We start from the raw sequence: 62003 nt of genomic DNA on the forward strand, positions 1-62003 counted from the left end.
TACAGTGAAAAGGAGACGAAACCACATTGTCAAGGAAAAGGAGAGAGGAAAAAAGAGACCCACGCGTAAACCGACACTCCCCTTGAACACATGCACCAGCGCACTGACAGTCTGACCAGTGTCGTCCAGCCGCCTGAAGCACAGCGCCCGCTGTTTGCATGTGTTCACCCCCCCTTGGACTTGGTGGGAGGGGGGAGAAGTTTACCCAAAGACCAGCCTGGATCACTGAGAGAGACGATGCCTTTTTCCTCCACACCGGTCTCACGATTCTTCAGTGGATTTGCTGATTCCCACAATTAACCTTGCAAGTTATTCATCGGGAGTGGGGCGAGATTTCGAGCCAGAGGATGCTCCCACAGGTCATTCGGATACTGTATGTCTTGTCTTTCTGCTTTTTCCAAGGAGTCTTTATCAGGTGAGGGAGCAATCTGCTATTCTCTCAGTGTTTGTGCGAGTTATTTTCTCTCTCATCAACTGCTTCGCATAAACTTTTTTTTTTTTTTTAAACCATTTTAATCGACGCTACTGGCTGTAAGACATCTGTCATTTGTTTACTTATTTAAAAGACTTTATTAGAAATTAACATCTAAACGTTTTAAATGCTGGTTGGAAGGGGGAATGGAAGACTGGTACATACCAGCAAGAAACCAATTAATTAATTAATTAATTAAAAAAACTAGACCTGCTGTTTACGCACAGAACAAAAAGATGCCGCTAACTATGAAGTAACCACGGAGTCACTAAACCCTGTTTGCCCAGAGGTGTCAGACTACCTGTGGAATTCCCGGTTGCATTGAAAGGTTGAGTGATGGCTTTTGTGGGTCGTTTAAATCGCTACATTAATACTCCAGTGTAGGATAATCGTGGTCGTTGTGCTGAACAGTTTAACGGGAGCCAGTGATTACAAAGCTTGCTGGGGTTATAAAAACTAATAAAGCTGCTGCATACTGAACATTTGGATGCATGTTTGAAAATGGGAGCTGGGAGTGGAGTATATTGTTTCTGTGCTTAGTTTATTCACTACTGCAGGAAATATCATTCATTGTGGGTTCTAGAACACATTTTATTTCCACGCCATCATTCTTTCACTCAGTCCATCTAACAATAACCAAGCTCCTCTGTCTTCTTCTTTCCATGTCACCTTCCTCTCGTCCTCCCTCAACCTCTCTCCCTCCTCTTGGTGGCAAAAAGTTTTATTTGCAGTGAACACTTTTCTTATTTCATGCCCTGCCACCCTCAGGTGTGAGCGGAAGGGAATTAAGATCTGCATAATCCCAGAGCGGAACAGAGCAGTGACTCCGTGAACCCAGGGGCGAGGAGAGCAGCTCTTAGCCTGGAGAGCAGTCAACTGACAGCACCTCCTCTGACAAATTATATGCTCTCCTACCAGTCATTCTGCTAGCCACGTAGGGAGGGAGTGGGAGGGAGGCATGAAGGAAAAGGAAGGGATTAAGGTGTAAAAGACAGGCAGAATCAGATGGAGTCAATGGACATGTTGGGGGAATGATGGAAGATGAAAATGGGAATGGAGCAACCTGGGATGGGGAGAAATGGGAACAAGAAATTGAAAGAGTGATTCATTTAGCTGGAGGTGGTGTGAAGATTAGCAAAGTGGAGAATGAGGCTGGTAGATGGAGAGAAATGGTTCAGATAGGAGAAACGAGATGGAGAAAGAGGGGGAGGTGTATGTTAGGTGGGAAGTGCTGTAAGAGATTTGGGGGAAAAATGTCATGTGAAATAGTGCTCATCAAGCAGGATGGACATATGTTTTGGACTGGGTGTTTGTCAACAAGAGGAAATGCGAAACGGGAACGAAGGGTGTAATAACCAAGTTCTTATCATACTCTGAGGGTTGGGAGATGGTTATGTGTTGACGTGTGTATGTAGAAAGAGGCGATGTTGTGTCTCTTTAACTTGAATGACAACCTGGAACAAAACCTGACACGTTCTCTTTTCCTGAAGCTTTTCTGCCATCCACTTCCTTTCTTTGTGTGGTATCCCAACAATTTCTGACCCTGCTAGAGGAAACTTAAAAATGCTAAGTTTTAATTGCAAAGTTGTTGATTTATGTTAATTTAAGCATCTTTAAAACTTGCACTCACAGAACTGAAACATGACAAACATAAAGATAAGCATGGTGCTTTGCTGCAAGTCGTATTTTAAGTCCGCAGCACTTAAACAACTAACTTATACATAACTTCTAAACTTTTGGCTTTTGGATATTTTCTTTTGCATTTTATCGCACTACTGCAAGAGAAACACCAGCTGGCTGGATTATATTAGCTGTTTCCCTTGCTATGGTTCGTGCTTGCTCACCGTTTACTGGACACTTTAACAGAACAGTGCCACTGTAAATGTTCTTGCTAACACCTTATTGCCAACACCTTTTAAAATATTAGCTGTGAAAAATATTGTGTGCATTTGCAGAACAGGGTTTCCTGAACTTGATTTAAAATAACTGTTTAAATAAAGTAAAGCTGGATCAGAAATTGTGAAAACAGCTAAAGAAATTAGCTTTGGCTTAGTCATGAGTTTTTGTTTTAGTCATACTGCCTCTTTTTTTTTTTTTAGAACGCACATTATAATGGGGAGCTATGAAAGTGGACCAATTATGTTTTCATTTTTTTCTGTTATAGTCTTAAAGTTGATAATATTCACTTAAACACGGCCAAGTGTCAGATAAAATTGAAGCAATCCACGTGAGCCTAAAGCTCAGGCTTCACTTTTTGTTTTTCTCTATTAATGACTCTATATGATTTTCATAAGAGTGATTGTCTCTAATAAGGTACTCCAGGCACACAGGTCTGCTGCGAGTATGGAAGCCACACCCAACTGCTGTTCAAACTTCCTGTTTATAAGCGGCATCCTATCAGAAGTAAGTTAGGTCAAAGAGAGGCTGGCCTTGAAAGCAAAGGAGCCAAAATGGCTTGTTTCAGACAGCAGATGAATTGAGAGGCTGCAACATGGCTCAGCATGAGGTTTAAAAAAAAAACTGAGTTATGCGAAGCTACTCTAGCCAAATCCAAGAATTAAAAAAATAATAATTAGCTGCAAATTAGCAAAAGAGGTCCACATTACAACAGAGAACTTCTGCCACCGTCACCTCTGACTAACACCATTTGATGTGTTGTCTGAATGGGACTTTCCACATGGTAGAACTTGAATTTTTCTCTTTGGGGTGTTCAGTGAAAAACGAGTTGGTTGTTGATACTGTAATAAAAAAATAGCCAAACTATCACACATGAAGTCTTCACCATGTGAACATCACATCAGAGGAAATTGTGCAAATATGTCCCTGACCTCTGGTCATCTGACATGTGTACTGGGAAATTGCAAGAGAAGAGTAGTGGATTGCATGAAGTGAAGGGCAGAGGATTGCACACCAAGGATCTCTGCTGTCCTTGCCTGCAGTCAGCTAGAGATCATGAGTCAGAGCTTAAAAAATATCAGAGAGTAAGTCTTCTCAGATGGAGCTGGGCACTTGCGAGCCTGATTAGAGTGTGAGTGAGTGAGTGTGTGTGCACGCACAGGCAGGCATACGTGAGAGCATGGTAGTTCAAGAGGAGGCATGGGATCTTTCCCTCTTAACTGTAATGCATTAATTGGAGTAGATAAAGACTTAACATGACCCCAAACCTCAACTTGAGAAAATAGGTCAGCCATAAACATTAAACGTTATATGAGTGACATATTTGGAGATAAACATGATCAAAAATTCTGCAACCCAGTTAGAGACATAAAAGAAGTTATTTTTACTTTTTAGATTCTTCACTGCATTGCTGGCACGTTCGGTTTCTCATATTTAGTTTATAAATTGAGGAGTAGTTTTAATGCAGTGTCACTGCATTTGCAAGGAAAATCTAACTTAAAATTTTGAACGCTTTAAAAAAAGATTTGTGTCTCAGTGACTAACTGGCCTAATTAAAACATTGTATTGAAATGATGTGTACACCACTGAGATACTTCTAGTGTTACTGCAGTTATAATAACAGAATAAGTCTGAACTAGGAGTGATGTCACTGTAGAGTTGAGCATGTTCCAGCAGTGAAGTTGGAAAATCGAGAAAAAACAGGATTTGTTTTGCTCCTTAGCAAGGTTTATGTTCACTGCCGCCATCTTGGATTGTTAATCTGGGGTTGGCCAGGCAGCTCCGAATTTCAGATTTGGAAATCCGACTTGAGGGGGCGTTCCAGTTGGAAATTCTGACTTCTACCTTAAACTGGAATGTGCTTTAGCTGAATACATCTACTGGAAGATATTGACCAGCTTAGGATTGTCCTTCAAATATTTGTGATGGGGGAAGTGACTGGAAAAGGGTTACTGTGTGGAGGTAAGCATGGACGACACAGAGCTCTCAGTTCTCACTACTCCTTTATTCCTCTCCAACATCAACTGAACACATCACGCCACAAAACACAGCAACACACTTCCTCAACACGGGTGTGAGTGGAGCCCTCTAGTGATCCACCACACATGCCCCCCCCCGAACACCCAGCAGAACTAGTCCAGGACCCGGGGTTTAAGCAAACAGCCGGAACGACTGAACCAGGGGGGTGGGGAACTGACAGAGGAAGACCCAGCTCGGGAGCGAGGCTGGCACTGGCGGTCAGAAAAAGCTGCAGATAACTCGGGCTCCGTTGATTGTGGGACGCTCCTGGGGGAAAAAACAGAACCCATCAGCCCGGTGGCAGGTGGGTGGCTGCGGCAAGTGGCCTGGGCCGGGACCACTTGATCATCTTGCATAACATGTGCAGGCTTAAGTCTGTCAACAGAGACAACCTCCTGCCGACCACCAAAGTCCAAAATGAAATGTTTTTTGCCCTGTTTAAGAACCCTGTATGGCCCGTCATATGGTGGATGGAGGTAATGTCAGCATGGGGACCGAAACGCGAAACCCACGTTGACAAAAATACTCTGGCCACTGTCACCGCTGTCGTGGATGCCAGGGGTACCGCCTCCGGCCACCTGGTCGTGCAGTCCACCACAGTCAAAAGGTGCGTGAAACCCTGTGACTGCGGCAAGGGACCAACCAGGTCCACATGAACGTAATCGAAACGCCTACCGGGGACGCGGAAAGGTTCGAGGGGTGCCTGCGTATGCCTGTGGATTTTCGAGCGTTGGCATGGGATACAAGCCCAGTCTTTCACCGTTTTGAGAAGGCCCGGCCAAACGAACCTGGCCCTGACCAGCTTGACCGAGGCCCGGACGCCGGGATGAGAGAGGGCATGCACCGAGTCAAAAACATAACGATGCCATGAAAGGGGAACCACCGGGCGGGGGCGGCCGGTGGAAACATCGCAAAGCAGGTGCGGACCGCCGTCCCACACAGGGGTGTCCTCCAGCATAAGGTCCGTTTTCGTTGACTGAAGGGCAAGGACGTCCGGGTCAGCACGTTGCCCAGCGGCCATGGCAGCGTAGTCGACGCTGACATACATCGGAGAAACCAACATGTGATTGGACTTACTAGCCACATGCTGAATGTCTGTGGTAAACTCTGAAATAGCCGCCAACTGGCGCTGCTGGCGTGCGCTCCATGGGTCAGAGACCTTGGACATGGCAAACTTCAAAGGTTTGTGGTCAACGTACGCAGTAAAGTTGCAACCCTCAAGGAAAAAACGAAAATGTCGTGTCGCGAGGTGCAGGGCCAGCAACTCCCTGTCGAAAACACTGTACTTGCGTTCGGCATCCCGGAGCGTACGACTGAAGAAGGCGAGCGGTTGCCAGAGACCTGAAACCCACTGTTCCAGCACAGCACCCACTGCCACGTCGGACGCGTCGGTGGTCAACGCGATCGCCGCTGACGGAAACGGGTGGGCCAGCAGGGCGGCATCAGCCAGCGCAGACTTGGCTGCGGAAAACACCTGGACGCGTTCCGGCAGCCAGTCAACAGGATCTTTGGCTGTTTTACCTTTTAAGGCAGCATAGAGCGGCTGTAGCAGGTGGGCAGCTCTGGGGAGAAAGCGGTTGTAAAAATTGATCATCCCCAAGAACTCCTGCAACACTTCAACCGACATGGGACGCGGAAAAGTCGAAACGGCCTGGACTCTGTCGGGCAACGGAACCACACCTTCAGCGGAAATGCGGTGCCCGAGGAAATCCAGAACAGGCAACCCAAACTGGCACTTGGAAGCGTTGATGATCAGGCCGTGCGCTGCCAAACACTGGAAAATCTGGCGCAGATGGGACTCGTGCTGGCTCGCTGAGCAGCTGGCCACCAATATATCATCCAGGTAAACAAAAACGAATGGCAGGCCAAAGTTCCCTGCTAGTCTGTCGGCAGTGGTAGGGGGAAGGTGGGTCTTCTGGGAGCCGGAGTCCACGAGAAAACGTCTCCCAGAGCGCGAGTCCTCTATGAAGAGCAGCCTTTCTGTATTGCCAGCGGTCGCGGCTGCTACGGTGCACTGGCGGGTCCGTTACCCTGGGCCGTGAAAGCGTAAGGCGGCAGGCAGCGACGCGCTCTGGACTCCCCCGTCATCCGGCATGAGCAACGGCAACATGTTCTCCATGAGCTCGAGAGCAGTACTGCCACTCAAGTCTGACAGGGTGAGGAGCTTTTTGGCTCGTTCAGCGTTGGAGAGGGCATAGCGCCGAAGAAGCAGCTCTTTAAGGGCGGCGTATTCCCCTTGGGCGGGTGGGTCCCAGAGGAGAGTCATCGCGCGACGGGTGGCCAGCGGGTCGAGCGAGTCCACCACATGGTGATACTTCGTGTCGTCAGCCGAGATGCCGCAAAGGGCAAACTGAGCCTCCACGTGCACGAACCACGACGGGGGATCGTGGAGCTAAAAGTCCGTCAGTTGCAACGTAGCTGCAGCAGGAGGCGGGGGACCGGCGGCCGCTGATGCATCCATAGCGGAGTCTGTGTTATCCTCGGTCTGTAGCATGCTCGAGTCATGGGTCACCAATGTGGAGGTAAGCATGGACGACACAGAGCTCTCCGTTCTCACTCCTTCTTTATTCCTCTCCAACATCAACTGAACACATCGCGCCACAAAACACAGCAACACACTTCCTCAACACGGGTGTGAGTGGAGCCCTCTAGTGGTCCGCCACAACTGTACTATTACAAATTGAAAAGTTGCTGTTCTTAAGGCTTGTGAGACAAGCATTTTAAAGATGTATATCAAAATCTATGCGATATACAGTCCAAGGGGATCAGTTTTGGCCAGTGAGCTGATCTAATGGCACGTCAGCTTTTTTTTTTAACCTTATGTCAAATTTCATGAAAATGGTTTGTAGAAAAGTTAAGATGCAGGAATCGATGTCTTTTTGGAATAAAATGTCTGCCATAACAGTGCTAATTGACATTTAGCAAGCTTGATGTTTCTTTTGAAGCCCGTTCTAAAACAACTGCTAAAGAACAGAAAAAGGATTTCTTTATAGTAAGTTCACTGGAAAGAAGTAAATACGATTTTTAGCCAATACAGACTTCAAAAGCTCGGTTTCTGGGCGAGGACAAAATCTTTCTGTGATAGCTTTTAATTAAATTCTGATGGTCCTCCCAGCTGGTACAGAAGTATCTGCAACAGCAAAGCAATATCTGGAGGCTAGTAAACAGCAGAGAGAAGAGGACTGCAAAGATTGTGTGCCTTCACTTTAAACATTTTGCAGCCCACAAGGAGTTGTCCAAAACACTTGCATGGGGAAAATCCCGGTGAGAAAATGCCTGGCACTTCCATCAGAGAAAACTTTTCCATGCATTTTTTTAAACCCTTTGAAAATTAAACTTCACATGTGACGTGTGTAGCGGGGTTTTAAAAGACGGCTGCACATGGCAAGACAAAGAAACAAATCGGTAGGGTCTAACAGTGATTTCACCTTGAGTTAGACTTTAACAAACACTTTTGGGGTTTTCTCATTCTTTCCAAAAACACAGAAAATCCCCACATGCTTGGCTGATACACAGATTAGAGCAGCAAGGAGTACTGGCAAAAGGAAGTGTGAAAGGAGAACAGATGGGATGTTTATGTGAGTTAATGACGAAAAAATGAGAGCAAAGCTGGATACAAGAGGCGAGCAGACGGTTTGCTCTCCACAGCCACCACCGCCATGAGCAGTAGAGGCATGCTTATCAATGAAATATTAACCCAATAGACAAAAAAAGTCCTCAAAAGATAAACAAAGAGTTCATGTTTTTGCACTTGTAATCTTCAGATTCCAATGAGGATATCATAAAAGTTAAGTATGGCTTGGACTACATCTGTTTCTGTGTGGACAATGTAACAACTTGGAAACGATTCCGTGTGTTCCCTAATAATCCACCCTGGATGACACACGGAGTTCAACAACTTATTAGAACAAGGAACAACGCTTTCAAATCCGGGGACCAGGAGGCATACAGTGCTGCCAGGGCCAACCTGAGAAGAGGCATCAAGACTGCCAAGCAGCAGCACAGGAGGCGTATCGAGGCCAGGTTTGAGAACAACACAAACCCAAGGCAGGTCTGGGAGGGCATCAGGGCTATCACGGACTACAAAAGAAGAACACCATCACCCTCAGCCGACAATTCTACTCTGGCTGAGGATCTAAATCTCTTTTATGCCCGTTTTGATAGGGAGAACACCGACCCTGTCCTGTCCCCTCTCCCCTCAACCGATCCTGCTCCGGTCCTGAGCACTCATGAGCTGAGGCGTGTGTTCCGGAGCATTAACACCAGGAAGGCGGCCGGGCCGGATGGAGTGCTGGGCCGGGTGCTAAAAGACTGTGCTGCGGACCTGGCGGACGTCTTCACCTCTATATATAACACCTCGTTGTCCTGTTCACTGGTACCATCCTGTTTCAAAGCAGCAACCATCGTTCCCATCCCAAAACAGTCAAATGTCACATGTCTGAACGATTTCAGACCTGTGGCACTCACCCCCATTCCCGCCAAATGCCTGGAGAGACTGGTCATTAAACACATCAGAGCTGCTTTTCCACCATCCCTGGACTCGCACCAGTTTGCATACAGGGAGAACCGGTCAACCGAGGATGCGATCGCCACAGTGCTGCACACATTACTGAAGCACTTGGAACACAGGAACACCTATGCACGGCTCCTCTTTGTAGACTACAGCTCGGCTTTTAATACCATCCGGCCATACAAACTCCGTCCCAAACTCCACCAACTGGGACTTAACTCCTCTCTGTGCAACTGGATTGTGGACTTCCTCACTAACCGTAGACAGAGTGTCAGAGTGGGTAAGAACACCTCTTCCACCCTTGTGGTCAACACCGGTGCCCCTCAGGGGTGTGTTCTGAGCCCTCTGCTATACACTCTCTTCACCCATGACTGTATTTCCTCCTGCGCGTCCAATCTCATTGTTAAGTTTGCAGATGACACTACAGTGCTCGGACTTATATCCAACAATGATGAGACAAACTATAGGACAGAGGTGCAACAACTAGAGTCATGGTGCCACGACAATAACTTGGTCTTAAACACCAAAAAGACCAAGGAGATCATTGTAGATTTCCGGAAGAGGGGTCATAACAACCATCTGCCTCTCTTCATTGGCAGTGAGGCGGTGGAGAGGGTGAGCAGTTTTAAATTCTTGGGGGTAACTGTGACCGAGGACCTGTCCTGGGGCAACCATATCACCTCAGTTGTACGGAAGGCCCAACAGCGCCTCTACTACCTGAGGAGACTGCGGAGCGCACACATTCCCAGATCTCTGATGTTGAACTTCTACAACTGTGCCATCAGCAGCGTTCTGACGTATGGATTTCTAGTGTGGTTCCCCAGCTGCACCAAGGCCGATCAGCAAGCACTCCAGCGGGTGGTGAAAGAAGCTGGCAGAATTATTGGAACAAGTCTGCCAGAGATCAGTAATATCTTCCCCACTCGCTGTCTGAGGAGGGTGCACAGTATCCTGCGGGACCAACATCACCCTGCGCGCCACCTTTTCCATCTGCTGCCCTCAGGGAGAAGGTACAGGTCTATACAGGCCAGAACATCCAGACTGGCCAACAGCCTGTATCCACAGGCTGTGAGGCTCCTGAACTCTCTGCCCCCCTCTCACGGACAATAACCATATCCAACTTCTTAATAGCAATGAACTGGTCTGCATTGGTGCATCATATCTTTATTCTCTTCCCCCTCCTGCCCCCCCCCCCCCCCCCTCTTTCTTAAATAGATAACTATCATATCTGATATCATATCTCACAGTACAATAATATTGAATGGGTGCATTGTTGTATTTTGTCATGTTTCTCAGGTCTTTGTCTGAATTTCTACGAACATTATTGCTAAGGATTGTCTTATTGCATTGGAGTCACACTGGGTTAAATATGTACACTTGGGTTTTAAGGGGTATTTATTATTTTCTTCTTTTTTGGGTTGTATGGAAGCCCCAAATGCAATTTCATTGTTCTTGACAATGACAATAAATAAATACTACTTTACCAAGGAAAGGGGAAAAAACATTTTTTTCTGCACATTCTCAGTTTTTAATAACTCTGTGCAGCTGGAAAAAGGCAAAATGAACATCTATCTTCTATTTAAGTGCAGCTTTTAATAAAAGGGTAGCACACAGTCACACCCTTGTCAAGGAGGCACTGTCTGACATAGATCTACCCATTTCTTCAGTGGGCATTAGATTTGTATTTGGATGTATGGTGGAGGTGACAGTTCAGTGATGGTCTCTAGCAGCTGGCCTGTTCCTTCACTGGTCAACTGACACCTCAGGCTGAGAGATGTGACTGATTATTTGACATATGTTTCAGTTAAACCACATATAACCTTTCCCTTTTTTAGTTAAATCAAAAGTGTGTAATGGCCTCATTTGACAGATTGGAATAGTTTTCAGGTGCTGGTGGATGAAAACAGTGTTTTTGTCCTCAGGGATTTTATATGGGCAAATATGCCAGTTACAAAATCCAACCATGAGTTAAATGGCTACGATCATTCATATCATAAACCAGTTTTGTATTCAGGATGAGAACTGGGTCTCTGCCTGTCTTTTCCTGTCCACACTAAACCATGTATTTTTGACATGCCTCTGCCGCCAGCTGAAATCAAAACCCCAAGCCACTGAATAATAAATGCATCATGAAGCGTAACTGATGCGCATCAGCTCAGGGTAAACTTTTAATCTTTAAAGATATGTAGCCAGCTAATGCTAAGCTGAAAGAGCATTAAATGCAACATTGTCCACTGGTTATGGAGGGAACCTCCAAAAACCTTTCAGACGTGCATCAATATTTTTATGTAGCCTCTGCAGTTTTCCTCAGGTAATGGAGAACTTTTTAGCATCTTTCTTTCTTTTGAGTAAACAAACCAAAACTTCATGTTCATCTCCTGATGCAATCCCTTCATTATTAATTTAAGTAGAGCTGTCCATCAGTCGTGGGCTAAGATGAAAAACTGCACGGTTTAAGTTGAAGTAGTTCCCTTCTCTGCGTTAACCCCTAAAGTAGCCAAGAATTGCGAAAGGTAATTAAGCCAACTTAATCGATACCCTCATTCCTTATGTGGGTCTTCTCACAAACCCACATAAACAAATGTTTTATTTCCTTTATTTGTTTTGTTTTATTTTATTTTTTTAAGTTTCTGCCGATCAGGAAACTCTTCAGATCTACATATACAGTTTCTATCTGGCAATTGTTTTAGTTTATAGAGTAACAGCAGTATTTCATAATCTATTTCATGTTTGTTTTTTTTCCTTTTGCTTTTTTTTTTAGGTTTAATATGTAATTTTACATACAGATATGTTTTCGCTGACAGTTGTTTGCCAAAATGTACCGGAGGCCGTGCAATATTCTAGAAATGAGCCTGTTTATAAAGCAACTACCTGTCCAAAGATGGTATCTGCAAATAATAGTTTTATGGGTCGTCTTCTTTGTATATAGTTTTGTTTGTTTGTTTTTTATTCTCTGAATCATTTATTGATATTAAAACCTGTAGATGATGGCATCCTTAAAACTGTATGCTTAACTACTTGCCTTCTATAATTCTTCAACTCACTAATTTACATTCTACGCAGCACCCCGACTCTTTTAGATTATGTTGTGCTTTAAAATGTTGTAAATTGTGCTCCATTCACTGCTTGCTTAAATAATTCAGTGCAAGAACTTGTTTGATTTGTATACCTGAGTAAAGCTCTATACCATAGTCTTTGTGCCAAATCTTACTTGTTCTTGATTCTAACAATGGCCTGGCTTCACAGTCAAACTGCTAGTGTCGCAGTTCTTTATTTTAGTTTTGGTTGCAGAAGGCAGCCAGCCAGCTGAGGTGGAGGCGCGGTAGGTGTGAAGGTTTCAGGTGGCTTCATCAGGGTTATAAAACCACAGGTGTGTTCTGCAAATACATGTTGCTGCATCTTTCCAGCCAAAACAATCCAGCATACAATCTAACTCTCTCCAGTGTCTGGATAAGAAAATGTGACACAGTGGTAAGGTAATGCAATAAAGGGGAGCTCTCCACTCTTCTTCTCTAGCTCTAGCAAATTAAAAATACCCACTTATTGACTAGGAGAGCACTTTGGCTCTGAGGTTCACCATTGTAGGTCATTATGCTCTCTACAATTAGAATCATGAAGTGGGGAACCATTATGAAACCCTCCATCATGTCATTACATCTGACCAGATGGGCCTTGCTGATTAAACTTCACTTTGAGAGTGAGGGGGGAAAAGTGTGGTCTCAGAAAGCAAGACCTCATAATACGCTGCTGGCCAAAAGAAGAAGTGGCCAGTGGAGTCAAGCTGAAGAGCTGCTTTGTAATTGAATCCGAAAGTCATTAACCGAGCCATTTAGAGTGACCATGCTATAATCAATCATTAATTACATAGGGCTGTGTCAGCTTTGTCAGACAAATATTGCAGGCTACAGCTAGCTAACAGTCGAACAGCAGCATACCACAATGTATTAATCATTTTGCTTGTTTGTTTGTTTTTTTTCCTTTTTTTAACTTGTCTAACTTGTGCTCTGATTTTATGCATTATGTATGTACAGTAGATCAGCGGTCCCCAACCTTTTTTTATGCCCGGTTTATGCCCGACAATATTTTCATGGACCGGCCTTTAAGGTGTCGCGGAAAAATACAACAAAATAAAACCAGTACCGGTACCGAAAAAAAGAAAATTTATTCATAACACACGTGAAAAGACCCAGGAAAACCGAGTAAACGATAACAAAATAACGCTGAAAACCAATAAAAACCCTGAAAACCACACATTTCACACCTGAGCCTCAGCTCTGGCGGCCCGGAACCAAACAACTCACGGACCGGTACCGGTCCGAGGCCCGGGGGTTGGGGACCGCTGCAGTAGATGATAAGGATCATGTTGAGAAATGTTGTTTGAAGACTTTGGAACTTATTTTTTTGGGAGTGGGGGTTGTTTGGTGTTTTGGTAACTATGAGATACAGTCTTCTCCCAAAACATGGCACCATAGTTTTCACTAGGGGTGTGTGTGTGTGTGTGTGTGTGTGTGTGTGTGTGTGTGTGTGTGACTCACTCACTCACTGGCTACATTATTTAGGTACATCTTGCTAGTACCCGGTTGAAAGCCCCTTTTGCCTTCAGTAGTACCTTAGTTCTTCAATTAGGTAAATGGCATACTGACATGATGGCATTTAGTGACTGTTTGCATGTGACTCTCCTGTTCCATCACATCCCAGAGGTGCTCTGAGTTAAGATCTGATGACAGTGGGGCATCTAAAGAGATGCTTTTCTTCATACTTTGGTTGTATTGAGTGGTTATTTGAGTTACTGTTGCCTTCCTCTCAGCTGAAGGCAGTGTGGTCATTCTCCTCTGACAACACGAGGTACTTTGGCACATTTTGGCCTTGTCATTGGCTTAGTGAGAGTAAAAGTTAGGAAGCATAACTGTGCGATGTTGGTAATTAATAAGGTTAAACAAAAACTACACCCGGGTTTCAAGCAGAATTCCTAATGTTGATTTGGGAAGCTGAATACAAGGACTGTGTTTTCTTGCAGCACAAACCAGATTTAATCTTTATTGTGTACAAGAAGAAACTTTTGGCGGATCCCTTATTTCCCAAGGGGATCCACATGCTTGATTTTACACAAATGTTGCAGTGGAGTCCCTTCCTCATGCAACCCGCCCATTCATTCAGACAGGGACCAGCACTAAGAGTAGACTAGATGCTGGGTTTGCGTCTCCGCCTGTTTTTGACCAGGAAATGCAAAAACTACCATACCATGGAACCCCTAATATCCATACCAGCATGTATGTTTACACAATGTTTTAATCGTAGCCTTTCAGTAGTTCGTAGCAAACCCAGTTTTACCAAATAAAGTCAAAACAGCATAAAAAGTATTGTCCTCCTACGTTTTACTACACCCTAAGTCACATACAATCAGTAAAGGAGAATCTGTCAGGTGGTAAAGGTGGTTGAGAAAGATTAAAGCTGTATTTGTCAGATAACCCAGGGTAAGGGAGTCTCTCCTCTTCAGCAGCATTAAATAAGGGAAGTTCACTTGCAAAGTCCTATATAAGGGCCCTATATAATTCTCCTATACACTCAAAGAATTACTGTGTGTTAAGGCTTACTTTTGCTCTCACATGGTAAGAATCAAATTACAAGAAATGACGGTTTCATCTGGTGAGGAAAAAGCTTCCTGAGATGCTTTGATCTCAGTAGGTTTTCTGCCTTTGCTGTAACCGATCCAATAGGGTCTTCAACCATCAGTTAAATAGCTCCATATTGATGGTTGGACTTACTGTATGTGTCCATTATGTGACACTTTGTGATGTAAGTGGCCCATTTACCCTACGTGGCCTTCATGTGACTCTCTTCAACAGAGTAGAAAGCTGCTTCAAGGGTAAAGCAACATTGTTCATATACCTCCACAAATCTGCCTTGCTAGCGGACTTTTTTTTCTCTCCACACACACTGATGAGATGACTAGTTGTCCTTGACAGGAGGAGTAGAGTATTAAACTGTAATGGTATCACAGAGTGCTTAAGTTTAAAAAAGAAATCTTTGCTGAGGAGAGCACAACACTGTGAGCTTTTGGAAGGTGTTTGTGTTAATCCCAAGGATATTCTGTGTTATGTTGGCGCGCTGTTTCATGGTTGCTCCTTGGAAAGAATGAATTTAAAAGAATCTGTTTTCTCAAAGTAATTGTTGTCTGAGGTCTACAGTAAAAGTAAAGAATGGAAAAGTTTAGATTATCTTCTAGGTCTTTAGAATCTTATTTATTTATTGTAATTATTATTGCACTTATTTAATCAGAGGGGAAAAGGTCTGTCTTTATAGATTCAAAGCAAACAAGGCAACAAAAGAATAGATACGAGCAATTCATGCTGCAATTTATACCATGTCTTTTTCAGTAACTGCTTATTTCTCCAAAAATGATGTGAAACCCAGTTCTTGCAGTTCGGCAGCATGCGTCCTACAGAAAGTCACCTGGCCTACCTGAATTTGAGACATGTCCCCTACTTAAAGAGGCCCTGAATTGCATGTCAGCTGAAATCTGTGGGAGACATTTAGCTTAAATCTAAAGCGAGAGCGTTTAAAAACACAGTTTTAGCCTTTGACATTTTGTGTGCAGTATATTTCAAATGGATGCACAAATTTAGGGCGCAACAGTGGTGTTGATGGTGCATCAAATTCAGTGGCCTCCGAATTGACTCGTGCATGGTTATTTTGCCTTTCTTTGCTAACCTCGTTACGTGAAAGCAGTAAAGCAGAAACCCTTGTTTAATCTCTAAATCAAAGAAATGTCTAGTGTTACAAAATATTACCAGCATATCACATTTAAGACTGTCAAAAAAGTATAGACAGTCTTTGAGTCCATTAGATCCCAGCCTGAGCCTCTAATTCTTCCTCATTTTGTTGATTCAATCGATTGCCTGGGGGACATTTGTCTTCCCCAGAAAGGAGAGACATTTAAGTTTGTTTGCTGCAATCATGTTAGTGGGTCCATAGATGTCCCATGTCTAACATTGAAATGGGACAACTTTAATATTCATTGCTTGAATTAGTTAAATTACATTTAAATATTAATTTTTAAGCCCTTGATCATGAATTGGATAAGTGGAAGCGAGGAAGGGTGGATGGGTAAGTTTAGACGTTTCCTATAGTTAAAATGTGTTTTACTACCAACATTTCTGAGATCAGCTTCTTGAAATTTGTTTACGCAGATTGACTATGCCTTATTTTCATAGCCCATGTTGCCATCTTTAAAGTCACTTTTGAAAGTTGGTCTTTATGATTTTCATCATCTCTCTGTTAGTGATGTTCAAACTGTCATTTCAAGGTAAGCCAGCTAATATTTCAAAAGCCTTGGTGATCATAACGGCATACAACTTCCCAGTGAGATTCTGTAAAAAATTACTTTTAACATCACAATGTTAAGGAGAATAGTTTTTGATTATGTTTGTATGGTTCTCTTGGAGGGCACTGCTTAGATGACTGGCTTTATGCTCAAAAGATGTGCTTTTGCCATGATTTTCTTTTTTTACCTGGTGACACACACTCTTTTTAGTTATGCAGGACCGTGCTTTGTTCATGGTTATCTCAGTCCACACACTCACCTCTGAGCTTGCTAACCATCCATAACGGTGCTGGAGACACATCTCTCTATCATACTGAGCAGACATCATGTGAGCTGAACAGATTCGTTCTCACCTTGCCTCCTGACCACTGAGATTCCTTCCAGTTTTATTCATTTTTTTAATGTCCCTAAAAGCAACATTGTCTCCTCAAATAGTGTGCTAAATGGTGTGGTTCCCTGTGTGTGAGAAGATGCGTCACATAAAGGCTGTTAATTAACATCAAAAGGCTTTCACTTTTCTTACCTTTTTCTTACCTTTGTTGTTTGCTTCTCTCTCACACAGTGGAATAATTAAATCCACCTGATAGGAAGACATAAAAAAGCACAACAGTGTATGTCAAACAGGATTAGTTCATAGTCTGTCTGAACGTGTTTTTCTTTAACAGGCTGAAGGATTACCATAGCCATATGCCTTTGTTCTTTGGAAAAAGCTGCTAGACATGCAATGCTTGTCCAGCACCCCAAGAGGCTCTTGTGAATAAGACATCACCGGAAAAAGTGCACAAAGCAAATGGAGCAGTGCCTGAGTTGTCTCTTGGACTCGAGCCTCTGAGGAAATCTCACAGAGCCAGACTTTGCCTCTCTTGAGGGTTTTACAAATCTGTGAGAAAGAAGACACGAGGACTTTTCTATCTACCCTTGGCTTTGTACCATCTCATGTTTACTGAGGCATAATCAGTGATTTTAAAAATTGCAACATGAAAATTGTAGCCTGCAGTCAAAGTCTCAGCTATAGCTGTGGGAGGGCTGGAGACTATACCAGCTTTTATAGCACCAGAGGCAGGGAACACCCTAGGTGTTGATGTGAGAGAAAAGGAGTTATGTTTGCAAAAAATATATAAGATTACCAGAAAATAGTGTTTCATGAAATAAATATTATCTTGGGGGGGATATCTCATTGTATAGCTAATCTTTGCAGACTGTTATAATCAATTTTACACTTTAATGGGCAAAAATAATTATGGGCTGCTTAAATATTCCAGGCTAAAAAAGTTGGTAAAAAGACTAAAAACTAACTTTTCTTTCATCGATGTGAAATTATACATTATCAGCACAGGTAAAACGACAAACTGATATCACAAAGCATTGCAAGGCTGCTCTCTATACGAGTGTGATTCAGAAAATCCCTGGTAGACCCAGCTCCACGGTGTCTTTGTCATGACGTTGCTTCCAGCCAGCAGCTTGATCAAGCGAAACAGGCCAGCGGCTATGCCTACAACTTCCTTTCTCTTCAGTGTCCTGTCCAATATATGGGTCATGCAGAGTGCAGTTACTGTCTTTGTGTGTGTTTGTGAAAGTGCTGTGCGTTTCTGTGGGAAGATTTTTCTGTATGACAGTCTGCTCTACCTTCTAAAACCTCACTTTATTATACAGATTGACAGCAAAACCACCAGCTTTTAGGCTTTTCTTTAAAAGCGCAGGTGGACCATGACCAAGGCCAAGTGCACACTGACTCACACACTGTCCCTTAGCTTTCTTATGTCTTTCTTGTTTTTTGCAATAACCGCTCTAGTTCCTAAGGTAAAATAGGAGGGCCACCGCACTGTACTTCCCCCCACAAAGAGTGACCTTTGAGAGATAATAATGAAATGATAATGAAACAGTAGTCAGAACTGTGAAAAAGCTTTAGTGCGCAATGTAGTGTAGGGAGGGAAACGCCATTACATCATCATCTTGATGTGGCTAGCAAATAGCTAATAAAAGAAAAGATCATAACTGGAAAAGGAAATAAGGATAACAGGAAAAAGAAGCATCAATGCACGCTTTCCATATTCATACAGGTGCAGGGAGCAAATGGAAGACATTTATCATAACAGAAGAGTCTACAACGTGTAATTACGTGTTCAGCTTACATAGTTTGACAGTAGTCTACTTCTGTAAGAAATGAACTGGAGAGATTTCTCTGTTGCGTTGAGATCTGAGTTGAGTCGCTGCAGTGATGCAGACACCAGCAGTGAAGAGACGCACTTCAAATTCCTTCATTATGTTATCCAATTACCGTGCCCATTTGGCTACATAGAAAAATGCTTTCCCAACTTGCTAATTATTGCATTTTGTTGCCTTGAATGTAAGACATGGTGAAGATGGAGATAAACACAGTGCTTTGATCATGGCTTTTATCCTGCATTTGAACACAATCATTCAACTATAAGAAGTTTCATAATAACAATATGAATTTCAATGTAACATGTAGCAAATTATGTTTATGACTCTGATCCAGTTGCAGTCTGAAAATGAAGCCATGGTATGTTTCAAGTCCCCAGGCACACATCAAGGCAAATCTTTTGCAGTCGGTATCGTTCCTTCTTTGTATCAGAAATCCTGCTAGCTCTGTTTCACAGAGACTGACAGGAGGCGATCCATGCTGATATCAGATTGTAGACGTGAAGAAGGTGGCCTGAATACAAAGTAGCTTGAAGAGACATCTGGGAAGATGGGTAGGTCTGAGGAGGCTTTGTGTTAGATTCGTCTCTCTTGGGTGGGCCAAGTCAGTCCCTGGTTGATCGCAGGAATTGCCATTTTAACTTCTACTGTTGGAGACCTTTAGTTTGTTGATTAGGCTTTGGCCAGAGCCAACAGGAGGTACACAATCAGCAAGTTCAATGCCTTTGGTAAATTTGAAAGATGCCTTATGGAGTACCTTATATAAATGTTCTGGGTTCCCAAGTTTTTAATAGCAAGACTATATTCTGAAATCTACTCAAAAAAGAAAGAGAAACTTTTGCTAGATAATGTATGTGGGAGGAACAATTCATTCTGCCATGACATTTTGACAGCAGATGTTGCAATTAGGAGTTGGAGAGAGAGTAGATTCAGATTTAACGCAGTGTTATTCTCACAGATAAACGCATTATGTCATGAAGAATAGGATAATATATTTCCCACAGCTATAAATTTAAAGTCACTAGACAAGAATACATTAGAGAACTGAAGATTAGTAAAGGGTGTATGAGAACAGCCTGGCTGTTAGAGTTCACTGAAGTAGCAACGTGAATCTGTCATCAAGCCACAGCTCATTGTGTCCTTGTCATTACTGTGGCAAAAGCAAGTCTGTAAACATGTATTTATTGGTAATGACCCTGTCTGCTCTTGATGCACTATATATATGTCGTTGCATTTAAAACTGGTGTTTATCACTTTCTAATCCAGTAAAATAATAGAGTACATTGTATTATCAAAATGTAAAAATACATGGATTAGTATTGTTCTTTTGTCCAGACCCGCTCCATACACACTGAAGATTATTTCAACCAAAAATTACAGTGTGAAATTTCCACAAATTCGTAGTTCAGGCCTTTTGGAGTTAAACATACTTTATCCCTTTCTCTCTTTGATGACATCCACCCTTCCATTGAGACCATTTCTGATGAGCAGTAGATGGATCCACCGGAGAGCCAGATGCATCTCTCGGGTCCTGAGTCAAGTCTTTGCTGGATTTCTGTGTTTTGTTTTTTTAACCTATTTCTTAAAGGCATCTTGCATTAAAACACAAGTGTGAGATCCCGGTGATGGCCCGATTAAGTGACAAATCATCTGCTGTAGGATGCTCTGTCGGTACCTGTGTTTTCATACTCAAGGTGTTACAGGATGGCAGTGGTCATGTCATTGAAGATAAATGTGCAAGGTTAAATTACAGTGTGCTCCAAATCCCATTCCCCAATGTGCCTATTGATCAAAAAGCAACAGCAGTAGCCATAGGCCATCTCATACAGTGGTGTAAAGACAAGGGCTACACAGGCCATTAAAAACAAAAAATGGCATGTCATTGTATTTCCATGAAGCACACCATTTTGATAAGATGCCTGTCACAAGCTTGAATGATTTCTGTGGTTTGGTTGGCCTGATAGAAAGTTCTGTCAATTATCTAAGAGGTATTAGATCAATACATGAGGCTCAAGTAAATGTCAAGGACAAGTTGGCAAGTAGGAAATTAGAGCAATGTGGCAACAGGCAGAGAAAGCAATTTTCTTCTGTTTCCCATTATGCTAATGGGACTAGAAACTTAGCATTTCCATGTACTATATGAACATCTAATGGCCTTGATATCCCCCAGTGCTTCCTGGTTGGAAACCAGTGAACATCCATACTGTGAAAAGATGTGCTTTTCTGCATCTTTCTAATGAAAAAGTAATTAACAAAATATGTTTGAACTCCATTGGAAGACCCTCATCCCATCTGATTTGGTGCAATTTTTATCTGTTATATGAAATATAAACTGATTGTTATTAAGTTAAATAAAAATTGAACAAATATGTTCAAAGTAGTATTTTTATGTGATAATTAGCTGCTTCGTTATCTGTCCTTGAAATTAGTGGGCAGCTTTCTATATCTCCTGAGGCATGGAGGCTATACGTCGTGAGAAAAAGAGGAATCAGTGAATTTTGCAGCTGTTGGTCTCTTGCTGACCTAGCCTCCCTTCCCCCTCACCCTACCCAGTCCAGTTATGTCCTTATAGATTTGAACTCTATGTAATATATAGAGAACGACAGCTCAAGCCCCTTTTATTTTACTGGATGTGCTGATGTCCGTTATAACTAAAGGATACACCGCACTATAAATGCCTAGCATTTGTCAAGTTATGTAGCTAATCTTTTTGCTTGACCTGCTTGACCTGCAACAGCAGCAGATTCCTATAAATTATATTTGCACTTTATAAACATCTTATGGATTAAATCCAGTTCCAACATTCAAAGCTAGTGCAGCAATGATTGTGCTTTTAATGCTGAGAGCTGAAATGTTAAGAGTGCAAGAGTGTGATTATCACAATAAGCTCTTCAAATTTAAAAAGCTTATACAATAACACAAAAGATCAATTTCTGATCCAAAGCCGTTAAACAAACAGCATTGTCCTGTTGTATCTAAACCAAATTAAACACTCATAAAAATTTGTTTAGCAACCACTATTGTGGAAACTAATGGGGTTCCTTATATAGAAATAAATCAATTAATATAAAATGTTTTCTTGTATAGCTTGTTTGTTTGTTTGTTTTTAAAAAAAAAGATAATAATTTGGATTAAAATAAGTTTTCACGTTTTTTTTTTTTTCACCAATTTTTAATTAGTAATTAGGTGGCGAGTATCATCATATTCCAAAAACACAACATGACAGTGGTGAAGCTAAACCAGAGCAAGTTGTGAGGAATTGGCCATACAGCTCTGGTAAGCGAAGAGAAGCTGATGCCAGTTTCGCTGTAGCTTAATTAGTTTGCACTGTTCTCTGTTGGGATTTTTTTTTTTTTAAATATATACTTAAAACTAGTAAATTAATCTCTATTCATACAACATTTCTCAAAATCAGTCTGTTTTGTGTGAGGAAGAACTGTAAAACAAAGCAACCCTGACTAACACTGGCCCCTGCGTTGTTATCCGTAGACTTTTTATGTTTGTTTGTTTTTTCCTGGACTGAGGGTCATGTGTACACAAGATAGCAGGATAATGCTTCTGTTACATTGACCAAAATTAACGGCAACCTGAAGGTTTATTTGTTTATTCAATGAATTTATTTTGGTTGAAAGCCTGGTGGAGTGGAAAGGTAATCAAATGCTTGCTAGCTCTTCACCCCAGTTGTACTTACTTTGGGTACACATGGTTGATCTGATAAGACGCTCCTGGCAGGTTTGCCAAAACAGCTTTTTCCTCTTGTAGCTGCCCCACTGATGTGAATTTGTGAGTTCAGGAAGATGCAGAGAGGCCTTTCAAACTGAAAACCACCCTATGATAGATTCAAACAGTAAAGTCGGGGGGGTGTTTATAAAAGCAATAAAGCAAATTACCACTTCAAAGACATTGAAACATTTCTTACTGGCAACACTGTTATAACAAAATTTTCCCTGCATCTAAATATGTGTGTATACAATCACCTTTTGGCTTTGACTTTAGCTTTGTTTTCAATAAAAAGTCACTTGCTAACGAGAGTGTTACAGCCAAAACTTGCTTTATAAGGAAGGAATGACTTGTTATTCTCAACAGCAGCCTGGCACCGATCCTCAAATGAAAGGGATGCAGGGGAAGCAAAAGGTCAGGCTAATTAAATGTCAGCAAAGAGCATCTTAATAATTGAATCATTCAAACAAAGAACCACATAATTTAGTTTTTAAGGGTTCTGATGAGCCACTTGCAGCCTCTCTTGTAGTTTTATGGTCAATAGATTATTATATTGTTCCATCTTAACAGTGATTCCTGTACACTACATAAACCTCGATAGACTTCACATCCAAAAGCAATTGACTAAGACAGAGTTTCCTGATAAAGATGTAAATTTTTGGAAGGAGTTCAGTCTTTCCCAAAACCTCCAGCACTACATCTTAAACATCTGTCAGGACTCATTAGTCGGAATGCAAGTGAGTAAATTTTCAAACAGTTGTATTTGTGCCAGAAACCTAAAGATAAAATTGTTTTGACACGCTTGTAAATGGCTTAGGCTGTTTCTTCTTTCACCCTCTCAGTTATATAAGATCCTATTGTGACACCATAAACAATAGCAAGAAATCCAGTTGGATATGCGTGAGGGTTGATAGAGAGGTGATGTTGGTCCCCGAGGGAAAACAAACCCACACATCCTCCTATAGCAGCGGGTAAGAAGTTCGTCCATTGACCTCAAGAGTTTATTTATCTTATTACTCTTTAAATATTCTTTACTTGTGTGCTTTAAATGCACTTAAACTTTGTGTTCTCTGCATACTGTATTTTCATTATGTTTGATCACCATCAGGAAACATCGTAAAACTACCAGCACCTTATTAACTGAGAAATCTCATACTGCCATTTCCCCAACCATAAGCAGAAATTACTCTCAGTCAGCTCTATAAAGTGGGGCTGTATTTCACTAGAAGTTTCTGTCTTAATAGTTGGCTCGGAGCACTGACGCATGCATAGTACAGTATAGAAATGGTGAACCTTGTCCTGTGAGCTAGGCTGACAGCGTTGTGGGGCAGACTGAGTGTCTTGACTGCAGTTCACCTCTCCATGATCTTTTATTTCCCAAAATGTCATGTAACAGCATCCACATCAAAAGCATTCACACTGCCAACACATGCTTGTTGTAGGGTCTTATTCTTTGTCTGTCAAGATTAAAGAGTTTACTGTCACAGTCATTTGTCTTTGAATTCTTGTGACCACCTGTGAGAGAAAAATCACACTTTAGGCCAAACAGGATGCTTTATTGTTCTGTGTTGGTTTGTGAAAGGGACGCAACCCAAGACAGATTGTTTGTTGTTATCAGTGGCTTACTGCAAGTAAGTGTATGAATGCGAGAGTGAATGAATAGTGGCACTGTAAAGCGCTTTGGGTGCCTTGAAAAGCGCTATATAAATCCAATCCATTATTATTATTATTAAGAGGCTGACCATCCATCCATCCCCTTGTGCACCTGTTTGTGTTTGTAGCCAAGCGCTTGTGAGAGGGGAAAAAAGATAAGAGAGGTGCGCGTGTTACATCAGTGTTACTAGAGGGGAAGGAGTGCGTGGAGTGAGGGGAGTTATGGGACCAGTGAGAGTCGAGCTTTCACAAAAGACTGATATGTGCACGTCTCTATGATGAAAGCAAAAGAAGGGCTCCAGTGATAAGGCTTGTATGTTCATGGGCATGTTGTTTTGGTTGTCAGTGAATCCATCTAACCTCACTATGTATGCAAGGCAACAAGCTCGCTTTACTTGTGGTACAGACACTGGTAAAATCAATGAGCACAGTAACAGTAAAACTAGAGTTACAGAGGTATAGATGAGCTGTCAGATTAGTTGCACTGTACCAGAAGTACTGTGGGCAAGCACAACACAATATTCAGTCTAAAAAGTTTAAAAAATATATACAAAGCTTGCTAGTAAAACTATCACAGAAGTGATAATCAAATTGTAAGTGTTGGTCTTTGAATAACAACAGCAAGTTGAGTACATTTGAATGAATTCATTAAAAAATAAAGCTGAAGATGCTTGCTTGGAAAAATGGTGAACACTGCTTAACCGTTAAGTCCACTTTTTAAGCACTCGGACTTTCTAACATTCACACACAAAGTCACACTCCGATAGATGCATCGATCACAGACCTTCCAATTGGTAGGCAATACGCTTTAGTATCGGAGCCATAGTCACAGGTTTTGGAACAACAAGGAGTTCTTCTTTCAGTAACTAAATCTACACACAGTGATACATAAACATGTCTGTCTTGTCACAGTAATAGATGGCAGAGCTAGATTATACGTTTAGCTCAAATCAGCGTCCTTATTTAAATCAAAGTGGACTGATGACAAAAAGCTTTTCCATTAAAGAAGCACCAGAAGTGAATGTTTGCCCCATTAATGACTCTGATCATCTAAAACTGAATGAGAGGATGTAAAATTAAAGCAGTTCAAAGAACAAAACAAACGTGATGCATTCTTTTACCCCTACACACACTGCAACAGGAATAAGAGGAAGTGACTGTAGTAATTACCGTGCAGGCTATTTTCAGGTACAGTTGGTGTCCATCAGAACTGAGAATTACAGAGGCAAAATGTCACCATATGGAAATGAATATATCAGTCTGCGAAGGAATTTCAATTTTTAAAAAAATCTGTTGAGTAATATAAAATAAGTAATGGCACAAGTGTATAAATTGAGTCACAAATTGGACTTCTTGCATGCAGTAAACGCTAAACTGGCGTTTCCTAATTCCTAATTAAATTCCTAATTGTAGTCTGTGCTATTGCAAATAATGCATATCTTAGGACCAACTCGGCTTCACACATGTTTAAAAAATATTGTCCCCAAAGTCACCCTGTAAACTATAAACTGCCCATGCAGTTTTTGTGACTCTAAAGCAAAGAGCATAAGATTGGTAAATCAGACTGGTTCCAGACTTAATCAGGAAAACACAGGGTATCAGCAATACTGTGCCTTCCCAGGGACTGAACCTGCCATCTGTACGTAGCTTTAGATCTTGACAGAATCATGAACTGTTAACAGTTGTATCAAATTCATGGGGTGCAATATGCTGCGCTGCAGCCAGAGCCAAACAGAAGTCAAATCCAATGTGTCCTGTTCTTTGTGTGTTCCTTAAGATATCCCTCTTTGTTACCCTTCTTCTTTTTCCTTTCACTCCAGGCTGTTGGTTATTCTTGTCAGTGGCTGCCCGAGCCTTACTGGAGCTCGTATCAACTCCTTCCTCTCCCCAGTGTGACATTCATAGCATTACAATTGAGCCATCAATCTGTCAAGCTTTACCCCTGCTAAGCCGCAAGCAGTGGGAGGCACAGAGGAGGGACAAGTTTACCTCTGCTTCTGTTTTGCTTCTCAGTAGTTAGGGTCTAACAACTTCAATAAGTCTTAGTCATGATGGGAAATAGATAAGCTTTTAGTTGCCAGCTGAGGCAAGCCATTCAGTTATCATTTTTCACCCTCATTTCGCATCTACTGCTGTGTTTTGTGCTGATGACTGACTTGCTGGCTTCATTTATTTTTTTTCTTTGCCCACAACCCCCACTGCTACCTCTCAGACATGAATGCACTCCTTCACTACCGTTTTTCATATCCTCTCTCTTCTCTTTCTCTTTGTATTTGTTGCTCCCGTCTTTGCCTCTCCTCCTGGGTAATGTCAGACTGAGCTCCTGTAAGGAGGAGATAAAGCACCCCAGCAGACAAGAGCTTTCACCTTCTGACTTCCTGGACAAACTCATGGGGAAAACATCAGGATATGATGCACGGATCAGACCCAACTTCAAAGGTACAGCGTACGCCATGGCAGACCGTCGCAGTAGCCCTCAAGAAAATCCTAGAGAAAGTACAAGCATTAGAAAACAAAGCAAACAGTAGTGAGTCTGTGCTGTGAAAGCTAAACAACTCGCCAAGCTCATGTGCATTTGCCGTGTATGTGTCTTCACCAAAACTGTAGGAAAATTCTAACATTTAAAGCTGTTCGTATGCTTTATGCTATGAGATACCCAACCGCTGTAATTTTGTCTCAGTACGACATTACTTCCAAAAACCAAAATTCTGTTACATACAAAATATATGTGCAAAACTGCTACCTGGATTTTCTAGAGAAGAAACAGTTTGAACCACCCACAAGTCACCAGGAGAGGATATGGGTAGATGGTGTGCATACAAAGCACCTGAGAGTAAGGTTCTCATGTGTGTCCTCCACACATTGAACACAGCTCCACAGTGTCAGGGTTTAAGCAACAAAATATTTTTCTTAATGTTGTACCTCTGTGGTGTACTTGTTAGTGGAGTGTGTGACTCTATAAAACATCCTCCCTGAGTTATGTAATGTAGACAGGCCTGAGCACTATTTTGTTTTCTCAGACGCCTGACTATATTTGTTCCTCCTGTCATTATCTTTGTGCCCAGACTTTTACATGAAGCTTTTAAGCTGTCGTTGCACTGACAGTGAGAGGAATAGCAGGAACTCCAACTTCAGAACTGGAATTAGCATTGCATGCATTGCAATAACATTTTTAAGTCACAGTCACTGTAAGCAGATGAAAAGTAGTGGTACAATGGATACATTTTCTATAGCCTCAGAAGGTGCAAAGACAAATATTCACAGTGGTGCTTTTTCATAAATCGCAGGGACAAGTGTGCATCTATGTTCTTATCTCTTTTCCCCAGGTCCGCCTGTGAACGTCACCTGTAATATTTTTATCAACAGCTTTGGTTCAATCACAGAAACGACCATGGTAAGAAGAGCATGTACAAATATTACACATTTCTTAAAAATGTAAGTTTTGCTTTTTCTTCGTAGCCCAGAAAATTAAATATTGTAAATACTCTTTGACATGATTATAGCAGCAGATTATGGTACAGTTGTATCTCTCTGCATGATTAATAATAAAAAATACTTTTCATTTTCCTTTTCTAACTTATTGGTTTCTAATCCTTTAAGTGCTGAAGCAATTTCTGTTTCCTGGAGCATAACAGTGCAACCTTCAGAGACCATTGGGGTCACTGACATGCTGATAATGAACTGTCCACTCTGCAATTAAAATGAAAAATTGAGAAAATGAAAGAAAAGGGAGAAGGGTGAAAGGACAGGAAAAATGGCTCCCCTTACGTCTGCATTAACACTACAGTAAAGCAGTGAAGTGTTTAAGGGTATCCGGGGGACTTCCAAAGCTCCAAAGCTACAGTCAGGTTAACCCAGAAAACATTAATATTTTAACTGCAGGACTTTTCTTATTTTTTTTAAATAAATAAAAGAAAAAACCTTAATAACTGCAATTGGCCACAGAGAAATTATGAATTAATTGTACTGATTAGATTTCTAATTTAATTACTTATGTCTTCTGGCTGCAGGCCAGGCTGTGTTTGGTGTATTTCCTTAGCCTGGCCTTCATTATCAGCTCTCAGCGCAGTCTTTTCTTTTCTTTTTTTACTAAACCTGACAAATATAATGCAGCAAACAAAGATGAATTATCTGCAGTGACCTTAGCGCTTGCTCTTTCTTGTTAGGTGTGATATGAATATTTTTCAGATTTTCCATTTATTTGCTCAGTCTCCAGGGTTTTCACACATTTCACATTTCTCAAATGAAAGGATGTTCATTAAAGTGTGTTATTCTCATCATGAGGAAATATAAAGTAGAAAAATTATATAGCTCGAATTAATGTTGTATAAAGTCGTACTCCATCCCAAGAGAATAACTTTCATGATATTTCTGTCTGGCTTTGAGAAGTTTAGCTTCAATTCAAAATAAGAACGGACAAACAGTGACCCGTATCAGACTGGTCCCAGAACTTCTCAAACTACAGCAGAACAATCCACTTCTGAGTTTTCCATCTAACTGCAACCTCCACTGATGGTATATTTTCCATTAACTACCCTGCGTTCTTCCACAGGACTACAGGCTCAATGTATTTCTACGGCAAAAATGGAATGACCCTCGTCTGGCATACAGCGAATACCCCGATGACTCCCTTGATCTGGATCCATCCATGTTGGACTCTATCTGGAAACCTGATTTATTCTTCGCAAACGAGAAAGGAGCCAATTTCCATGAGGTCACTACTGATAACAAGCTGCTACGGATTTTCCAAGATGGCAGCGTTCTTTACAGTATCAGGTAACTAAAGATTATATTTCTAGAACAGCAGGACCACTGGTACTGGGTTATCTAGTTATATGTTTAGAAAACACTTCAATTTATTTTTTAACAACATGAATTTATTGAATTTCAGTCTCTAGTAGGTTTGGATTTGTGAGTGAGAGTCTGACCTGTAGAATTTTTTTTGCCCATTTCTAACCATAAACCCCCTAAAGAGGGAATTATTCATGTGTGAAGTCCATTTAATTCTATTCAGTTTGAGCTTGAGACTTTCTATTTTACTTCAGATTTTGTTCTGTCCTCTTTAGGCTTTATATACAACATTACTGTACATACAATATTTTCCAAACCAAATTCAGAAAGTGTTGAAATGCTGTGTAAAATGTAAATGAAAAGAAAATGTATTGATTTGCAAATCTCATAAACCCATATTTTATTCACAATAAAGAACATGGTAAACATATCAAATGTTTAAAGTGAGAAAATGTACTATTTAAAGAAAAGTGTAGCTCATTTTAAATTTTTTGGCAGCAGCACATCTCAGAGGTGAGACAGGGTCATGTCATGCAGATTCTTGGACTCTTTTTCTTGATATTATGTGCTGTAGATGATTAGATATTTGCAGCCTTCACAATTTTACGCAGAGAAACATTATTCTGAAATTGTAGAGAATTTGTAGACTCAGTTTTTTGCAGATTGGTGGACTGAAACTGTTTCTTAGATTCAGTTCAAACACTGAATAGGTTTTCTTTGCGCTGCTGTGACAAAGATCTGGGATTATGAGTTTGGAAAATTGTTGTATTTTCTTTTGGTTTACATTTTAAACAGCGTCTTTTTTTCTTTTTTTTAATCGAGGCATTAAACTCAAACTATGTATATGCATCAGTAGGGCTGTTCGATATAACGATATATATCGGATGACGATATAAAAATGTCTATAGTTTCATTTTACGCTATCGTTTGTTTCGTGGTGTCGCAAAATAAACTGTTTATGGCAATATTTTTTTCATGGTTTCGATGCTCACTGTAGTGGCTTTATTAATTTCTTAAACTTCTCTCTTTCTCTTATATTTAATATAACCACACTACAGACGGACAAGCGCTTGTTTTTATGTGTTGTCGTTAGCAACAACGACGGTAACACCATCGCGTGTCCGCTTGTTTATGTTCCACATAAACCTTTCACAATAAAGTTCAAGATCCTGTTGAGACTTTTCAAAATAAACTGAATCACATAAAAGAGTATGCAGAGTATTTACAGATGAGAAGTAAAAAAGAGTCGCCAGGTGCTAAAAAATAAACCTTAGACTCAAAGGTCAGAACAGGCTTCTCCCCGCAGCACGCCGTGTAATAAATACTCACAAAGAAAATGGCGGCCGTTACAACTTATGTCTAAAAATGTATCGTTTCATGCATCGGTTAAAACACTCGACTCCAGCTACACGACGCCCAGCTGAGAACACTTCCCGCAAGTCGAGCTGCCCGAGATTCACGGAATTTATAGAAAATGTTACATTTTTGTGATTTATATCGTTATCGGATGATGGAATTCTTATATCGGGATATGAGATTTTGGTCATATCGCACAGCCCTATGCATCAGCAAATCGTTACTCAACTTGGGCACTCCATTTCTGCTAAATTCAGTGAAGATGCCCCCCCCCCCCCCCAAAAAAAAAAAAAAATTGCTCCCCAGTCTGGTGCTAGCAGAGAAATGGAAAATAAATCCCACTCAAACATGACTTCTTAACTAAAATATAGCAGATTGCTGAAATGCCAGTTACTCATCTTACTGCATCTTTCCACCCAACCAGTGCATGTCTATGCGCACTGGAGGTCACCAAACTATTAATAGGGTGCAAACATGTCAAGTGGCAAGTGTGTGACGGAGTCTTTGATGCGATTTTGTTTAATGACGCTCTGCGCCAGATGGGAAATTTGCAGCCGACTTAATAAACGATTGCACGGGAGGAGTAGATGTAGTTTTACTCCGTGCTCGTGTGTCCAGAGTTCCCATTTTAAAGCTTTAAACATGTTTGTAATTAAAACGCTGATAAAATGTACACAATAGAAAACAATTTAATCACAAAAGTCTGTTCGCGTTAAGTTATGTTGTGCAGTGATATTTATGTTTATATGTTTTGTTGTTGATTTTCCCTTGTATGGACCTATACAAGGCTGCGTCCTACAACGTGTGCAGCGCGCAGCGCGGTCCGAAAGGCAAAGCGGAGCTACGGGGAAAAACTAGAGTCACAGCTACGACAGTGCGACTCTAGGAGCCTGTGGAAAGGACTGCGGACTATAACGGACTATAAACGACCAGCTTCTTCAATGATGAATGCAGATGCTTCACTGGCTGATGAGCTGAACACGTTTTATGCTCGCTTCGACGCCGCAGCAATTAAAACAACAAACGGCTGTGCGCGCTCGGAGTGCACCAGTGAAGAAAATGCATTCGTCATCACAGAGCATGCTGTGAGGAACACCTTCAGGAGGGTGAACACCAGGAAGGCAGCAGGACCAGATGCAATCCCTGGCCGGGTCCTTAGAGCCTGCGCTGATCAACTAGCACCGGTGTTCACGGAGATCTTCAACCTCTCCCTGGCCCAAGCTGTGGTTCCCACGTGCTTCAAACGGTCCATTATTGTCCCTGTTCCAAAGAAACAACAGCCCGCTTGCCACAATGACTACCGTCCAGTAGCACTGACTTCAATTGTGATGAAGTGTTTTGAAAGACTGATGAGAGATCACATCACTTCTTCACTTCCTCCCACCATCGACTCACTTCAGTTTGCTTACCGGACTAATCGTTCCACAGACGATGCCATATCTCACCTGCTCCACACATCCCTGAGTCACCTGGACACTGGCAGAGGGAATTATGTTAGGATGCTGTTCGTGGACTACAGTTCAGCATTCAACACAATAATTCCCTCTAAGCTTTTCACCAAGTTGACGGATCTTGGACTCAGCTCATCACTGTGTCAGTGGATCCTCAACTTCCTCACAGACAGACCCCAATCAGTGAGGGTAGGAAAACAAGTCTCCCCCTCCATCTCACTCAGCACTGGAGTGCCTCAGGGCTGTGTTTTAAGCCCCCTGCTGTACTCACTGTACACTTATGACTGTGTAGCCACATCCGACACCACCTCCATTGTCAAGTTTGCTGACGACACTGCTGTTGTGGGCCTGATCTCCGACAACATCGAGACGGCCTACCTGGAGGAGATTAGGAACCTGGAGACCTGGTGCCAGGAGAATAACCTCCTCCTAAACATCAGCAAGACTAAGGAGCTGATCGTGGACTTCACTACAAAGCAGGCGAGGAATTACAAACCCCTCATCATCAGTGGCACGCCAGTGGAGAGAGTGGACAGTTTCCGATACCTGGGTGTCCACATCACTCAGGACCTGTCATGGTCCTGTCACATCAACACCCTGGTTAAGAAAGCCCGTCAGCGTCTCTTCTTCCTCAGAAGACTTAGAGACTTCCATCTGCCACTGAAGGTGCTCAAGAACTTCTACTCCTGCACCATCGAGAGCGTCCTGACGTCAAACATCTGCACCTGGTTTGGGAACAGCACCAAGCAGGACAGACGAGATCTGCAAAGGGTGGTGCGCTCGGCAGAACGCATCATTCAATCAGAGCTCCCTGACCTGCTGTCCATCTACACCAAGCGGTGCAAGTCCAAAGCTAGGAAGATTATGATGGACCTCTCCCATCCCAACAATGGACTCTTCTCACTGTTGAGGTCTGGGAAGCGCTTCCGCTCCCTTAAGGCCAAAACAGAGAGAATGAGGAGGAGCTTCTTCCCCCAGGCTATTCGGGGCCTGAACCAGGTGTAGGACTGGACTCTCCCACACGTCACCACACGCACCACCACACATTTCCTATAATCCTATAATTCCTATAATTTATAATCCTTATCTTTATAATCTCTTCTGCTATTTGCACATTCTTTACTGTAAATTCCTAAATTAATTTGTAAATTTTTGTAGTAAATTGTAAATATTGTAAAACTTTTCTTCTGTCATTTAATGGTCGGGCATTGTACAGCTACAAGCATTTCACCCCCATGTCATACTGTGTATGGCTGTGTGTGTGTGACAAATAAAATTTGAATTTGAATTTGAATCATGAAATTACTATTTTACTGAGAAGAAAAACTTCTTTAGGAAGAGGGAGAGGCATAAACATTGACATCATCCATTGAAAACAGACTCACAGTATTGCAAATACAGATAATCACCTCCTCATTCCACTGATTTACTGCATCTCTTAGGTTTGCTTGCAAACTATGTTCGGTAATTATGCATCAAACATCTTTGTTCCCTCTAAGTGCATGACACAATTTAGGCAGCGAGTCAACCAGTGGAGTATTTGTAGTTTGTTCTTCTGCTGGTGAAAAAGATATTGTCATCATAACACAGTTGCAAATGGGTGTCTGAGTGTATATTGCTGCCGGCTCTTGTCTCGCCTCTGGGCAATGCATTACAGCAGGTAATTACAGAGCTTTCCTCCAGACAGACTCCCAAATAGCTCTCTCTCTCTTCTCTAAGAATCCTTGAAGGCTTAATGCATCAAAACAACAAATAAAAGTCGGGATGCCTGCACCAATTACTTCTCTATTACTGTGGTGAGTGAGTGAGTGAGTGAGCGATCAAATGGCAGACAAATCCAAGCTGTTTTCCAATCTACTCTTTTTGAAAAAAAGATCCCTGTTTATTATTTTTATTTATTCGATTACTTTTTATTGAACATTTTCATACAGACTCATAAATTGCAAAACAAAGCAGCCGACGCTGATAAAGCCACTTTTTAAAAATGTTGTAATCGATCGTTTCTTCTTATGCTTCGTGTCTTTTCCTCGAGCTCTGTCGTGCCCTCTGACATCTTCTACGTCCTATTTCTCTTTTCCAATCTGTTTTTTCTATCTCAGGCTGACTCTTACCCTGTCTTGCCCTATGGATTTGAAGAATTTCCCAATGGACATTCAGACCTGTACCATGCAGCTTGAAAGCTGTGAGTTTTCATTTCCTCCTCTTCCTTTTGTTTCACTTCTCTTTTATCCTCCTTTGGTTTCTTATTTTCTGCATTTTGCCCTTTTCTACATTTGCCTTGCTGTATGCCAAACCTACAGGTTTGTGTGAGCATGACGTTTTGTAATTGCTTCATATGTTTGTCCATGTTTCTAATCGATATTGCTAATATGATTGTTACTCAAGCTGGTGTTGACCATTGTCCGTACTATTTCACAGAAGGAGCAATTGTCCACATATTGCTTAACAGCAGTAACGGACATTAAATATTTATTAAACTATGACTGCAAAGGTGAAACTGTAAGCGCTCTACCAGCTTGATTGAGAAAGATGCTAATGTGCAAGCATATGTGTGCGAAATAGGTTCCTCAAGCTGGGTGCAGTCTTGCAGTCAAGGATCCAATTGTACTTAATCCATCCACAATCTGATATTGCCGTGTTGTTCCTATATCACCATAATTAATATTGCTTCCTGGACACTGTTACAACTGACCGGTCATGTTGCTGTGATGTCATAGCTTTGTACTTTCTAGAAGTTTATCTTAAGGGTTTTCAAATAGCAAAACATCTAACAGTGCAAAAGGGTCTATATTAACCCAAACCATAACCAGCATTTGTAGAATTAGTATAAGAACCACTGTCTCGTGGGTAAAAATCCTGTGACAGTGATCAAAAGTCACGCTATGTTGTATAGACCGATGTTTGCTTTTTTTTGTCCTGTAGATTAGGATGTGGGGAACTTTACACTATCAGGTAAAGCTTTTCTATGAAATACAATTGCTTTTACCGAAAACAGCCTCATTCTTGTTCCCGTTTTAAGAGCAAACATGCCATTTCAAAACCTTTTAAGCTGTGGAAGTTAGGCAACTATAGAGGCAGATGTTGACTGACATTACGTCAACAACAGTAGTATTTTTATCCACTTGGTGAAGCTAACTATATTAGTCAGTTACTGAAAATTGGTGCTGCTACTGATAGCAGCTGTCATTTTATACCACAAGGTGTCAATTAAGTTGGTTTGGGCATCTAGTTAGGATCCCTCCTAGGCATCTTTTTTTTTTTGGGAGGGGGGGGGGATTTTTCTGCTTACATCTGCTGAGTGAAGACCCCTGTGTAAGGCCTGAAACTCAAAGGAGTATATCGTATCTGGCCTGGGAATATCTGAGGATCCCCCGGGAGGAACTGAAAACTTTGCTGGGCAAAGGGACGAGTGGAAAACCCCAGCTATGTTGCTGCTGCAATCTCAGAGAAGGGAAAAATAAAATGAACTTTTCCCCCCTTGAATCATTCACATTTTCTTACATGAAACATGGCAGAATTGTCAGGTTCTTACACTTTGTTTCTGTCTTTAGTCTGACACTGTCTCCACTCCTGAACATTTCAGTGGGAGAGAGGATTTGATTTTCCCCTAATCACTCTTTAGAGACTAACCTCTTTGTCTGAAGCTATCACAATTTTAGGTTGACACTGAAGTGCAGTCGTGCAAACATATTGGTTTTGCAGAGCAGACCAAAGCAAAATCAAACTGCGATGTTACCCCTTGTATAGAATGCATACCATCTATGTAAAATACTCTCGAGGGGATCATGTCAATTTCAGCAGCACAAATGCAAAACAGACTGATTCCTCATTTGCACAGCTTGACAACTGCTTGGCATCAGCATTGATGCCGCCAGTGACACTGGCTAATCTTTAGTCCTGTTTTTTGGTGCTCATTGGACTCAATGTTTGACAGAGAAGCTACTTTTTCACGTCACAGTGCCAGACAAATCAGTCAGCTCAGTGGAGTGGACAGTTTCAAAGGTTTGGACCAAGGCACCACATTTTCTCCGCATTTATTAAAACCAGAGAGTTTGGAAAAAACGTAGAAAACATATTTGAAACCTATTAAAATGTTATGCACTGATAAAACCGAGTAGGAAGAGTATTCTCCTCTCTCAGACTTCCTTTGCCTTTAGCAGAGATAGTATCTGCCCTCATGAAACCAATTTCCAGGATATAAATAATAAAACTTTAATTTTGTGTCCCTTTTATTATATGTGACCCACCCTCTGTGCCTAGTGTGACCCAGTTTCCCTTCACAGGGACAAAAGAATTCAACTTTGGCAAAGGGTGAAATAGACAGAGCCTTCCAAAGATTCAGCTTTTATCCAAATAAGTTTAGTTTAAAGTTTTAACCGCTATCTGGATTTGTACCTGACTCGGTAATAATCAAGAAGCAGAGGGACAAGCTGAGTTTTTTTTTTTTAATCTAATAAAATATAAAGACATTTCACCCTTCAGAAGTGCAAGAAGAGGAGACGCTCGGGTAAACAGATGTGTGCCTGATGTGGCAGTGTCTGTCTATATGTGCGTGCGTGTATGTGTGTTAGTTCTGGGGGTTACTGTATCACATCACACTGCCATTAGAGGAGAGGTAATCATTTATGATTAAAGGCCTACTGAGGATGCTGCTAGTGTACACCACCCAAGGGTGCGATCACCTTGGCTTGAGCTTAATGTTAAGAGGACATTATGGGTTTTGCTGTCACTACTAGAGCTCTCGCAACACCATCTGCTCAGCATGAGAGCGTGAGAGAGGAGAATAATGGGGGAGGAGTTTATCTTCTGAGGTTTAGAGAGCCAAGGCCACGGGCTTATACAGATATATAAACAGAGCCAACCATAGGATTCTGCCTTATTCTGACACTTCAAAGCCTCATATATGCAGCTTATACTAGTTTGCTTTGCCACGAGCCATTAATGTTCAGTAACCCCAAATCTACTTGGAAGTTAGTCTATTAGTGAAAGCCAAGACTAAAACAGGAAGTGTGAAGCATAACTGTAACTTTCATTAGGTGAAAGACTTTATAACATGAAAAAAGAGATGGCATGTGACTAATGCTCATTACTCTACCTTGCTGAGATATTCCAGACATGCTGGCTCATGAATTCCATTTTTATTGCACCTTGAAAGCTGTGTCGGTTGCGTTTTGACGTCTGTTGGCTCCGTCTGGCAGAGGAACAGTAAGTAGCAGGATGTCTGAATGACAGTGACTTCTCCTTGTGAACGACAGAAGCGTGTTTTAGTGGTGGTGTTTTTCAGACTGGTGGTGTGGGATTGGATGTAACATCGTGAATAATTGATGTCTTTTGTAATTCAGGCCCTAAAGGGTCCCAGTAGACATCAGTATTATTTAGATGTGCGAGGAACTCCTTGCTGTTGTTGCATGCAGCATGCATTTTTAATACACCTGTAATCACGCAGCTGTGAGGAGTGTAACCCTTTTAAAAAATGATGCAAATCAACATGTGAATGTATTTGTGTTTCAAGAAAAACAGTTGTTGACTTATCCCAAGTGTTTACATCTAAGTGCTTCTCTAAACTGCGTGGCAGTCGTATTCTATGTTGTAGTTTGTGCGTTAATGGTGTGTTGGCACCAGTTTCTCAGAGTTTCTCAGGCAGATATGCTCCTCGTGTCGCCTCCTTAGTCTGTAACCTTCAAACAACCACAACAACACAACTGTTGCTGTGCAGTATGATGTGACCTTTACTGTGACAAACAGGATGGCAGAGGGTAGCTGGTAGCTGGACAGATGGGGAGAGGAGCATTACATCACCACAGCCTTGCAAGTTTCATTCTGCCTCTCTCAAAGTCTCATTAGCCAAGGTTTCTAATGCTTTCTCATGCACGGATTTTAGACCGTGGTAGCACGATCCCCTTGAAAAATTGGGTTAAGGAGGAGGAATAACGGCAGTGATAGCAAGAATATTCAATAGCTGCTGAAGCAGGTTATCTGAGTTAAACAACACACAGACTTTTTTTTGTAAACTTCTGCACTTCTCGTCTCCGAACGACTAAATAATGTGCAGCCTTGTTTTTCACTACATCTTGTATTTTGTGAAGAGTGCTATCCATAACTCTGTAAAGTGCTGTTGTACTGGTGCAGTTTGGCAGATAGTCAGTGGTAACTTGGTATTTTTGTTATAGTTTTATGGAACTTTGTCTCTTTTTAGGTATTGCATGTTCAATACTGAGTGTGTGAAGTGACGTACATTAGCAGCTGCATGCATTTTTTTCAAAATATGCAGTAGTGTAGGAAAATGCATGATGTGAAAATAGTGGGGTATATATCAGCTAAATGCTTCAAATATCAGGGAGGGTGCAAGGGAAAAACACAGAAACAAGGAGGGATTTGTTTAGAACGAGTAGAAGAGACTAAGTTGTAATTGGAAGAGCACGTTTCTCACCATTTGTGTCTGTTCTCTCCTTTTTGTGCCCCTTGGTTTCCTTTCACAGTTGGTTACACGATGAATGACTTAATCTTTGAGTGGCTGTCTGAGTACCCCGTTCAGGTGGCCGATGATCTCACCCTCCCTCAGTTTGTGCTAAAAGAAGAGAAGGATTTGGGCTACTGCACTAAGCACTACAACACAGGTGCAATAAGTGTAACCACCAAGTTACCCATGTTATAAGACTTTTTTTGCATGTCGCAGTAAGCCACATCTTATTCCAGTACACCCTGCATAATTCTGATTGCATGAAGTCTAGTAGCCTTCAAGAAAAATGTCATTTTAAAAGACAAACTTGTTTCTTACTGTATTTATATTTCAGGTCATGACACAAAAACATGAAAAACAAGTAAAGCAAAACAGGCAGTCTTTTGTCTTATGCCATCTTTCTGCAGGTCAGTTCACCTGCATTGAGGTGAAGTTCCACCTGGAACGTCAGATGGGTTACTACTTAATCCAGATGTACATCCCTTCCCTTCTCATTGTTATCCTCTCATGGGTCTCTTTCTGGATAAACATGGATGCTGCACCAGCCAGAGTTGGTCTGGGCATCACCACAGTACTTACAATGACCACACAGAGCTCCGGCTCAAGAGCCTCTTTGCCCAAGGTGAGTCCTACACTACCATTTAGAAACCTACAGCCCTGGAAAATTGTTCAAATTCAGGTGAAGTTTAAAATAAACATCAGTCTGCTGGATTTAGCATGTTGCTTTTAAAATTAGAAGATCTGAGATGGAATAAATCACATCTAAAATGTCAGCAGAGTGCAAAGAAGTAACTTTTCTGCCACAGGACCTGAAATATTATCCTCGGAAACAAATGAACAGATTTTGAAACTAATAATATTCCCAGATTTGTCCAAAAACTTAAAGTATGAGAAGAAATAGGATTACATAACGCTATCAGCTCCAGAAAAAGGTCATTGACCAAGTGAAACATATGTAATAAATGGCATTGTGAACTGAGTGTGAAAATTGTACTCTTCTGACATTTTCAGACATAAAAGTAATGCAGGATTTACAAAAACCATTAACTTTGCTGATATTACCTGACAAGACAAATCAAATGTTTCATGAGATAGCAGCAGAGAATCAATGTCTGTAAAAGACGTTTTACGTGTAATTGGTTCTGTATGAGTATAGATTTAATGCGAAGACCTTGTGACTATCACAAGAAAAGCATCAGACACACTATGTCAGCCATTTCAGATCTATACACAACCTTAATCGGCACTTATCTATTTGATGACTGCAGTTTGTCCCAGATTTGAGCTGAATGAAACTGTGCATGTACTGAATTCCTGAGACACTTCAGTGAGAGTTTGACAGAAATCAGAATTTGTCGCATCCTGTTATTACTCCTACAAAGTTGTACTGGCTGTGCCCACCAAAGTGAAGTCAATGGAAATGAAAAAAAATCTTTATTTTGTCTTTATGTGGTAAATGGACTGACATCTATACCGCACATTTTTAGTCTTTTGACTATTCAAGCCACATTTACCTATTCACAATAACATTACAGCAGCTTATTCTGTGACGACCCGCTCCACCTCCTGAGCCACAGGGAGTCATTTAAAAGAAACTGTTTGTCAATCCCTCTCTGTTTTTCCTTGCTTCTCTGTATGTATCTGTAACAGTCAGTTAAATGCTGCTCAGTTGAGTGAGTGCCTGCTCGGTTGGTGCTGCTGATGTGGTGTGACATATCTTCTCTCATGAATGACACGGCCAGGGGACTCCCCAAGCCTTAGCTGTGACCTGCCTCATGGCTATGTGTCAACAGCCCACAACCCACTGACTCATTTGAATTCTAGGCCATCCCAAAGATGTATGTCATTATAGCCCAGAGCCTGTGAACAACCCACGAAATTATCCATCAGCCTTATTGATTGGCTATTGATTACACTGTGACCTTGTCCTTTTCCAGGTGTCTTATGTGAAGGCCATTGACATCTGGATGGCAGTGTGCCTTTTGTTTGTGTTTGCTGCCCTTCTGGAGTATGCAGCAGTTAACTTCGTCTCAAGGCAACACAAGGAGTTCATCAGGCTGAGGAAAAAGCAGCGGCAGCAGAGAATAGTAAGTGTAAATGATGCAAACACACACTGCTACCAGAAAGAAAAACATACACACTTGTATTCAGTGTCACAATCTAGTACAGGGGTGTCAAACTCAAACACACAGTGGGCCAAAATTCAAAACTGGAACAAAGTCGCGGGCTAACGTAAATATTTATTGAAATATATTTGTTCCTCCAGATATGAGAATGAATCTTTTCTTATGGACTCAAACACGTTTTGCTGAAAAACTGAATATGGAACAAGCAAAGCTTAATACTAAACAATATATATATATATTAGCTGTGTAATACCAGTAGGCCAGCTCTGATAGTAATTTGTTATGGCTTTGCGGGCCAAATGTAATTAGGCTGCGGGCCAAATTTGGCCCGCGGGCCAGAGTTTGACACCTATGATCTAGTAGATTCTGAAAAGCATGGATGAAGAAAGAAGACTCTCGAGTCCTCGTCATCCTATTTAGCAATGAATTTTGCCTCTTGTTGTTGTGCGATGCTGTAGATCCAGGAGCTGGCTGTCACATTAAATAAGGAAGATCCAGTCTCTTCAGTTCAGCTCGTGAGCAGTGACCTGTTAGAAGATCTTGTGATCTTTTACCTCTGACACTACTTTTGATGCAAAGCAACAGGCTTCTTACCAACCTTGTGGCACTGAATTACTCTAAATTTGACTGTTATGACAGATATGAAAAGGCTATACCGATTAGTGTTGCCATCCAGTAACTACTGCAATTTCACAGAAATTCAGGTTCTTTCTTCGTCCTTGCTCTATTTTTTCATCAAATTTTGTGAAACTGGTCTCGGTAGTTTTTGAGTAATTTTACTGAGCACAGCTAAGAGTTGACTTTTACCAACAATGTACAATATAAGAATATCATCTATTTTTTTTTAACACTAAAACAAACCTATTCCAACAGGTAGACATGTAAATGACCTATGGGCACTTTCCAATAAGCCAACCAGCCTGCAGGTACACTCTAAATGTCAGTGAAACACTGAACTCCATGTATTCATAATTTTCTATCACACAATAAAGTTTGCAGCTATAGTTGGTAAGTTGCTATTAAAGGGGCACAAGCATGTTCACATTGTATGTGCAGAAGATAAATAGGCATAACTCCCATTATTAGGCTGTCCATTTGAATTAAAAGGGTAAAACTGTGATAGAGCATCTTAGCAACAACTTAGCAGTTTGGTTTGTTCTTATTAATAGTTTCTTATTTACCTGGAACGCTTGACTTTGTGTTTATTAATAGTGATCAGTCTAAAAGTTGCAACACCAACCCTCTGGAAAGTACGCCTCAGTAAGTGGTATCTTTTGGTTTTTGGTCCTGGCATATTCTTTCATCCAAAAATATATCTCCTAAACTGAATCCATATCCTGAATAGCAGTTGTTAGAGACAAGTAAGTTGACAAATAAAAGTCTTTAAAGAGTGGTAAGACAGAGATGTTTGTCTCAAGAGAAACAAACAGGACATTTTGAAAATCCCATTAAACACCTCCAAGTCTAGGCAGCCTCCTAGACCTGTGGCAGTGTTCCCTGTAAATGCAGGAGAGTCCAGCAGATTTGCAGGACAGCTTGCTTCCTGCACAGCAGAGAGAAAAGAGGAGAGATGGAGAATAATGGTCTGTAGAGAAAAGGACTTCCCCTGTTCACATCAGTTGGACAATTGCTCCCACAGAGGAGTTGGAGGGCACAAACTATACATCTGAGGGATATTGACGCCCGGCCCTGTAGTTGTAGCAGAGAGATGTTGCGAGTCTAAGGCAAACAAATCCCAGACTGACTGAGGCTTAATCAATGAGAGGCGAGATTTCAACCAGCTACTGTATACTGTGCATACCCACAGCGATCAAATGTGTAAAAATAAATACATGGATTTGTACTTCCATTTATAGTCTTTACAAAAATAACTTGAACCGGCTCCCTGAGGATTCTTTTTTTGTCTTCAAAGCCGTTTCTTTTCACTAACATCTACACTCACAGTATGTCTTTAATTAAAAGCTAAGAACATCTACTTGAGTTTGTTATTTGGACCTAAAGTTTGTGTATATAATATGAACATGATTTTTTTAAATGTATCTCTAATACTCAAAACAAATCAAAAATATAAGGTAAATGCCTTCAAATCAAATTTTTTAATCATAAAAAATGAAATGGTCAGTAACTGCTATCTCTGTTTGTCTACCATCCTTTCCAATGGAGGTATCTGCTAGTCAGCCTGGGAGCGTTGAGTCGTTGCGAAAAGCCAGTGACATCCCTGGTAACAACTCAACCTACAGGAGTCTCAATCAGCACTGCAGCGCTTGCGCCAGGGTAAAAGGAGTAAAAAATCTAACCCTGTGTCAACCCTGACCTTCCCAACCCTATTTTTGTCCATGCAAATCAAATCAAATCAAATCAAATCACTTTTATTGTCACATCACATGTGCAGGCACACTGGCACAGCACATGCGAGTGAAATTCTTGTGTGCGAGCCCCACAAGCAACAGAGATGTGCAAACACAACAACACAAACGAGCAAAATACAAGAATGGCCAACCTGAAACTAATAAATATATGTACAATGCATCCACTTTTTCAAATTGTTTAGAGCAACTTTCACCTTAAACGTGAATTCCTGACCTCTTTTCCTGAATTAAACCCAACTTGTGCTGATCTCATCTTGTTTCTATAGTCATGTCCCTTTGACCTTTAGCTGTGGAAATCTTTGCACTTTGCCCTTTATTCTTCCCCGGTGTGTAACCTGTTTTCAGGCTCCAGGTATTCTTTCCTTGTCGAAGGAGAAGCCATGCTGTTGTATTATATGTGGAATGTGGTTTAATAATGTCTTGCTGAACAAACTTCAACTACTTTCTGGATAAATATATCATCTGGGTGGTAGTACATCTTCTCTAAAACTTGAAATGTGTCATTCAATATGATTCCGCATTAATAGTGCCTTCACAGAGGAGGAAGCTATTAGATATGGACCCCAGTACAGTAACAGATGTAAACTTTTGAATTGTGTATTGATAACAAGCTGAAACCACGGCTTCATGATGTCCAGAGAATATTCGACTTTATTTGTCAGACCACAATGCAGTTATTCACTTTGCCTCATTTCAGTTTTGATTGAGCTTGGTCTGGTCTTGGTCAGGTGGTGGTCTGTCTGGGGCTAAAGCAACAGGTGCCGACATAATCCTAACCATGTAGAAATCTTGGCCAATCAGAAGTCTAGAAGCCTGGACGGGAAAGAGTAAACACATGAAGCATAGAAGCAGTCTTTGGTCTTTTCTAAATGGAGAGACAGTAACTGCGTGTGTATATGTAAGCGTGTAAAAGCTGCATATAGTAAGACAAACAGCAACAGTATGTAGTCTATTGTAGAAATTTATCTCGTGTACACAATTATGTGGCGCACAGGATGACGTCAAAAAAGGCGCACACCTTTGACGTTGCGTGAGTTTTCGAAACTCTCCGTCCTGGCAGGAGTTTTTAAAAATCTCAAAACGCCATTTACGTGTGGACGAAAGTGTAATAAAGTGTAAAGTAAAGTGTGCGTGTTAGTCCCCATAGGGAAATAGTTCTTCTGCATTTAACCCATTCACCCAGTGAAGCAGTGGGCAGCCACCAATGCAGCACCCGGGGAGCAGTGTGTAGGGACGGTACCTTGCTCAGGGGTACCTCAGGGTAGCCGTTCAGTGGAGTCGAACCACCGACCTTTCGATCATGGGGCCACCACTCTACCTACTGAGCTATCCCTGCCCTAAAGGCCCAAACGCATAGAAAAAAAGCTTCATTTTCAAAAGTACCCGTGTACATTTGGACATACCCTGGATTTTGTTTTTAAGCGTTGTTTCTTCTCATGTTTTATTTGGTTCACTGATAGTGGTTTTCAAAAATTCTGAACCCCCCAGTGATTTATTTTTATTTTTATTGTTTGTTTACTACAGAATCATCTGTTTCTGGTGCAGTGGCAGAACAATCACTGCCTGTCATTGTAACCTTTCAGCTGTGTCCTACATATTTTCTGGACACTCTTCTTTCAGTGATACAGTCCATCCATTGACTCATCCATTTTCTTTCGCTTGTCCAATCCCAGCTCAGTGATGACATATAACACTGAAAATGTATTTCCATTGTAATAGTTTGAAAGATTAGTCCTTACTCAGATGCACATTTTATATTCAATGATGTTAATGATCTAACTAATTCTGTACCAGTGAGTAAGCATAGTTATTCACGGGTAAAATGACTAACCGATGTAATTAAAGATCATGAAACACATGAAATTTTACTAAAGCAGGAAAAAAAAATAGCTCGCCTGTTCTGATCATTTGTGTTTTTAGACAATAACTTTACTCTCCACAGAGCACAATGTGGTAATCAGAGCGGGTTCAGTTGAAGTTATGCCAGTATAGCTGCTGCGGAGAGTACAGGGCAGAGATGAGCGCCTATTATCTTTAGAGAAATGCACCATTAGACTTTAGCACATGATGTTCTGTATCGTTTAAGGTGGCAGAGGGATAATTAAGCTGTGCTAGAAGAGCAGTGTATTCCCTATCCACCTGTTGCATAGTGCAGTTTACCAGTGCAGTAGCAGAAAGTTGGTCGCAAGGTGTAAGTTTACAGTAAGTTAGTATACTTAGATGTGCACTCTTAGTATCTTTCTGCCAAATCTGTACAGTACTGAGAAACGACATTCAGCAGAGAACCAGAGAGCTGCCGGGGTCAGTGAGAGAGAAACAGAGAGAGGCGGGACACGGGGATCAGAGCTTTCAGGGCCCTTCACACTGACTACTAATCATCCAATTTAGATCCCACATCTTCACTTTCCCCTGCTAAAGTGAATCTCTCAAAGTGTCAGAGGGCTGTCAGAGTTAAGCTGCATGTCTATTAATATTCTCTTCAAAGGGCGGGAACAGTGTCTCAATAACTGTTTAAAAAAAAAGTGCATAGCCATTCATCAAAGCATAATGCCAGATCATGACTTTATTAATATTTTGAGCCATTTTATTAACATTCTGAAAGGTCTGTCATTCTGTAACTTTGAAAAGGGGATAGATGGGGGTTATTATTTTCAGAGTGGCAAAAAGAAGATGCCCTCATTTTCACTTCTTTGGTTGTTTGAATGAAGTAGATTGTTACAGATACTTTTAATCTACTTTAAACTCAACATCTTCAGGGATACGGCAGGCAAATTTTGAAGCTCTTAGGATAATCTGGAAGAAGTCACATTTTTGATAGTCAGCCTATGGACCCAAGCTCTTCTCTCTGTTCCCAGTATCATCATCAAATCCAAATGCATGATTTAATATGAAAATATCATATTTCTGGCAGTATTGTGGGCTCAGTCTATCACCCTACAGTAGACTCTAACTGTGCAAGTGGTCACATGTTACAGCTCTCACACACCAGATGCATAATTTCACTGGACAAATTTGCAACATTTATTTTTTCAGATCAAGCTTGATTTTTTTTTCTTTTCATTTCATGAAAATAAACCGATCTGACCAGTTTAACCACTGCATTTGGCAGCAATTGCACTTGGAGCTTAAAACATACACTGATATTGAATATATGATGATACGGAAATACTGAAATAATACTGGTTTACCTCCAACCCACAGCCAGACGCTGATCCGGGTCAATTAGCTCTTTGGTATCGTTTCTCTGCCTCCTCAGATGTTCCCAATTCTGCCCCACTGACTTCCTGAAATATGTGTGAAACATGATACAGCTTCAACTCTGGATCAAACCCTTCTCTTGAGACTGGGATGAACCCAGAATCTCCATTTCTTCCTTTCGTTGTTTTAAAAAAAAAAACCAGGACCAGCTTACGATCACTTGATGCAGACTTTTTTGCGGTCTACGTTTTCCGCTACGATGGAACACTTGCTGTGTTTATATACGTTACACTACGAGGTCACATCTGAAGAAGCCCGAAGAATTTTGTGTCGTTTTTTTCACAGTGCACTTGGTGTGTAAAAGCCTTCAGGTACCGGTGTTCTTTGCTCCCATTGGTAGCTCACCTCAGAGTTGAAAGGAGTTGGACTTTGCACCTGCCCGTTTCATATTGCTAGCAGTTATCTCTACTGACTGTCTGCTACCTATGCTGATGCTGATATAACGGTGGCAGCAGAAGCATGCAGCACTACAAAGTAAACTGCTACAGTTTAACAGTTTATTTGTGCTTTCAGATGATTGCTGAATTTTTCTAGTTTTTGAAAAATCACTACTTATTTAGTTTTAAGCGAAACAGATGTTGATGTTTTTTCAGCTCTGAATCTAATGTAACAATGTTGCTTTTCAATACAGTTTTATGTATGTATTGTAAGTTTGCTTGAGTTTTGACTTCTGTTTCTCTTAAATGTAATTCTTCTAAACTTAGGCTGGTGTTATACACTTTAGAGATGGACCGATCCGATATTACGTATCGGTATCGGTCCGATACTGACCTAAATTACTGGATCGGATATCGGAGAAAAATAAAAAATGTAATCCGATCCATTAAATATCACGAAAGCACCTCACAAAACTTGCAACACGCCGTAACTCACCTCAGAACGTTAGCACTTGGAGCAGTATGCATCACGTGATAGAGCGGCTGTGGCATGCGGGACCTGTCGGTGGTCTGGATAGCATGTGGAGCTTCGCTAGCAACCCGGCATTTCATCTCCGACAAAGTTATCCCCGAGAGAAGTAAAGCAAGTGTGTAAGTCCATCTCTGAATGTAAAGCATTCCTGCATTAAGCTTAACAAGCGACTGCCTCTCGCTCTCCGGCTGCTACTTCAATCGTGAAACTGCTTAATGATCAGCTGATCGGCTTTTCTGTCGCGAGTACGTCTCTCTTGTTTGTTTTTGGCCCACTTTGCACCAGAAAGAGGAAACCAGCGGCTGAACAACAGCAGCACGTTTAAGCTTGATAAGCTGTTGTTAGAATTTATTTAATATTACTTTCTACACCAGGATCTTTTTCTACGTAGCTGACGCTGGTAACTGTGCAGGGGCGGATCTAGCAAAGTTTAACCAGGGGGGCCGATAGGGCATTAACAGGGAAAAGGGGGCACAAAGACATACTTTTCTTTCTTATTCTCATTTAAAATGTCGAGCTTTTAATAAATAATTATTTGACACCCAAAGTTTTAATTTGATGTAAAATGAATAAAGTCAATTACTGTATATAGTGACTATTAAGTCTAATATATACACCCTACTAAGCTATAGTACTTTTTCCTTTGGGAAGGTACCATCTGTGCAGTCTGCAATTTTGTTGAAGAAAGATGTTGAATCTATTTAATATTTCCTGAAAAATAATTGATTTCTGTGCATTTTTTTTCACACTTCATCAAATTAAGGTTGATTACGTCGATTAAGCATCATGAGGTGGAGCGTGAGGGGTGGTTCCCTATTTTTTTATTTTTTTATTTTTGTTGTTGCTGGGAGTTGGAACCCTATTAGTTAGGTTGCTTAATATTTACGCTAAGTACTCTTTAAAATACCAGAATAGGGAGGATGGTGTAGGTCTAAGTTTATTAGATTGATCAGTATTGCTGAACTATGAAATATTTTTTTTGTATACAGGTATAACAGAATAGCTTTAGTGTAGTTGTTGTTTTAAACTTGAGTATGAACTTGCAGACTTGCAAAATGCAGCAAGATATTTTAAAAAACAGTTTTGTTGATTAAAAAACACTATATCGGATTCATATCGGTATCGGCAGATATCCAAATTTATGATATCGGTATCGGTATCGGACATAAAAAAGTGGTATCGTGCCATCTCTAATACACTTGGTGACAAATCATCACCGTTTTCAATCTCAAGGTTTTCAATCATTTTTTTTCCCTTCTGTTTAAGCTATTTTATTAAAAAAAAAAACAAATGTCAGGAATTTGACAGAACATTTTAGAAAACACAACTTTTTCTTTTTTTCTTTTTGCTATTTGTTGTTTGGGTGATCTCATTCTTACACTGCGCCGCCCTTTTGTGCTACTACACCACAGACGCATTTAAGAATAAGCCACTGAGCGGAAATGTGGAAAGCTGTATGCTAATCCATGTTGACAGCGAGAGGCCAATCTGTTTTTCCCTGCTTGACTCCACAGGAGGAGGAACTGGTGAGGGAGAGCCGCGGTTTTTACTTCCGGGGTTATGGCCTGGGTCACTGCCTGCAGACCAAGGATGGCACTGCTGTGGAAGGAGCCAGCGTGTTCACCCCACCACCACCTCCAATTACCATGTTTGATGGAGAAGTGCTTCACAAGCGTTTCGTGGACCGAGCCAAACGAATTGACACCATATCCAGAGCCGTTTTCCCCCTGAGCTTTCTCATATTTAACATCTTCTACTGGGTCACCTATAAAGTGCTGCGACATGAAGACATCCATGCAAATTTGTAAAACACTCTGCCAGTCTGGGATGTTGTTGTTTGTTTGTTTGTTTGTTTTCTCGAAACCAAAACTGCCTGTCAATCTACATTACAGTGAGGAACCGTGTCAAAAGGCACATCTGCTTCTCAGAACCACTGCTAAAAATAAAAATGTTGTGCTCAGGTGCGTCTTCAGGATCTTGGACATAGAGCAGTCGAGAGAAACTAGATTATGCTGCGTGGTTTCTGGCTGTTGTGTGCATTTCCGTCTTGGATTGATTTGCCTGGATTACAGCAGAGACGAGACACTAACGGTACTTTTGGGTTCATGACCTTTGCTTCAAAAGATGGATAAATGATTTCAGCGAAGTTGGTCCTGGCTGAACAAGACATTCTGACTTGAATTTTGACACTACCCAGCTTTGAATGAATGTTTTTGAAAATATTTTTTTTAAACAACTTTAACAAATCGGTGCAAACAGTACGGGCGGGGAGGGGAAGGGGGTCTTTGATATTTCTGACTATTCAGTACGTGATGATCATTCAGTTTAAGTATCTGTAACAAGAGATTATATATAATGGTGTATAAAAGTGTATATAACAAAGCTGTTCATTATACTGCACAAAGCACAAATATGTATTTCCTTTTGTCTAAATTTAAATAAATTAAATAAATTGTTATTCTGCCAGGAAAACAGAAATGATTCTGCTTCTCTTTAACCTTGGTATTCAAATGATTCGTTTTGGGGGGTGGAGGGACAATGTAGTCAAAGAAATCAGTCACAGAATAGCTGAATCACACACAATTACTTTTCTATTGCATTCATTTAATAGCAGCCATCAGCTCTGAAACCCCAAGTGGAAAGAAATTTAAAAAAGGTTCTGAATAAAGAATTATTACAAATGTTACAGATGCAAAATCTTAAATTGACATTAAGATTGTTGGAGTTTGATTTGTGATAACATGTCACTTGCATACTAAATCTAGCAGGAACTCACTGAAAGTTTGCATAAGGGCTGCTATCCTCAGGAGTGGTTTGGAAGGTGTGGAAATTCAGGGATGCAGTAGAGGGAGAGCATCGCCAGTGAGGGAGGACGAATGGGTTTTTTAATGGGAAATCAGAGGGTTGTTTTATCAACTAATGAGTTTGAAAAGGGCTTGGTGTTCCACTGCTAATGACAATGAATTCAGAGAGGCAGCCAGAGCCTACTGTCCTTTTGTTGGCAATCCTAATCAACTCCTCTGTATTGTATGGTTCCCCTGGTAATGAAAATGCGTGTGTGAGAATCCTTTAGTGTATGTGTGTGTTTCATCTGCCTGCTCTTATATCAATAGGGTTCTGGGGGGGGGTTTGTGCTTTAAACTTTACTGGGTTAAATATTATCCTATATGTTGCCATTTTTGGAATCAAAATCTAACGTACTGGATGAAAGATTTAAATAAGGAGCTACTGTTATATAAATGTAAAAAGCATTTACACGTTGGACTCTTTGCCTCAGCTTGAAGGACACGTACCTTGAAGTCCTTCATACTTGCTTGTGACAGCTTAAATTTCTAAAACAGTCTGCAAGGGCATGCAAATGTCAAAAGTGTTGACTGTTGCATGCCATGGCTAATGCATTTCCCTTTAATCTGAAGCCTTTAGGACATTAGTTTGAGGAAATTTGGGGAAATAAGCTGATTTGCTTTTTTGCCTCTAGTTAATTGAGATTAGAATCCTTCCCATGTCTAACTCTATTTAAACAAAAGTCACAAATTGACACTTTACATCTCATCGGTTTAATCCATGGTGGTTATGGGTGTTTGTAGTGGATCCCTTGGGTAAGCTAGGAGGGTTTGGACTGTGGGAGTTTACTATGGCTCATTCAATCAGACTGGCATCTGGGGAGTTTGTAATTTCTACGGTTCGGCCCATCTTCTTGTAACTTTAGGCACTCTTGAGAAGTTTTTTGTGTGATGTAAGGTGTGTTTTCCTCCTAGTTAGAGACTGTTGCCATTGATGAGTGCAGTTGCCATGCAGGGCTATGCTCGTAGATGGTGGGTCCACATGAATCCCAAGAAGAAAGCTCCGACAGCAGAACATTGCATTTAAACAAAGTATGAACACCAAGGATTGAGGTAGAGAAAAGTGTCTATTCTGTGGCTGGTTAGTGAGCAGTTGTTAACAGTGGCTAACCTGAAATAGAATATCCTGAGGTATACTGAGCTGCACTTAAAACCACCTTGCAACTGCAGGTTGCTGTCATTGCCTGTAGTTTCCACTGTGTGTGCTGTGCTGTTGATTCCTTTTGGACCATTTTAATGAGGTTTTCTGACAAATAATAATATGGTAGGAAATTTGTGCTGTACTTTTGGTGAGTAAAAATCCAGTGTTTTAACAGTCTAAGGAAACAAAACTAATAAATAAGGAAGACTGAAGAAAGTTTGCATTGTACCCATATGGCTGTTGTTTCCTTTTGCAATTTCCAGTCCAAATATGCTCTGTTTTGGCTGGTCAAAAAACCAGATCTAGTTGCATTCTAATGTAGATCTGTGTAAATTTCAGTGTTCCTGGCTGCAAAAACAACAAACATAGCCAGTTTGCAGAACCGAAAACCAATTTCTCAATACAGACATTCAGATTTTACATTGTTGATACCCACACAACAAAAGGTCAAATTACATTTTGAAACTCAAAACACTAACCAAAATTTCTCACATCCGAAACAAATAGTATCGCACAGCGTAGCCTCCTTTCATTGTAAGTCAGAGATGGAATCGTTTTGACTCTGAGGGGGGAAAACAGCATATTTGTTACAAAATAAGAAGCTTTTCTAAATCTTCAATTGACTGACACACGCAAAATAGGCCCAGTGATTTCTGGCACACTATGCTCTATTGCCTCTTCGAGAAAACAGCATGTCCGCTCAAAATGTGCATTATTTTGAGGACAGAGGAAGACTGATGGATTCCAATAAAGCAAGATCTTTGCTATGCTGGCTGGATTTGCACCCTAACTTTCATTACACACAAATTCCCAAGAGACTTTAATAAAAACCCTTAACCCATGCACTGCCACAAGGCACCAAAAAGAAAACCAAAGCCATTAAACCAACTGATTTATAAATTAGTCCCAACGGAAGAACGGACCCAAATGAAAACATAAAATATTCATTGTTCCAACCGGATTTACATGCATCCAGTCATGTGCTATGTGTGACTGTTTATTTGAAGGCCTTCTCCAGGGAATGCTCAATGCTGACAAATGACACACATGACTTTAAGCCATGTGATTGTGTATGAATAAACATACAGTGAGCACGGGAGAAAGGAATATGCGTTTGATGGAGCTGCTGGTCATCATGTTCGAGGTATGCCTTTACTGTCTCCCTTGGGAGTAGGGCTGGGCCATATTATACCGTTCACGATAATACCGGTATAATGTTAGGCAACGACAGGAAAATGAAATATCGCGATAGAATGGGAGTAAAACGCGCATGCGCAGTGCCTTTGTTTTCATACGCACATGGCCGGTCGTTGAGTGAAACAGATGAACCAGAATTGGTTTGTAAAAATGGTGCAACTTCAGTGATGTGGAACTGGTTTGGTGTTTGTCCGTCAGATACACAACAAAGCACATTTTTTTGCAGAACATGCAAGCGGCCGTTGTTATTGTCGTATTTGTCGGACTAAGATGCCCTTAAATCTGGGAGTAATCTGGGTCCTAAGCTCCGTATACTTCAGATCAAACGAACACTGCAGCATCACTAAGAGTTAAAAACTGTCTAAATTCTTTCATCTTTAATAAAACGATCAGCATTGCTGCTTTACCAGGTGTAACTATAAAGTTTAACTTCCAGGCATCCATGAAAGCAAAAGTTATTACATTTAACGGAGTTAGAAGTTAGCAGGAAGCTAGCGGAAGTTAGCTCGCTAGTTTCGCTAGTTACCTAAGCATGATATTGCATGTTCTGACTGAGAGATTTCTGAAAAAAAATCAAACGTACAGCTCTGCTATCACTTCCAACATAAATGAAGACAGGAAACTAAACAGCAGTGACGTTTGTAGGGTTACTGAAGTTGGGCTAGCTGGTATATAATGATGTGCTACGTGATCGCTAGCGACACAGCTATGTTAGCATAACATAAGCAGTGAAGCTGGAGGACGAACACTAACACTTTTCCACTTATAAAAGTTAATGTGAAGGTTCCTCATGGTTAGAGACAAATGCAATCGCATGGCAGGATGCTGTAAACGGACCAAACTTCAGTCAGGAGAACAACTGAGATAATCCATCCACAATACGAGGTTAGTTATTAATATACTGCAACAACATGGGAATAGAGCCGCTGCCAGAGAATTCAACATTAATGAATCAATGTTACAGAAGTGGAGGAAGCAAGAAGAATGAGTTTAATAAAGTTTGATTTATCTGACTGCTTTGTTTCGCTTAATGTGCCTTATAATCCTGTGCACCTTATGGTCCGAAAAATGTGTACTGCACACTGCAGTTTAATGTTGCAAAGCACCTCTTTTTAACTTCAGTGGATATTATACATGGTTATGCTCAGGATATGTCAGCCCATTTCTACTGGAAATGCCTTTTGGTTAAACTTTCAGCAAGGAATTTGCATTTGCACTGTTACATTTTTATAAAGCTTTAATGTACATAAAAACCAGCTTCTTGTTTAAGTGAAAATAAATGGAAGGTTGTCTTTTTGCACTAGTAATGTTGTGGAGTTGTATTTTGTCTCGCATCAATTATATCGTCAGTTATATCGTTATCGCAAATTTTCAAATATATATCGTGATAAATATTTTTGGCCATATCGCCCTGCTCTACTTGGGAGTGATTAACAGCTTTCCCCCCCTCCCCATTTTCACTGAATGTCAGTAGTGCCAGAGCTAAAACTGAAGAGTGCAACCTAAGACCTGCAATCAATACTCTTCTCTCATAGTATAAGCATTTCACCTGTTCTCTGCAGACAAAATTGTACGTGCCTTTAGTCGTTGGCTCTTCTCTTCAGGTCCTCATTAAAAATGTCTTAGATCAGTTGAGCAAACTGCTGTTTATCTAGTTGGAAAAAATGCTTTAGGAACCATCAAAAATAAACCTAGTGTAGCATAGATAGATGATATAATTTTAATCAGAGCTTATGAGTTAGATCACTGTTGCCAAGCATTTATCACACAAATATACCCCTGCTTGTATAAGAACCTTCATAGCAGAATGCTAGATAAAGAAATATAGCATCTAAGGGGAAAATATTGCCGCCTTTTGACAGTGATGCATTGGTGAGACAATGCTACACGTGTCACCTTTAAATATATGAGAGTAAACAGAGGAAACTGCTGGTTCCACACAACATTATGGCTGCAAATCTTGTGAATGTCACCCAGCATTTGGATAGAGATGTCCTTGCACTTTAAATACACCTTTTTCTTCCCCCATAGGCATACTTGTGAATTCAGTACTATGTAGGTGGTACAATGGTTTCATGCAAATATCCTGTCTTTCCTCTACTGATGATCCATTATACAATGACACACATGCAGCTGGATCTATGTGACTATTTGGTGCCCAGTGCGCTTTTCAGTGTATACGTATTCATTATTCTTTGGGTAGTAGTGCAATCAAAATCCCCCTGACAAACACTTCAAGTGAAGGTTTAATTTCAAATCCTGTGCTTTTTCTGTTTTGTGAAATGCCGCATCCTTTGGAAATAGTGCTTCAGATCTCCTGAAAATCCACGGCAGGTACTCAAGAAATATAATATATGGAAAACGGCTAAAAGGGAGATAAAATAAACAGTGAGTTTATCATCTCCAAGTCTAGACACAGTAACTTCCTTTCAGTCAATACAACATGATACTCAATTTTACTTATATAGTGCCAAATCATCAGAAAAATTGTTTCATGTTCCTTTTATATTGTAAGGTAAAGAAGACTTCCATGAGAAAAAAAACACCTTTTTTGCACCACAGTTTTGTAGCTTTTTTAGGAGCCACTACTTCCACAGCTCGATACACCAAAAAACAGGTGATGTCGTCTTTTGTTAATGAAGAATTTGCAGCCAAATTCTTGAAACTAACTGCTGTAAGTTTAGAAAGCTGTGAAAAGGCACTGGACACAGTGTTGAAGCTTTAGTAAATAATTCAATAGACAAACCCATCAACAACCTTTTCTGCTCTTCTTGCAACAACAATGTTCAGACATTCATCTATACCCTGACATTTTTGCACATTCAAAAAACATGCCTAGCAGACAGCCTTTTAATATTAGCTAGATAGCCAGGCAAACACGTGAAGCTGGAGTCCAGCCCGGTTATATGACTCGACACTAGATGTAGCCATGATTGATGCGTCAGCTGGATCTTTCAAATACAGACAGATAGACATCCAGTCTGCTCATTTTAAACCATTCCTCCAACCTGAGACAAGAAAATATTTCTTCAAGAACACTGCAAAAGACAAAAAAACTATATTTCAAGCAGCACTGAAAAACTCCTCACTGTGTATACTTATACAAGAAATCCCATGTGGTTTCATTTCCACTAATCCCTTGCTGTGCTTCTACATTTCTGTAATTCCAACATCTGAGAGAAGCCCTACAGCTGGGAAGACTGCAGCTCAAGGTTTACATGGATAATGCTTATAGATGTATATGCACACTGCACAGTCTTTGTGTGTGAACAGGAGAAACAAGGAATTAGTCACTTCCCTGTCCCTCTGTAGAGAGAATAGGTACCAACTGAAATGATGTCAACCACAGAATTACTTCACTTTAAAAGATTTTAAAACTCCTGGGGAGAGTTTAGTTGAAGATTGAATTAGGAATGATGCCAGTTCCTCTGCATATTACAGTAGTAATACATGTAATGCAATGTATTGCATATAAAGTATGTCATCTGTGCAATGCCAGAAAGATTTATGCCAGAAAAGTAACCAGGATTAAGACAGGGGCATAAGGACATGTACATTTGATAAAAGGAGACCAGGGGGGAAGAGAACGGACAGTTTTAGGACTATTAAACCTAGAAATGTGCCTAATGCTAAGAGGTCGGGGTCAAAGATATATATATTTTCAAACCTACTTGGTTTACATCTCAGTACTTGTTTCTGCATTTCCTTGTTTCAGTTATGGCTGTTACTCATTTCCTGTTTTATTTTATTGGTTATTTGCTAGTCTCTTGTTTCAGTAGTGCTTTCTCCCCTGTCTGATTTTGACTGACTGTCTTCACCTGTGTAATTGCTTTCACTTGTGTCACCAGCTAGTTCCACTTCCCTGATCACCTCACGTGAATAAATAGTCAAGTCCTTCCCCTCAGTCTGTGTCTTGGTGTCAGTTAATTGTTAATGTGGCTCCTCACACTTGTGCTGGTAGTTTAAAATCAAACAGTGGTTAGAGGATCTAAATGCCCTCATGTACGTCATATAGCACTTAATCATGAAGGTTGGAAAGGGGAATGCATATGACTCACAAAGGGAGATTAAATGTTTGCCACACTGAGATAAGTTTGTAATCCCGTGCCATCATAGTTTTTCATCAAACTGGATGGATGATCCAACATAACTCTAACCTTTATTAAGGCTTTCAGTGTCTGACAACAGTTAAATTAAACTAACGATAAAACAACCTTAAACACAACTAAGGCAAACTGGCTTTGTAGTGTCAGTGTCTGTTAAATAAAACACAATGTCGACTCTTGTCTTTTAATTCAACATCTGAAAATTTGCTTTGATCATGTTATTATAACTTTTTGCAGTTTTTTTCAGATATATTTTTCCATTTTCAGGCAACAGTTTCATAAGAATTACATTGTATTACAGCAGCATTATGTTTATATATACAAGGAGAAACAGATACTTCTTTTAAGGGTTCACAGCACGTTGTATATTATTGTCCAAAATTGAAAAGACAATATTAATATTTACATGATCTGCATCACTTATGTTACTTATTATTTATGATTATGATTATGAGTTTTGGCCATTTAAGTTTATATTTACATTTCATTACATGTAAACACCATGTGATTAATACAAAAACACTAAAAAAAACTGTGTAGGTTTACAAAGTAATTATGGGATGATCTCCTGTCCTTTTTTAAAAAGGATGGTCTGGTGTATCCTGATGTAATAAATGTAATAAATAAACGATGTAATAAAGGAAGCACCAAAGAACTTTTTCTCATTAGTATTTAGAAAATTTGACTAGCTCATGTTTTGGATGCCATGTAGACACCTCTGGGTCAGTTCACTCAGTTAGAAACCTATCAAAGCTAAATCGATTATTCAACCCCAGCCCAGGTCTGGAACACAAAGCCAGTGCAGAAGTGTTTAAACCTACAGGCAGAGTGCTTTCCTCTGGAAATCTTTCCTGTTTATTCAAAGGACTAACTCTGTGTAGTCCACAGAGAACAAATTAGCTCATTTTTCACAAAAAAACAAACATTGCATTGAGATATTGGTTCTTTTACATACTTAATCCCATACTTAATCCCATTTTCCATAACTTAAAACAAGTTTATAATTATGATCCTCGCATCTTGTTCGTGTTTCACATTGCCTTATTAAGATAAACTAAATGCAAAGAAAAAGGCAGTAAGTACCCACCAACCCACCAACCCAGGGCCTGACACCTGCGTCTCTGCCTCCGTTCCACCTCTCCTGCTGCTGTGCAAGTGAACAGAGGATTTTCTCCACCTCCTTCTCTCCCCTGTCTAACAGACACGACTGTCACTGTCATTAATGCCCAAGAGAGTAGGAGAGGGAGACAGTTCGTGTCCTTTTTCCGCTGCTGCTGCTCTGACACAAATCAGAGTTGGAGGTGTTTGGCTCAGAGTGGTGAACTAAGAGGGAAAATAATTATTTTCCTGTGAGACGGTGCATGTGTGAGCACACGCACGTGCCTTCGTGTGTGCGTGAGTGTGTGTTAAGACCGCTAAATGTCTCTTTGGCTTCTCACCAAAGAGATAAAAAATAAAGAGCAAAAGAGACTTACACAGTCATTCGCTGTTCTTAAGGAATGGTCATTCCTTTTATTGCTTCTATTTCTGTGACTCATAGTCAAAGTCGTTGAACACCAGAGACTTTGATACTTTGATTTTGTATGCCAGTGTTTCTAATTCATTTATTTTGTAGACAAGCATAACAGCATGCATACAGAGAAATGCTGGTTTGATGTCACTTTTCAATTAGTTTTGGGGATTACTTTTCACAGTCACGCTGCCAGTTCAGTCAAAACATTTTTTTATCATTGGAAACAGAAAAGACTTTATCCTGAAGGCCGCCTTCTCCTGAGGGCATTTATAAAGTGAACTGTAAGGTTCTTATGAATGGATGATGCAACTTTACTGTTCAATTTAAGAACCTCAAGTTCACTCCGTCTTAGTGCATCAGAAATTTAAAGAGCAGCAGACAAGAGATGCTTCTTGTTCACGCAGTCAAGCAGCTGCGGCGGTCAGTTTTCTCGGGTAAAAGCCTTTTTAAAAACTCTGCAGGTACACTTCTAATCCTGGGGTATTTTTGGAATTTTAGTTGGATCCTTGGGAAACTCTAGACTCACCTGGATCTTCTCTAAAACACTGTAGAAGCACATCTTGTACAAGTACAGTGTTTTCCCTGGTAGCATGCCTTCTGCAGGTTGAGCTCAGGCTGTGGCCTCAGCAGATTCATTGTTATTGCTTATTAATGAGACTATTGTTTTTACAGAACAGAACAGAAGGTCAGGTGAACTCCCCAGCACCTGTGACACAGTCTGAACTGTTGAGGTCATCAGGGCGTTTATCTTTGGGAAAATAAAAACATGTTGGTGTTGATCACCAACAAAATTTAAACTCTTCCAGTGAACTCCAGTCATTTGCATAATTCCTGGCTTTGCAGGCCTTGCAGCAGTCTTTGGAGTTAGCTGTAACTTCTCTCTAACCTGGTGTTTTTATGGTTATGAAGGGGGTTCGCACCTTACTGTACTTTGCATCTCCATAATTTATGCTGTCTTTAAAACACTGTAAAACTCTCTGGCTTCCCCTGATTAGCCTCCAGGCAAATGCTTATTTCTGTAAGCTGATTAAAAACATGACCTTATATTTTATACTGTACTGTTTAACACTGATTGCACCTGAAATAATGAAGCTAAAACTTATCTGCCCCCAAAAAGACTTTTTAGTAACATATGGATTTAAAGAAATGCATAATTGTAATTATGGGATCTGCCTGTGCTTTAGCCGTGAGGTCGTACTTTTCAGATGATTATTAACCTTTGGATTTGCACACTAACTTTGGTTTCATGGGCATTTGGCTTTGGCACTGTATGTTTTCATGCCCATGGGTCCATGCAGACGTCTGCATGCCTGTATGTTTTCCCACTAAGACTTTCCATTAAAATGAACCAACTGTGACCTGAAGTGGCAGACTTGAAGTGAGTTATTACTTGCTGATGTGTTGCCAACTGTCCTTCTCTCTATACGCGATTAAATATCTTCAAGTCTTTAGACGAGTTTTCTTGAAATTTCTTTAAGCAGTCTTCAGGAGTAGTTCTCCAAGCTTGTTGAAGGATAGTCTTAATGTCTTGCTTGAATGTTGGCCGGCTTTTGTTCCATTTTCTACCAATAATGTTGATTGCACTCTCTGTCAGTAATTCCATGACATGAAAGTGTTTCAAGACCACTTTAATTGTCATGCTGAAAAATGAAGCCATTGCCAATCAGCTGTTTTCCATATCTGAAAATTGCATGCTGTGTGAAAATCTGATGGTACTTTGTTCATATCGACTTTGACAAGATCCCCAACACAACTGGCTGAAATGCAGCCAGCAGCAGCAAACATGACAGAGCCTCCACTGTGTTTTAGAGATGGCTGTTGCCCACCCTCCTGACCTCCACAGACATACTGATGATGATTTGAACCAAAATATTAAAATCTGGATTCAATAAAACCTGTTGCCATTGATTTTTCCATACAATTATATGTGTAATTTTTCATCTCAGCCCTTTCTCCTTGTTTTTCTCTCTTAAGCGTGCCATTGTCAAAACCAGCCTTCATTAATCATCTTAAAATGGTCATGAACAAAGATGGACTAAGAAAATAGTGAAAAGGCTGCCGTTGTCCAAAGAAAACCTTTGAAAGGCCTTCAGAAAGCCTGCAGAGCTACTGCTCAGAATCACAAATTAAAAGAAAGTCTTCTCGTAGGCAAAGAATAAAGAAATGAGGAGTGCTTAGTACTGTTTAACCAAGGACTGAAGATGAACGTTCTCACTGCAAAATGACCCAGGACTGGTCAGTGAAGTTCTTTACTGTTATTGTCTTTGTAATGCAGATGAATAAGGACATCCGGGTGTGCCCACTCACAGTGTCACAGCTGGCCAATTAGAAGTTCCTAATGAACACTCTACTTTTTGTTTTTTTACTCTAATAGTGACCATAATGTAGACAATCATCATTACGGTGGTGATGACTGAGAATATAAACTCATCAGGTTAAGTGCTTACTAAGCTCGCAAGAGGACAGTTTTCCTATAGACTTCTTTACTTCCTTTTTCTTTGCAGTCAGTTGCCCCCTGTTGTCCTTCCAGATAGACTGCAGGTTTAATGCAAGATCACACTTGCTTTTCCCTTACCTGTATCACATGTAGACTCGAAACACCCCAAAAGACACAAGTTTCACAAACAGATAAGCAGGTGATCTTGCTCATTATCACTATATTTCCTTACTTCTGTGAAAAGTTCCTATTGTCATTGTAAATATCTCGAATTTCTAAGGTCTAAAATGGCCCTAATACATACAAATGTATCTTGTAATAAAATAGATACTTCAAATAGATCTACAAATAGCATCATAAAAAAAATGTCCTCCAATTCCTTACTTGAAGGTGGCACCAGCTCTGACAATTCAAAAAGGTCATTTTCTTCTGCACTAATTAACGACGGGGCAAAGAAAAGTTCCTTCCCTAAATATCACATATCCAAACGAATGCCAAACACAGCACGGTAATGAATGCTTGGGATGTCTCTTAAGGTTAGCTTTTCCATCTTCATCTTAGCTGTTTTCAGCAGCAGGTCAAAGGTAATGCTGAATCGCTAAGACCCTGTCAGTGTGCTAATTCTTTGCTTTGTCTCTGCTCTAAATTAGTATGCAGTTTAACTTCAGACCTCTCGAGCAAAATAAGTAGACCCTTTTCTTTTTAAACAATACCACCTTATTGCATATTTTAGCAATATAACAGTTTCTGGACGAGCGTTTAAGTGATCTCTAATATTTGCCCTTGATGCATGCAATCAGTTCATATAGGAAATCTGCAACATGAATTGCTAAAACATGGTGGAGGTTCTTTTTATATTTAGCCAAGTTATTTTTTTAATATATTTAAATTTGTTTGTATGTGCTAAGCCAATTAAGAAAAACTTTGCAGCTCCAGCACACTCTAGGTTGAAGTAGCACTCGCTGACTCCCTACCTTAGATGCCAAGACTATAAGGACGGTATTGCCTCTATAGCTTATCCATGAAGAGACTGCAGCACTATAAGCATTTTGTGTGCTTCACCACCTGCAGTCACAGATAACTGTGAGTGCCGTGGTAGGTCTCCCAGCCCGATTCCTGTCATCCAAATATCTGATCCTTCAGTATGAGTGTATCCTCCTTCTACTGAGGTGGGTGATCTGATACTGTTAGAGGAAAATGTCATGTACCTCAGCCTCATCTCTTGTTTTTTATCCTTACTGTTTTACATGGAACTGAAGTGGTGCAACCAGGCTATGGGTTCACAGCAATAAATAAGAAAAAAGGCTGCTTTCATGTGGTTTAAATATGGGACACGCTGTAGCTCTGCCTTATGGGAAAGTAAGTGAAGTGCTTTAATGAACATGTCACCCTGTGTTTTCTGTGTGAGGACACAGTGTTTATAAACCAAGTGCATTATGGGGAAAGCCTCTTTCTTCTAGAAATGGAAATCATCCTTTCTCCCTGTTCACAGCCTGTGGTTGCTGCAGCCCACTGGAAACAACATGACATCCAGAATCAAGGCTGGTAGCCTTGTAGTTGGGTGCTGCTGGATTGGATAAGTTGAATCTAATCCACACATCAGTGGTAGATAAAGAACAGCAGACCAGTGACAATTTTGCTACAGCAGGGCAGCTATGCTTTAGTTGCAGGGGTAGCTGTGGTTTAGTAAAGTAAAAAAATGTCATTTGCAGGTCTGTGACAGGATGTTAACTCTACTCTCTGTCATGCAGCCCCCCAGCCCCCCACACACAACTTCCTAAACATTCACACTGGACCAAATGTATATAAACAGAATTCCCACCTTACAAGGTTGATTGCCATGCAACTAGGATCTTTACATTTGAGAAGGATAGCCATCCAAATGTCAGTGAACACAAACAACTCAGAGACCGTTTGAGAAGTGACCTGCCTTGTGAGGTGCTGCTTTCAAAGCTGAGGCGTCACATCAACCTGCTTCAGCTGTCACTGCTGTCGTTGGTCCTGCAACACCTTAAGTCAGTGATAAGTAGGAAGAATGGGTTCGTGGGAATCTGCCACTGTAACACGGTGGCCTCTGTCAACAGCGTGTTGTCTGAGCAGCCTGAAATACCAGCTCGTTCTCATTCCTGGGGTGTAAAATAATGTTTAGTGCATTCACAGTGCTTCATTTGTTTATTTTTTTAATACATGTTTTTCACAAAGCAGTCTTTATTTTACTCTGTCATTTTGTTTTTAGAACTTTGAGGTGAAAAATTAATTTGATCCATTGTAAAATAAGGCTGCAACAGG

The 62003-nt window shown here is 40.8% G+C and overlaps 1 protein-coding gene across 2 annotated transcripts; it reads left to right on the forward strand.

Moving 5' to 3' along the window:
* Positions 1-347: 347 nt before the first annotated feature.
* On the forward strand, positions 348-48285 carry glra4a (glycine receptor, alpha 4a). 2 transcript variants are annotated; one of them, XM_085373399.1, is made up of 10 exons: positions 348-415; positions 26072-26196; positions 27084-27151; positions 28310-28533; positions 33455-33537; positions 37835-37972; positions 38223-38437; positions 39753-39902; positions 42105-42215; positions 47992-48285. In XM_085373399.1, the coding sequence occupies exons 1-10, from the start codon at positions 348-350 to the stop codon at positions 48283-48285; spliced, it is 1476 nt and encodes a 491-aa protein (XP_085229525.1). The 2 variants fall into 2 exon arrangements, with proteins under 2 accessions (XP_085229525.1, XP_085229532.1); XM_085373406.1 differs by lacking the exon at positions 42105-42215.
* The last annotated feature ends 13718 nt before the right edge of the window (positions 48286-62003 follow it).

The sequence above is a fragment of the Diplotaxodon limnothrissa genome, linkage group LG2, assembly GCF_057381915.1.
Source record: "Diplotaxodon limnothrissa isolate DT_005_m linkage group LG2, D_limnothrissa_male_GT1.1, whole genome shotgun sequence".
NCBI lineage: Eukaryota > Metazoa > Chordata > Actinopteri > Cichliformes > Cichlidae > Diplotaxodon > Diplotaxodon limnothrissa.

What these genes read in the sequence shown, in the direction of transcription:
- glra4a (XM_085373399.1), top strand. Translation starts at nt 348, where the DNA reads ATGCTCCCACAGGTCATTCGGATACTGTATGTCTTGTCTTTCTGCTTT. An exon ending in AGCAGCGGCAGCAGAGAATA is followed by an intron (nt 39,903 to 42,104) that starts GTAAGTGTAAAT and finishes TTTCCAATGGAG; the next exon opens with GTATCTGCTAGTCAGCCTGG. An exon ending in ACTGCAGCGCTTGCGCCAGG is followed by an intron (nt 42,216 to 47,991) that starts GTAAAAGGAGTA and finishes TTGACTCCACAG; the next exon opens with GAGGAGGAACTGGTGAGGGA.